The 54,449-nt window shown below is 43.2% G+C and overlaps 1 protein-coding gene across 1 annotated transcript; it reads left to right on the top strand.

The window, feature by feature from the left end:
* Positions 1-1,723: 1,723 nt before the first annotated feature.
* KMT5B (lysine methyltransferase 5B) lies at positions 1,724-54,215 on the top strand. Its single transcript, XM_081100415.1, has 11 exons — positions 1,724-1,991; positions 22,089-22,324; positions 25,390-25,537; positions 30,219-30,287; positions 34,660-34,825; positions 35,200-35,309; positions 36,776-36,942; positions 37,237-37,256; positions 37,337-37,473; positions 42,645-42,841; positions 50,025-54,215. The coding sequence occupies exons 2-11, from the start codon at positions 22,165-22,167 to the stop codon at positions 51,497-51,499; spliced, it is 2,649 nt and encodes an 882-aa protein (XP_080956541.1). The 5' UTR covers positions 1,724-1,991; positions 22,089-22,164; the 3' UTR covers positions 51,500-54,215.
* Positions 54,216-54,449: the final 234 nt, after the last annotated feature.

The following is a 54,449-nucleotide window of genomic DNA, read 5'->3' as shown; positions in this document are numbered from 1 at the left end:
GAGTATTTGGAGCCACGCACTAGGAAAATACTGGAGAGAAAGTTTAGTGATAAATCAGAAGCGAATAAACCCAAAGCCGTGGTGTGCTAGGTGTGTCTGCAGACAGGAAAGTGACAAGGCGGATTCTGATGTCACAGATGGCCCGAGGCTGCGGGGTGAGAGCGGGAGGCCCAGAGCAATGGCCTGGGTCTGCTTTACCTGTGGGCTCAGCCCCCCCCCCCCCCCCCCCCCCCCCCCCCCCCCGCCCCACTCCCCCAAGTCAGCCTCCAGAGCAGAGCAGGGAAACAGGAGGGAGGGTGAGGGCGCAGGGAGGAGCTCTGGTTTTGAAGTTCAAGACCTGCTCCTGCCTCTGCTAGACAGGTACCCTCAGCAACACTGGGCCTCCGCCCGCCTGTGGACAGATACCAGCCCTCGGTGAGGACCACCCTCGGTCCAGGAGGAGGGGGGACGAGGTCAGCCCCTGCGGGTGCTGGTGGGTCCATTCCCACGGCCATCCACCCTCCACTGGCCCGTGCGGTCTACTCTGTGCCAGGCCCCCGGGTGCGGGGCCCACCTGCCCGCCCTGCCCGGCTCCTCTGCAGGAGCTGCGTCGGGTTCCCTCAGTTCAGGCAGATGCCGCCTCTTTCCCCTCCCAGGGCCTTTGCACCAGTTGGTCCCCCATTTCCTATGGGTCCCGTTTTCCCGAAGGTACTCCCACCCCTTTAGGTCTCCGCTTCCCTGGGGACACCCTCCCAGCGTCTGCCGGCCTGTGGCCACCTCCGCTGCTCCCCGAGGTCTGCGGGGTTCGCTCGGGTACCAGCCCAAGCCCTGGCTGGCTGTTGGAGAGCTGGCCTAACCGCTCCGTGCCTCAGTTTCCCTGTGTGTAAACTGGGAACCACCAAGGCCCCAGCTCCTGCGGGTTGCTGTAAGGAATGCATAGCAGGGCTAACGGCTGTGCACGTGCTACTGTCATCATGTATTTTGTGGTCATTGTCATCGGACCGCGGGATCCCCAGGGCAGGGCTCCCCACGATGCCCCCCAGCGCAGCCCCTGGTGCGAAGCCCTGAGCCTCTTCCCAACCTGCCTAGGCACCTAGAGGGGCGCGCGCGGTCGGTGCCGGCACTGCCCAGCTAGGAGGCAGGTGGCAATGCCCCTGCTTCCAGGAAAGCCGGACACACAGTAGGTGCTCCCGACATGGCCGGCTGACACCAGGAAGCCCGTGGCCCGATTCGGGCACGCTCCCTCCCTCCCTCCCACAGGACACGGTGGAATGCTGAGGCTGCCCACACGGACTTCAGGGGTGTATCTGCTTCTAACGACACCCATTTCCACAACAAAGAAGCTCGCCTCCGTGGGGCCACCTCGCCTCGGCGCACCCGGGAGGCGCCGTGGGAGCCGCGGACGAGGAGCCTGCGCCCCGCAGAGAAGCCCCCAGTGTTGGCCCGGGGGCTGTCCCGGTGGGTGAGGCGGCGCAGAGGGTCTGCGGGGGCGGGGGCGCGAGAAAACCACGCAGCGAGGTGGCGCCCAAGGGGCGTGCGGCACCGACGCCTCCAGCCGCGATTTAAAGGGCAGCGAGCGGCGGAGGGATCCCTGCCGGCTGCGCAGCGCGGATCCCTCCGCGCGGGAGGAGTGCGGCGGCCCGGTCCAACAAAATCGCTTTTTGTTCCTCCGCCGCGGGAGAAACCGGCGGGGACTCCTTTCTTCCTCGGGTTTCTCCGCCTCCCCCCGCAGAGTCCCGTAAAAGCAACAGAGGTGACTGGGGCGCGCGAGCCGGCTGGTGTCCTTCCGCCCGGCCGAGGGCACTCCTTTTCGTGTCTTCCCACCGTGCCCGGGCGGCGTCCGGGCGGCTCACCGGGGGCGGCGACGCGACTGCGGCGCGGTCGGCGAGGCTCCGGGGCTATGAGGTGAGGGCGCCCGGGTACAGGAGGTGGCAGCGCGGCGCCAGCCCCTGGGACACGAGCCTCGAAGCTGGCGGCGGCCTCTGGGACCCCGCGGCCGCGTGCGAGGCGAGGTGAGGCCTGCGGCGCGGGGGGCGCGGGGGCGCGGGGGCGCGGCGCGAGGCGCGATGGGGGCGGGGGGCTCGGCCGCGGCTGGGACTCATTTCTCGACAGCGGAGGGAGCGGGCGGTGCTGCGGTCGCGCCGCCATCTTGGATTTTACTCTCCATTTTTCTCTGGAATTATTTTTTGGTGATTAATTTTTGGGGGGGACGGGAAGTGTCGCCGGGCAGCGCGGGCCCCCCCCCCCCAGCGCAGCGGCCTGGCGAGGAGCCTCGACGCGCCCCGAGGAGCGGGCAGCGCCCGGCGGTGAGCGGGGCGGCGGCGCCGGGGCGGGCGGGGGGCGGGCCGCGGGGGCGCCGGGCCGGGCGGGGGCCGGGGCCGCGGGTGGGGCGCGGGGCCTGCAGTGGGCGCCGTCGCCGGAAGGGAGCGGTAGCGGCCGCCGGGCCGCGCGGGGCCGGGCCCGGCCGCACGAGGGGAGCGGCCCCGGCGCTCGCGATTGGGGGACTCTGTTTTCCCTCTGCTCCAATGGGCGGCCGGGAGCCGGCTCGCCCAATCTGCTCCCGCGGCCGCGCTCCACCTCGGGGTGTTTTTTGTTTGGACTCGAGCCTCCCGTCCGCTCTGCGCGCGGGCCGGCCCCCGCCCTCCCCGCCCTCCCCGCCCCTCGGTGACAGCCGAGCGTCCCGGCTCCCGCGCCCCTCGGCCCGGACCCCGTGGCGCTCCGGCCGCTTCCCGCACAGCCGGCCGGCGCCTCGGCCCCGAGAAGACGCGTGGGTCCCCCCGCGTCGTCCTTCCCCGTCGCCGCACGCGCCGTGTCCCGCGCCCCTCCCACCGCGAGGGGGAGGCGTGTGTTCAGGGGGACCGTCCTCCCCACCGGCCGGGACGGCGTGGGAGCGCGCGGGACCCCGAGAACCGCGCTCGCTGCGTCCGGGACCTCGGGCCCCGCTCGAACTTCGCGTCCCCCGAGGGAGCGAACTCGCGGGTGCCGAGGGGGCGACGTGTGTTCTTTGAAGCCTCTTTTTTAGGACTTGCCGAAGGAAACTCACCCCGGGGGTGTGGGGGGTGGATCTAGACCCAGGGCCAGAGGAACGGGCCGGTTGCGATTGCGATTTTCATCGGGACCTTTTCAGGTTTGAACCACGTGGACGTAAAGGGTCGCCACGCGTGGCCTTGTGGCCCTGGAGGCTGCTTGCTGTGTGGGGTCACCCGAGGAAACTTTCCCCTTGGATATTGAGGGCACGCCTGTAACTTGGGGTGATTAGTAGTAAAAGCACAAACATGTTGGAACGGAAGGGCGAAACCCCTGCGCACGGCGCAGTGTCAGAGGGTTACTTGTGTCGAGAGTGGATGCGAGTTTACTTTGTAGCAGTTTGGGGCGTGGCCCTGTCATTGTCGGGGCTCCCCTATCTGTGTTCCGAGATTAAAGTCCACGAATGCTTTTAATCCCAGCGTGTGTGGGAACTCGGGCCCCGTGTTCAGTTTTTGATGTCTAAGCCTCGTACCTTCTGCTCTCCCCTTCCTGAGCGCCAGCCCCATGGGTGTCCGTGCCGGGCGTCTTTCCGGGCGTCTTTCCGGCCGCGTCCGCCCGCAGTCCTGCCCCCCCCCCCCCGCCCCCTCGGTCACAGCGTTGACTGCGGGACAGTCAACCTCCGGGTGAAACCTCCTCCTGCACACACGGTGCAGGGGCTGCTCACTCGGGAGAACGCGCACTTCCTGTGTCCCTGAGCAGCGGTTACATCGTGTTCTGTGCATTATTATATGTTTTACGTTTGGTTTTTTACTTGTTTGGCTTCCTTGTGAGCTTGTTGCTACTTATCTCCATTCAGGGGCAGGGACAGAGAAGGTGCTTATTCAGTAGACACTTGAAAGTGTTAAGTTTGTTAAGCTCCCAAGTTATCAAGTTCAGTAGTTTGTATTTAGTTTTTCAAGGTGTTGTTAAACATTGTTTTAATAGCATCTTCTAATGTTATTAAGACATTGTTGTCATTAGCAGAACAACTTAGAGCGAAATGAATGTTACGGATATTTATTCTTTATGAGGGGAGTAGAGTAGGGCAGTTTTCACCCTTAAACTTGAAGTTGAACTCTGTCATTTGCAGGTGCTCTCTTGCCTGTATGTTCATCTGTCTTCGGGTGCACACTGAATTGCTTATGCTTTGAACTCCGGGTGCTTGAGCCAGACACCAGTGGGCAGTACCGGGGGAGGTGGCTAGGCTGGGAGGGCGTCAGAATCGGCATGTGGAGGAAGTGGTTGCAGGTTGTTCGCACGCCTTTGAGCATAGAATTTTGTGGGTGGGGATGTTGGTTTGTAAATTTCCCCTCGTCGTATCAGTCTGTCATTGAACCTGGTTTTTCTTTACATGAGTATCCTTTTGTTAAAGGGCATGAGTATGTGGCCCAGTTGTGTTATAAAGACACATACTTGTGTGTGTAGCTTCTGAACAGCTCCCTGTCCACAGGAATGCCCTTCCCATGGCTTATGAGAGCAATCCTTTCAGATAAATCACATAGATTCCATTTTTTATACTTCCATTTTACTTTATTTTTTTATTCTTTATTGTTGAAAGTATTACATATGTCCCCCTTTCCCCCCCATTGGCCCCTCCAGCCCACCCTGCCCCCTACCCCAGGCCTTTTACAACCCTATTGTCTGTGTCCATGGGTTATGCATATATGCACACATGCATACAAGGTCTTTGGTTGATTACCTCCCACCCACCCACCCTCCCCCGCCTTCCCTCTGAGATTCCACACTCTTCCCTGCTTCCATACTTCCATTATTTTATATGAACTTCACTTTCCACTCTCCAAAATCCTTCTCCAGGGCAAGAGTTACAGGACTCTGTTAGCCCTAGAACACTCCTAATTTTTGTCTTCTACACAGTATTAAAGACAAGGGCCATGTGTCTGTCCCACTGTGACACACTTGGTTACATAGATAAACTAAATGCAGGGAGAGAGCAGAGAGGGGTAGTTGTATCTCAGATACAGCTCTATGCAATAGAAACAATTTTTAAAGTTTTCAACTTGATTTTTAGTTACTTTTTATTTGGGGGGGCTGGGGGAGAGTTATAAAAAGTTATTTTATTGACTCAGCTTGGTGTAGAAAATAGCTTTAATTGCTATAAAAACCACAAACTTAAATTAGTACAGGTAAAATGTAAAATTATCCAAAGTGCTTTTAAATTATAAGCATTAGGGAGTTCTAAACATTAGAACACAGTGATTTGGGAAGTCATGTTTTTGTTGGCTAGACTGCCAAATTTGAAATTTCAAAACATATACTTTATGTGAGAAGTGCTTAAGTTTGAAATGAGAATTAAACTGTGTAGTTTCAATGGCTGAGTTCCATTGACTCAACTCTGCAAGGAAGGGGATCCCAAAATGAGGGAGTACTGCAGGGTTCTGTCTAAAGGACTTTTTAAAAAATATATATTTTTATTGATTTCAGAGAGGAAGGGAGAGGGATAGAGAGATAGAAACATCAGTGATGAGAGAGAATCATCAATCGGCTGCCTCCTGCACGCCCCCCACTGGGGATCGAGCCTGCAACCCAGGCATGTGCCCTGGCCGGAATCGAACCTGGGACCCTTTAGTCCGCAGGCCTACGCTCTATCCAATGAGCCAAACCGGCTAGGGCTCTAAAGGACTTTTAACAGGGGGGAAGTTAACAGTTTTCTTTAAATTATTTCTACCAATGCTATATCCCCACTCCCAAAAGAAAACCTCTACAAATCTGTTACTTTAGTAATTCCTTTTGTACCCCATAATTGGGTGTTTCTAGAAGTGTTGGCTGAGAGGAGAGATCATGCCTGATCAATATCTAGCCCAGTATTTATTAATGTGATTGGGATTTCTTTTTATTCTAGTTAAATTAAAGAACATTTTTTACCCACAAACATACCTTGTTTTATTCAGTAGACAGGTTCCCAAATTTTAGTCTTGCATATCTTCTTATATATTTACTAGAGGCCCGGTGCATGAAATTCATGCACGGGTAGGGTCCCTGGGCCTGGCAGTTGATCAGGACCAATCAGAGCCTTCCAGCTGCCGGCCTGGGCCTTCCTTCATTTCGTGCCACCCCCTGGTGGTCAGCGCACGTCATAGTGAGTGAGTGAACTCCTAGTCTTCCGGTTGAACTCCCAAGGGGACACTTTGCATATTAGCCTTTTATATACAGAGAGATTTATTTATTTATTATTTTTTAAAAATATATTTTTATTGATTTCAGAGAGGAAGGGAGAGGTAGAGAGAGATAGAAACATCAGTGATGGGAGAGAACCATTGACAGGCTGCCTCCTGCACATCCCACACTGGGAATCGAGCCTGCAACCCAGGCATGTGCTCTGACCAGGAATCGAACCTGGGACCCTTAGTCTACTGGCGGTTGCTCCATCCACTGACCCAAACTGGCTAGGGCTTGCACATCTTATTTTAAATGCATTCCCGGATTTTACTCTTTTAAAGGCATGCTGTAGAGAGAATCCATCTCTACAGGAAAGAATCATCACCTTATTTTTGTAATCCACATTAAGGTCAAATGTTAACTTTTTTTTCCAATCCTCATCCGAGGATATTTTTTCCATTGATTTTCAGAGAGAGTGGAAGGGAGAGAAGGGGGTGGTGAGAGAGAGAGAAACATCATTGTGAGAGAGACACATCAGTGTGTTGCCTCCCCCACGCACCCAACCAGGGCCAGGGGTCAAACCTGCAATCGAAGTACATGCCCTTGACTGGGAATTAAAGCCTGAACCCTTTGTCCACAGGCTGATGTTCTAACCACTGGGGAAAACCAGCCAGGGCTAATGTTAGCTGTTGATCCTGGTACTGCTCAGAGGCAGTAAGTTAGTGTAGGTATATTATCTTCATATAGTTCCTGATGGAACCAGGAATCATTTACATTAACTGTAAAATATCTTCACAAAAGGGAAAATAAGTCACAGGTTTTCATAATTATTGATGCTTTAAATTATGTTTTGCTTCATAATTTTCTTTCATCACGCTAAAGGGTTCCGAGGACCATGGACTAGTTTGATCACTCGCTGTCTCTGGTTCCTGCATCTGCCAGGCAGATTGGGGGCTGGCCAGTGTCTTCTAGGGTTGTATATAATTAGGACTATTACATATACATACTATTCTGGGGCTAGTGGAAGGGCCACTGGAGTAAGTATCAAAACTAGTGTTCCAGCCCAGCTGGCGTGGCTTAGTGGTTGAGGGTTGACCTATGAACCAGGAGGTCACAATTCGATTCCCTATTAGGACATATGCCTAGGTTGGGGACTTGATCCCCAGTGTGGGGCTTGCAGGAGGCAGTCAATCGATGATTCTCTCTCATCATTGATGTTTCTGACTCACTCTCTCCCCCTCTCCCCTCCTCTCTGAAACTAATAAAAATATTATATTTAAAAACAAACTTTTGTTCCAGTTTGCTCTGTTATTATTTATATAAGATCATCGAGAGGGCCAACTTTCTTCATCTGTAAAATAATGACACATTAATCTCTGTTTTATTCAGTAGACAATCCTATATTATAGTGTATATTTTACATTTAATTGCCACCCTATTCTAAGGACTATTTTAATCATATTTTGACTAATCGGTTTATATAGTTCATCTGTATATTCATGTACTAGTCACTTTACTCCTTTAAAAAAATCAAATTGATGATATGGCTTACAGTCAATTGGGTTTTATAATCAAGAGGCTTGGGTATATCACTGGCCCCAAAATTTTGATTCTTAAGGTCTATGTGGCACCTACTTGTCAGTTGCATCTCTGCAAGATGTCTTATTTTCTGCATTATAACAGTACACTAAAGACAAAAGTAAATAGACCTGGGGAAGCATTCCTCAGTGATAAGCCTCTTTATTTCTGACTGAAGCACATGTGGCTCAAATATTGGAGTAAATCCCCAGACTGCAGCTTAAACACTAGAGCTTTAGATCCAGCCTTACCACTTAACTTCCATTTGACTTCAGGAAAGCAACTTTATTTCTGAGCTTTAGCCATCTCATTTGTAGTGATAATAACCCGACTCACCTACATCATAGGGCTGCCAAGCTGGCGAACTCTTGGTCCTGGTGTTCCAGTTGTGCACCTTTATAGAAACACCTGGTCTCTAACACAGGAACAGCAGATCTCTAATAGTACTGGGGTTGCCTCTCAGGTCTTAGGCTAGAGACGCCTTCAGTGAAGGGTCATTCAGCTTCCTGTTCTGTAGACGGGTTTTCCTGAAAGCTGAAGCTCTTGTGCGCCCTCTAGTGTTCCTGGACACAACCAATATTCCAGCACCACGAACAGTGCCCAGTGGCTCCCAGTAGGTAGGTTCCTGATAAATGTTGGATTGAGTGGATTCTAAATCTGCAGGATGATTCATTTTGTCTGATTTGTATAACAAGGTTGAAGTATCTGATAAATTATCCATGAGGCGTATTTTTATTTTCAAGAAAATGTTTATGTGGCACAATGTGGAGGGATATATTTTTTTAGCAAGAAAACCAACCTACTCTTAGGAAGGTGGACCTCCCCGGCTGAGGAATCCAGGGGGGCCTGATTCTTCAGCCAGTGAGCCAGTGGAGTCTTGGGCTAGACAGGCCATATGGAAACCTCCCTCTCCCTTAAAACAGAAACAAAAGCAGACCTCACTCAGGTCCAAGAGGATTTACTAGTAGACAAAGCCAGTGACCTTAGAACAGCCGTGGGCAAACTACGGCCGCGGGCCGGATAATGAATAAAACTAAAAAAAAAAAAAAAAAAGACCGTACCCTTTTATGTAATGATGTTTACTTTGAATTTATATTAGTTCACACAAACACTCCATCCATGCTTTTGTTCCGGCCCTCCGGTCCAGTTTAAGAACCCATTGTGGCCCTCGAGTCAAAAAGTTTGCCCACCTCTGCCTTAGAAACTATGTTCATTGGATATAAATAGGAACCAGGAATGTTTTGACCCCCAAAAGGTGATTGTTTCTGTATCTATGCTTTTGATTTATTTTCTCTGGTCATCCAGTCTATAGTCTGTTCCCACATTATTCTGTCTCTTAGCACCCTATTTGTGTCCTTTATAGCTCTTACCAGAATTTATAGTTTCATGCTTATTAGATTGTTTATCTCTTCCCACATTATTCTCTGAGCTCCGTGAAATCAGGAACCATGTCTGTTTTGTTCTAGGGTCTTATTCAAATGACAGGCAAAATATAGTAAGTACTCACGTAACACCCTTGATAGGTTGTGTGACTTTAAGCAAAATGACATATAATGAAACCTGTTTACCATAGGTTAATTGATATAAACAAGAGTTAAGCTCCTATGGCAGGCATCTCATCAGGGTTACAACAAAATGACATTATTGGAGGACCTGCTCTATGTTTAAAATTTTGAGTCAGGATTGTATTGCTTATATGGTGTCAGGAGTGTATAGTCTCTAAACCCCAGCCTTGGCTTAATTTTTTCTAATTCTCTAAGGCTTGCTCTCATTTGTAAAATGGGCTGATAATAGTAGTATCTTTTATGTTACTGTACAATTTAATTTTTTATTATGTGAATGAATATATTTAATATATTGTATATGTTAAGGGACTGTGACAGGGGTCCTCAAACTTTTTAAACAGGGGGCCAGTTCACTGTCCCTCAGACCGTTGGAGGGCCGGACTATAGTTTAAAAAAAAAAACTATGAAAAAATTCCTATGCACACTGCACATATCTTACTTTAAAGTAAAAAAAAAAAAAAACGGGAACAAATACAATATTTGTATTTGCATGTGGCCCGCGGGCCGTAGTTTGAGGACCCCTGGACTGTGATGTGGGCAAGTGACATACACGTAAAGCTATCAGCACAGACCTTGGATCATAGGGCAATACTGTGAAATAGTACCCAGAAAACCAGTGCTTAAGAGGTATCTCTCAGTTGTGCCCAAGACTGCAAATCATCCCTACGGCCTTCAGGTCTTCACTCACGTCTTGAGCAGATAGTTATTTACATGTGTGGTGGACACTGTGCTGGGCACTGTACAACAAATAACCCTGGACAGTGTAAGTGGGGATGCTGCTTTGCAAGACCCGTCTCTCCAAGATGCCTCTCTCCTCCCCTTTTCACTTTCAGTTAACTGATAAAGCTCAAAAAAAAAAAAAAAAAAAAAAGGAAGTTTGGTTTTATGTATTGGTAGCACATTACGTTGTCAGAAGAAGTGAATTACTTTAGGAAGGTAATTTCTCTCCCTGAGCCTGCTTCTTTTATTCTAAGACTGTTCTGAAATTCTGTGATTCTTTGAATTAAAATAATATTGGAATGCTTGGTAGTCTGTAAAGTCCTTTTTGTTAATGTTACTCTTTCACAGTCCCACTTCTCTCCTGAGTTCTAACATCCTATGCCAGCTTCACCTGGGTAGTGCCCCCTCCTCAAACTTTGCAAATCCAAACTTTCTCATCTTTCCTGCAAACTTTTCCTCTGTGTTGATGGCAACCTTGCAGTCGCCCCAACTAAAACTTTTGCCCCAACTAGAGATTTCTGACTCATGTGGAATTCCTTTCTGTCCCTCACCACCTAAATCTAATTTGTTTCCATATCTAGCCAAGTTTATATTTGAAACACCAGCGCCTTTCTCCCTTCCCACTCACTGCTTCTGTTGCATTTAATTTTCTAACGGGTCTCTCTGTCTCCAGTCACATGCTTTCCCACCAGTGGGGTCCTTTCTAGAGTACAGTTAAGCAAATTCTCTAACCTTTCATCTGTGTAATAACAACAGGTTTACAGGGTGTGAGAATTAACTGATAAAATGAATATAGGAAGTACTAAATGAATAGAGGGGTTATGATTTACTGGTATGTTTTTAAAAATGGAGTTACAGTAAGAAAAAATGTTTTACCAGATACACAACAAGCTAAATTCCACTATAATAAAATCGTTAGTCCCTCTGAACGTTGAGTGTGAGTTGTAGTTTGGTATAATTTTTAATTTCACATTGTTGCCAGCGGTCACATCCCCCTGTTCAGGAGCAGTAGGAAAGCAGAGCTGGTCTCAGCTCTGGAGCATAAAGTCGCACCCCTGGCCCTTGTTTATTCTCCTGAAAACTTGTACTTTTTAATGGATGAGGTGATGTGGTTGGGGGAGGGGGGAGTTTTGGTAGGGTGAGGAGTTAAGGGGAAATTTCTACTTGATTGTTTAAGGTTTTGTTAATAATGGGCCAACATGCCTGGCCCTCTTTGATTCTGTTGTAGTTACTCAAAAAGAGACAGTGGATAACTTTATTTTATTAGCAATTTCTGCTCATTTAATCCTTTTGATAAACCAGGGAGGTAGGCCCCATTTTCATTTTGTTATTAGGCATTAATGAGGTTAAATGACTTGTTCGTGGTCACACTGCTCACACTGAGAGTAACCAGTGGAAGCCAAGGTGGGACCAGGCACTTTGACTCCCCCCAGAGCCATGTCCTGAGCCACTGTGCCCTCTGCACCCTGCAAAGTCCACGTCCTGCTGTCTTGGCTTTTAAGACCCACCCCAAGAATTGTCTTTTGGAAGTTTTTCTCACCTTTGTCTTTGCCCAGTAAGAATTAATTATTCTTTGTTCTACTTGCCTCAGAGCTCCTGAGGAACTGAGGGCTGTACTTGCAGGCTTTTGACATTAGGTGGCATCTGTTTGTAGAAAAGTAAAATGCTGTTTGGGTCTTAGAAAACAGTAACAAAGGAAGCATCCTTTATTTTATTCATAGGCCCTACTAGGTAGGTAGGTGGGTCAGATATGGAGAGATGGGCAAGCAGGTTGTTTTGGAACATTTACATCAGCTAAAACCTTTATTTTAAAAATACTCACTAAGGCGATTTGAGACACAGATTTTTATGTGAAATTCTTTGTTGTGTTATAATCAGACATGAGTAAATAAGGAACTGTGAAGCAATATTTTCTGTAAGGATGCTGTTAGAGAGGTGTTTATTACATGCCCAGCTGTTGTGTTGTAAATGTCTGATTGCTGAGTTACTAGTAGTGTATATTTTGCTGTTTAAAATATTCTTCTGAAGCCCTGGCTGGGTATCTCAGTTGGTTAGAGGGTCATCCAAGGTTTGCCAGTTCAATCCCCAGTCAGGGCACATACAAGAACCAACCAGTCTACTAATATATATATATATATATCCAGCTACTGGAACACCGTAACGACCAGAACGACCACTGCAGCGAGTGAACCTGCCTGACCAGGGGGTGGGGCTGGCCAGCCAACCTCCTGTAGGCCCCCCCCCTCCCCCCCCCCCCCGCTGGCCTTGCCCCTGATGGGCCCTCATCACCCTAATTGGCCCGCAGCTCCTCCCCCTGGCTGCCCCTGCCCCTGATTGCCCCCCCACACACACCAGTCGGGGGCGGGGCGGCCAATTGCCCATGGCCCCTCCCCCCAGCTGGCCAGGGCCCCGATTGGGGTGGGCCAGCCAGCCGGCCGGACCCCACCCATGTACGAATTCGGGCTTCTAGTGAATACATAAGTAAGTGCAACAATGGATAGATGTTTGTTTCTCTCTCTCTCTCTCTCTCTCTCTCTCTCTCTCTCTCTCATCAATTTAAAAAATAAAGTTCTAAATGAAAAATTCTAGTAGTTTTAGTTTTCATTTTTATTGTTAATTTTATGTAAACATAAACATGTTCCATCACAGTATTTCTAAGGAAGGCCTTGGTTAACTGGGCTTAAGCACAGTTCGTGAGTAATTACATGTGGGATTGCGACTTTAGCTTCAAACTCCACTATAGCTCTATCTATAGCTTTGTTTCACACCTCCAGTTGAAGAGGGGAAATGACTTTTTTAAAGTGTATTTAAAACAACTTTTTAAAGGTTTTTAAAATCTTTTTTTCCGTGATACATTGGAATTTTGTGTGTTTTTGAAGTCTGTTAACTGTAAAGCATTTTACTTTGGTTTACTTTTTCGTGGTCTCTGTTAGTTTCCTGTGAGTGCTGTAGCATGATTGCAGACTTGGTGGCTTAAAACAACGAACTGTTCCCTCAGTTCTGGAAGGCAGACATTCATCATCACTTTCACTGGGCCCAAATGAAGGTATGGGCAGGGCTCCCCCCAGAGGCTCTAGGAGAATTTGCTCCTTGCCTCTCCCAGCTTCTGTGACTGTGGCATCCCCTTGCTCGTGGCCACATCACTCTGATCTCTGCCTCTCCTCTTGTGTGTGTGGTGGCATTTAGGGCTCACTCAGATCATCTCTTCCATCTCAAAATCCATAATTTAATTACATTTCTAAAGACCCTTTTTCTTATAAATGAACATTTGCCGGTTTGATATCTTTGGGGATCATTTTCCAGCCTACTGCAGTATTTTTTTAAAAAAATATTTTTATTGATTTCAGAGAGGAATGGAGAGGGAGAGAAAAATAGAAACATCAATGATGAGGGAGAATCATTGATCAGCTGCCTCCTGCACGCCCCCTACTGGGGATTGAGCCCGCAACCCAGGCATGTGCCCTTGAATTGGAAATGAACCTGGGACCCTTCAGTCCGCAGGTCAACACTCTTTCCACTGAGTCAAACCAGCTAGTGCTACTACAATGTTCTTTAGAGCAGTTATTGCATCCAGTTTAGCATAATGAGTGATGCTGTCCTCTAGGCATCCTAAAAGGGTGGTGGGTGAAGCATCATTATGCAGTGGTGGGAAACTGCTCTGAAACAGGCCATCTCTTGCTTGTCCCAATGGGGCTTCACCACCTGAGCTGCCTGTGAAAGCTACTAAATTGGCTAAAGCAAAATCCATATCAGTTTGACTACAACAGCTGGCAAAAGAAGGCAGAAGAGAAACTTTCAATAATAACATGATAAGTATTTTATAGGTACCTATAAAAACCTGTTTTTGCTCTGGAGTTTGGTGCTAGATACCCAATCATCATTGAGTTTGCACGACACCTCCTGTCTTACAGCAACAGCTCTGCTTTAGGTGAAGGCTTAATTGTGAATTCAGAAAAACAGAATTCCCCAAGGTTTCTCTTTCATAGCCCTAGCTGAACTCCAACAAGTCACCTAAATTCTCAAATGACGTTTATTTCTGACCACAATATTTTTAGGAGCAAGTTTTAAGGTTACAGGTGCTATCATGAATTCATTGTAGTTTTCTAATGAATTAGCAACTGAACAATTGCCCTATTTTACTGCACTGTAGTCTTATGAGGGGGTATTGATCACAAATGCTCCTGATAGCTTTGCAGGGCTTCCTATATTGGTACTATCATGTGGGTTATTGCTAGAGGATTCCATGGAACCTTGGATATATATTATTGCAGATGGCCTTGGAGTAACCATTGATAAAGACCATGTGGAATTCTTTGATATGTTGTAGGGTCCTTTTGTAATTTTAGATTTGAGGGAAGGAACTAATAACTACTTGGGCTTATATGTTGGCAGTTAGGTTTGAGACTAAAAGGGGGGTTGTGAATGGACCTATAGTGTGTTGGGCCTGTGCTAGGTTCCAGTGATATGAAAGTATACCTCAGTAGTTTATAGTGCAGTGGGGAAGACAGTGCCATCTAGTAATTGCATAAAGGAGTGAGTACAGTTGTAACAAGCACCATGAAGGAGAAATGTTAAAGCATGTAACAAGGCAGGCGGTGGGCTGGAGGTAGGACTGGTTGTCAGGTTGGCAGTATCCCAAGTATAAAGGCCAGTGCTGGGAAAATGCCTAGCACGCTAAAGCAGCGGTTCTCAACCTGTGGGTCACGACCCCTTTGGCGGTCGAACGACCCTTTCACAGGGGTCGCCTAAGACCATCCTGCATATCAGATATTTACATTACGATTCATAACAGTAGCAACATTACAGTTATGAAGTAGCAACGAAAATAATTTTACGGTTGGGGGTCACCACAACATGAGGAACTGTACTTAAAGGGCCAGAAGGTTGAGAGCCACTGCTCTAGAGGGATGTAAACCAGGCTGTGTCTGGAATATTAGCTGGGCTGGATCTGCAAGATCCTGTAGCCGTGGGCTAGGTAAATTCTGTTAATAATGGTTCTTAACAATTCCAAATACTTTAGTCTTGCTATTGCATGTAATTTTCACAAGGCTCACTTAACTAGTGGGATGTTGTTGGAAATGATACTTGCCAGAGTGGTCTCACTCCTGGTCCAGTGTGGACGCTTTTGTTCTTTTGGTGTGTGTTACTTGTTTTCTCTTTGGATAGTGCTTTCTCTCATTTTTAAAAAACATATTTTTTTATTTCAGAGAGGAAGGGAGAGGGAGAGAGAGATAGAAGCATCAATGATGAGAGAGTCATTAATTGGCTGCCTCCTACACTCCCCACGCTGGGGATCGCGTCCACAACTGGAGCAGGTGCTCTGATGGGGAATTGAACCGTGACCTCCTGGTTCATGGGCTTTTGCTCAACCACTGAGCACCACCGGCTGGGTTATGTTAAAATTCTTGCTAGTTATTCAGAATCAGTGTTTTTATTTTTCTAACAGATTTTTAAAAATCCTGGTTTGTGTTTAGAACATTCATCAAAACTCCTGTCCAAAAGCTTTAAGTAAAAAAGGATTGGAACCACAGTTCTCAAATGAATTGGGCATGAACAGTTAACTCGGAAGTCACTAACCCAGGGGTCCTCAGACTTTTTAAACAGGGGGCCAGTTCACTGCCCCTCAGACCATTAGAGGGCCGGACTATAGTTTAAAAAAAACTATGAACAAATTCCTATGCACGCTGCACATATCTTATTTTGAAGCAAAAAAAAAAACGGGAACAAATACAATATTTGTATTTGCATGTGGCCCGCGGGCCATAGTTTGAGGACCCCTGCACTAAACGTTTCTAACCCTCTGTGTCATAAGGGACAGTAGGAGTGATAACGGTGTTGGAATCTGTTGGCCCATCACTGCTGGGAATAGAGTGGGCACTTCACATGAACCAGACACATTTTTTATGAAACAATTCTGTGCTTTCTTTTGAAACTCTTTCAAGTATCAGTAATTTTCCCCAATTATTCATAAATAGGTTTACTATAAACATTTTGGGGGTGGGTGTGATTTTTAATGTTAATCCATTCCCTCAAAGATATCCATTATGTTGTTGATTTGGGATAGGTGTGATATGGTGTGCACGCGGTTTTTCCTGCAGTGGTATTTATATGATCAGACGTTTTCTCTTTAAATACAACTCTACATAATTCTTTTAACTAGTTTCCTCTTTAAATGCAACTCTCATTTTAGCACTTTTCCAGTATGTTTTGTATTGCCATAGGTAGTCTGCCCTTTTGTTTATGGTTGGTACTAGAATCTGGAGCATGTGCTTCCTTCCCCACATGTTGGTCAGTGAAATTTGTCAGGTGAATCTTCCTTTCCTGTTTGCCGGGGTCCAACCCCAGCGGGTCCAGGGGTCCCCAAAGGTGTGGACGGAGTTGGCGAAGAAGGAGTGACACGGAGACAGCGTTCAGTTGATCAGCAGCCTAGCCAGGATCTCTAGCCAGGATCTCCAGCCAAGTTCTGGTCTGGATCTCCAGAGAGGTTCTGCTCTGGATCTCCAGCCAGGTTCTGTGTCCATGTTGTCTTGCTAGGTTCTCCAGGTTCTCCAGCCAGGTTCAGTCACCAGGTTCTAGTCAGGTTCTCTTGCCAATTTCTGTAGTCAGGTTCAGTCCAGGATCTTTTGCCATGTTCTCTCACTAGGTTCTGTCTCTAGGTTCTGAGGCCAGTTTCTTTCCAGGATCTTTTGCCATGTTCTCTCCAGCGAAGTTCTTCTGTCTCTAGAGAACGTTCTGTGTAGGTTCTGTGCCTAGGTTCTGTCTCCTGAGTTCTGTCTCTTGCTGTCTTGTTGCATCTGTATTTGTACCAGTTGATTCCAATCCTATCAATCTCTATTCCAAAGGTTAGGGCGTTTCTTATCTCCATTCCAGGGAGTAAAGATTATGTAGCTTAAGCATGATTGTTCATAGTTAAAGTGATTAATTACCTGCCTGGCACTTAGTTAGGAGGTTTTATTCCCTCCCTAACTTCAGGGGAAAATCCCTACCTGGGGAAACAACCTTTCTCAGAGACCTTGGTTAAAACACATAGTGCCAAGAAGGTGAGCAAACATATTAAGAACAGTATGCCATATATGCCAGGTCCCTTGAAACAGCAAGCATGGACCGGCTCCCGGCACCTGTTGGCTTAGTGTCAGGTGAACTTCTCATGCCGGGTAGTCACACTGATTTCCGTAAGAGAGCCTGATCCTTCTAGTGAACTCATAAAAGTAGAGGGAGCAAAACTTGCGCTGTACTCTCGGGGATTCCACCCCATTACCAGAGAATTTTTATTATTCCAGTCCAGAGAATTGGCGATGTACTCATCTACATCTATTCGGTTAAAAACGGTTTTGTTTATTGATTTTAAAGTAGGAAAGGGAGAGAGAGAGACAGACACATGGATAGGTTACTTCCTGCACGCCCCCTCCTGGGGATTGAGTCCGCAACCTGGGCCTGTACCCTGACCGTGAACTGAACTAGTGACCTCCTCCTGGTGCTTGGGGCATGCGCAACCAACTGAGCCACACTGGCTGGGCTCAGTGTTTTTTATATAAAAGATCCTTATAAACTCTCTCAGGGCATACTGTTATCAAATTAACCTATCCCTCTCTTCTCCTACCCTCTGAATTTAATTTACATATATCTTTTCTGAATGTGAAATTTCTACTCTTTTTCTCTTATTTGAAAAGATGACACAAGATTTTAGGGCTCTTTTTATTCCTTATTCCTTATTTCCCCTCTGCTATCCAATTCTGTTCCCAAGAGCCTATGTTTTGAGACATGATGTCTATTTTAGAAGTTCTCTGCTATTTCTGAAAGAGGTTCACAGATGGTGAGGAGACCATCCTGTCTGTGAGTTTCAGCCCTCATAAAGGAGGGATTGGCCTTCGGAGCCTGGCGGCCTGTGCCCAGCATGGCTGCTCCCTCCTGAAGTGCTGATCCCTGCTTTGCTCTGGCTTCTCCTCCCTTCTCACTAGTTGCTCCTGCCACTGTCCTGTGCTGCTGCTGTTTTCTCATGTTGATCTTTAAATGCTAGGGTGCCCCCTCAGTCCTTAGGCTTCTTTTATCTAGACCAGCGGTTCTCAACCTGTGGGTCGCCAACCTGTGGGTCGCAACCCCTTTGGGGGTCGAACGACCCTTTCACAGGGGTCGCCTAAGACCATCAGAAACACATATATAATTACATATTGTTTTTGTGATTAATCACTATGCTTTAATTATGTTCAATTTGTAACAATGAAAATACATCCTGCATATCAGATATTTACATTACAATTCATAACAGTAGCAAAATTACAGTTATGAAGTAGCAACGAAAATAATTTTATGGCTGGGGGTCACCACAACATGAGGAACTGTATTAAAGGGTCACAGCATTAGGAAGGTTGAGAACCACTGATCTAGACTTACTTCCCAGATGATTTCATTCCATCCTCTGACTTGAAATAGTATTAGTACTGTACTGACACCATGCCGGGGTCCAACCCCAGCGGGTCCAGGGGTTCCCAAAGGCGTAGACGGAGTCGGCGAAGAAGGAATGACACGGAGACAGTGTTCAGTTGATCAGCAACCTAGCCAAGATCTCCAGCCAGGATCTCCAGCCAAGTTCTGGTCTGGATCTCCAGAGAGGTTCTGCTTAGGATCTCCAGCCAGGTTCTGTGTCCATGTTCTCTTGCTAGGTTCTCCAGGTTCTCCAGCCAGGTTCTGTAGCCAAGTTCCCTCGCTAGGTTCTCCAGCCAGGTTCTGTCCAGGTTCTCAAGCCAGCTTCAGTCACCAGGTTCTAGTCAGGTTCTCTTGCCAATTTCTGTAGTCAGGTTCAGTCCAAGATCTTTTGCCATGTTCTCTCCAGCGAAGTTCTTCTGTCTCTAGGTTCTGTGTAGGTTCTGTCTTCTAAGTTCTGTCTTCTTAGTTCTGAGTCTTGCTGTCTTGTTACATCTGTATTTATACCAGTTGATTCAATCCTATCTATATTACAAAGGTTAGGGCGTTTCTTATCTCCATTCCAGGGAGTAAAGATTATGTAGCTTAAGCATGATTGTTCATAGTTAAAGTGATTAATTACCCGCCTGGCACTTAGTTAAGAGGTTTTATTCCCTCCCTAACTTCAGGGGAAAATCCCTACCTGGGGAAACAACCTTTCTCAGAGACCTTGGTTAAAACACATAGTGCCAAGAAGGTGAGCAAACATACTAAGAACAGTATGCCATATATGCCAGGTCCTTTGAAACAGCAAGGCTGGACCGGCTCCCGGCAGCACCAGGTTTAATTATCCAGCATGCACGCCAGGCCCTGGTGTCCAACTGCCTCTCATCATCTCCACTTGGTCCCTAATGGGTATCTCAGATGTTACCGAAAGCAAACTCCTGCACTCTGACCCCTGCCCAAACCTGATTTCCCTGTCACCTTTGTCACCTTCTTAAATATTAACTCCATTCTTCCACACGGAGGCACATTTGAGTCCTTTTTCTTCCACACAGGCTGTTAGCAAATCGCATCTACCAGCAAGACCTTCAGGAAAGATCCTGAAACTAACCACCTGTCACCACCTCTGCTGCTGCAAGCCACCAGGATCTCTCTCTCTCCCCTCTGCTTTAGTGCAGTAGTCTCTTAACTGGTGTTTTCTCTCTTGCCCCACAAATTATTAATAGCTTCATTAGAACTTCTTTTTTAAAAGCATTCATTGTGAGCTCTCCACATAGCAAGTAGCTAGCAGGGGCCTTTACGACTGTAAGTTGAATCATGTCGCTGCTCTGCTTTGCGCCTCACTGAGAGTCAGTGTCCAAGTCTCAGCAGGATTTGAACCCTTGGCTGCACGAGGTTTCTTCTGGCAGCCTCTCTGACCTTCCTCCTGCCCCTTTCTCTGCCCCGCCACCCTGCTCCGTGCTGGTCCTCAGATGCACTTCCTCAGCTTCATCCATGCCCTTAGCCTCTCACTCTCCCCACTGCTGCCCAGCTGTCCCATCAGGCCCTGCGCCACCCAAAACACTTCCTGCTGCTTAGAAACCGCTTTGTTGTCTCCCAGTACTGGCATTTATTTGTGAATTTGTTATTTCCCGGGGCTTTCTTCTTTAGAATATAAGCACAAATGAGGGCTGAAACCTTGTTTTCTTCTTTGCTGTATCCTCAGTGCCTGGAACAGTGTCTGGAATATCGTAGGTGTCTAGTAATTTTCCTGGCATTTTTATATTTTGAGATCAGAACAAAGATTTGTAGCTTTTAGCCGTTTAAGAAGTGGTCAGTACTCATTTCTGGAAATCTTTTTTTCTGCCAATTTTGGGATAAATTTGAGGTAATTTTAACTTCTAAATATAGTCAGTGGCCAGTTAGCTAGGTACTGTCAACCAAGCCAAAGGCCATGGTGGCCTTTCCATGTGAGCCAGCTGTGTTCTAGGCCAGAGAGACGCACCCTTGCTTATGTTAGGAGGGGGGCCTCCATGTAGCCACGAAGCCTCTAGGTTTTGCTTGCCATCTGATTTCTGCAGCCTGTTTCTCCACAGTCTACCACCATATTGACTGTTAGTTTTTGAAATTCCATCTCCACCTCTGATACGTAAGTGTTCTTTCCTCCCACTGTAATCTTACAGGGAAGAACATGCCAACAAGAACAAATTCCACACTCATGGGGCAGAACAGACGATGACCTGATAATTATTTTTATTGTATATAAAGAGTTTTTATTGTTTATATTCATCTTGAGCTAAAACATTATAAATAGCCCCCAAATTTCTGATAGCTTTACTAGAACTGCTTTCACCAGGTATTCATTAGTCTTTTACCTTAATGATCTGTCGTTTTCTGGACGAGTGAAGAGTATTGGAGTCTCTGCTAGAATATATCCAGACACAAGCACTCTCATACTTGAAGTTATGAATTTGTTCCAGTTTGGATCATTAACCCACATTTGGCTGAAATTATGTATAAGTTAGAGTGGATCTCAGTCTGCGTTCCATGAACTGGGCTGATGTGTGCTACTAGAATGATTTATTGGTGAACTTTTCCTAATTTTGGGGGGCGGGGGGGATTAGGTTGATAGGTACAATTTCCTCCAATTAAATGTTTTATTCCACAATTTTCCTTAAAATGTTGGCATCTGTCCTTTGCCTTAACAACTGATCAATTGAATGGATAAGGAACTTAGAACAGTTTTCACACTGGAGCTTGGATCATAATCACCTGGAGGGCATATTAAAACAAATTGATGGGGCTCATTTCAGGTTTCGGCTTTTTGTCTCTGAGTGGGAATCTGATGGGATGGGACTTACGGATTCTCTGTGGAGAGATGACTTGCTATTTCATCTCTTAATTCTTTCTAGCTCTCGTGGGGTGGTTCAGTTGGTTGGAGTGTCATCCTGTTTATGTTTTGCACTTTCTTATCCTAGAGCCTTTTAGTTTGACTTACACTAAAAGCATATTTCCATAATGAGGTGATGTCATGGACATCCTTTTTCTCATTCCATTACCAACAAACAATCTATTATACCCTCACTTCCAAAGGTCCTTAAAATTACAGGTATCCCTCACTGTCCAAATTATTCAATTCCCAAATTCAGCTAGTTAGCATTCATATAGTGAGAGATACCTCTATATGAGCAAATATAACCTCAAGTTTTTGTTGCCTTTGTAAAGGAACGCTGAGTAAGACATTTTATGATGGGCAATACTTTGATAAAATACCCCTAAATATTTTGAATGTTGATTGTAACGACAAAAAGATGTAACAAAACTGTTGCAGACAAGAGATAATAAATATATCTTTGTAGATTACTCACAGAGTTCATAGAATGTTACCAAAATGTGTGATTTGAGCTGATTATTGACCTATACCTAGATAGCATAATAAAGAGCAAAGATGATTCTTAATGGTAATGGAAGGATAAACATTTATTGAGCACTTGCTATTTACCAGTTGCTATTCAAAGCACAAGCTATGAGCAAGACCCAATAAGTCCTTCCTCAGAGCCTGGGGCCATTGAAGACCTCAGCATGATAGGACCGGCTGGAGCCCAGGTAGTCTAAAGAGTGGAAACATTAATTACTATAGTACTTTTAATACTCTGTATCTTTCTCACGAGTCTGTGTAGCATGGTTTTTATGTATTTACCTCCCCATTTTGTTTTGTTTTTCATATTTTGTTTCTGTTAGGAGAGAACATTGAAATTATTCTCTAAGCTATTTGAAGAGAGTGACTAAATGCACCTGGGTCAGGCTGTCTGTGGGTATGAAGTGGTTGGGAGAATCCAAGAACATGGTGGTGAATGGCAGGAGAAATGGAGGCAAGTTGTCTAATGACCATCAGCAGAATCAATCAAAATTACAGCACACGGGAAAGGACACCGTGAAGGCTGGCAAAAACGCAGTGGAGAGGAGGTCGAGCAGATGTATGTACACACTCAAACTGTCACTCTTTTGATTGTGATATGGGGCAGGAATTCTTTCCAGTTTGTAATGTATTCTGTGCTCTGTTGTTTTCAAAACAATTCTTTATGTTCTCACATAGTTAACAATATAGTATTTTACTCTTTCAAAGTTGTATCAGTTTTTATTCTCATCAAATGTGTACAACTTCAGTTTAATGTTTAATATAATAACTTCAATCATCCTTTTATATCCATGGTTTTAAATTATGTTTTGTAGAATTTATACCTAAATGGCTAATCTGTTCTATAAAAAATACTAAAATACCGCTACTGACCTGAATTTCTTAAAAGTGCAAGCTGTATGTTTTATATTTGATGTAAGTATAAATATGTATGTCTTTGAAAACTTAGCGTAATATGAATAAAGTTAACTCTGATTTGCGTGATAAGTAGAGTTTAGGGCAACTTCACAAATGGTCACCATTTCTTATATTTGTATAGGGTGAACAATCCTTTATCTGGAGCACTATTGATATTAAGTTACTTTTTCACCTCTATACCTCTTGGTAAGAATGGAATGACTTGTTGAGAGTTGTGAGAAATTGTAGAGTTTCATGGTTCTTCTACAAGTAGTAAATCAACCCAGGATAAACATAAACCTAAGTAGACAACTATACAAAGGTTGTCCAAAAGTGTATGACCATGTTAAGGAGCACAACTTTTTCTATTTCTTACTTTTCCTAAGGTTAATTTAGCCTCTGCTAAACAGCCTTAGTTTGTGTTGGACTTTGCCTACTCCCCATAGATTGAATTAGCCTGAGTGTTTCTGTAGTTTCAGTTAGATTGCTCTAGTTCTGATTCATTTCATTTTTTACCTTTTAGGGGTTTATGCTATTCATTGGGCCCAGACTGCCCTTAACCTTTCCATGTCAGACCAGGTCACTGTTTTTGTAATGGATTCTCTTCTGCATGGACACTTCCTTACCCCTTAGCATGTGATGGGAACCTGAAGGGATTGAGAAATATAGTGACTATAGCAGTGGTGTTGGCTCTGCTCAGTAAATTAGGTATCTCTTAAATTTTTTAAAAAATATATTTTTATTGATTTCAGAGAGTAAGGGAGGGAGGGGGGCAGAGAGAGAGAAACATCAATGATGAGAGAGAATCATTGGTCAGCCGCCTCCTGCATGCCCCACATTAGGGATTTAGCCCCCAAAACTTTACGGATTGAATGCATTTCCTATCAAAATCTCAACTGGCTTCTTTGCAGAAATTGACAAGCTGATACTAAAATTCTTATGGAAATTTAAGGGACCCAGAAAAACTAAATCTTAAAAAAAAGTACTCTTAGTCATCAGGAAAATGCAAATTAAAACCATAAGATACAACAACCAGAAAAACTAGAATCAAAAGGATAGATAATAACAAGTGTTGGTGATGATGTGGAGAACTTAGAACCCTCATACAGTACTGTTGGAAATGTAAAATGGTGCATCCACTTTGAAAAACAGTCTGGCAGTTCCTCTAAAGGTTAAACATGGAGTTACCATATGACCTAAGCAATTCCATTCTTAGGGATGTACCTAAGAGAATTGGGATAACATATGTACACACAAAACTTTCATATGATTGTTCATAGAGACATTACTCATAATAACCAAAAGTGGAAACAGCTCAAATGTCCATCAACTAATGAATAAACAAAATGTGCTATATCGATACAGTGGAATATTATTTAGGCATAAAAAGGAATGAAGTACTGATGCATGGTACAACATGGATGAACCTTGAAAACATTGTGCTAATTGAAAAAAGCCAGTCGCAGAGACCACATATTGTATGATTCTAGCTATATGAAATTTTCAAAGTATGCAAATCCATAGAAACAGAAACTAGATTAGTGGTTGATGGGGCTGGGAGGGAGAAGTAGGTAGTAACTGCTAATGGGTATGGGGGTTATTTTGGGGAGTGATGAAATGTTCCAAAATTGATTGTGGTGGTAGTTATACAATTATGTGAATATATTCAAAAATAACTATTAAATTGTACACTTTCAGTAGGTGAATTATATGGTATGTGTATTATAGATCAATAAAGCTGTTACAGAAAATAAAATGATCTGATAGCTTTTCACATACCCACATGCAAATCATATACCTATCCTTTGGCAGGGATTTTCATATAAGTGTTTAATTTTTTTTAAGAGTGGATGAAAAGAAGTTATACCTCTCACTGTGTGTTTCTCTCGTTCTTCCACATCTTAATTTTGAGAGGCTTAACGTCATACAGCTGGTATCTTCACTGACTGCTGATAAGACTATCAATGACGTACTGAAATGAGCACTGATGAAACTGATATATACAAATTTGGCCTTCCTTTCCTCTCTTTAAAGTGTTTTTCTTCTACAATTAAACCCAATGATTTCCATCACATATATATTTCTTTCATCTTCCCTATTTTTCAGTCAACATTTTTTCAGACAGGCTAGTTAGAAATAGGCCTATCATTCTCTCTTTTCTCCTTTCCCCACCTCTACTACCTAGCTTTGTAATCTTAGGCAAGTAAATTGCTTAACCTCTGGGCCTGTTCCCAGACAAGTGGAAATAATAATCACTCATCCACCTAAAGCAGGAAGCTGGAGGTAGCTACACGGGACTCCTTTGGGTACTTAAAATCAAGCTCTCCCCTTCTGGCACTTACTGCAGAGTGTCTTGTGTTCGCTCATCCTGTTTCCTCACCCCAGCCCTGTCTGTAGTGGCCTTTTATGATGCCTCTTGCTGCCTCAGTGAACCTCCACCTTCCCGTTTCTCAGCTCTTCCTTGGAGGGGCAAGGCATCTGAGCCCAAGATGCTCACAGACGCTCTTCTTGGGAAACCTGGTGTTACATGTAATCGAAATACTTTCAATAATTGGGTTTTAGTTTATTGCATTTGCCTTTACGTTTATGCAAATAGTACTCCAATCTCCATTATTAAAATTGATTGAAATAATTTTAGTTCTTGATTACTAGCTTGAATGGGCAAAAGTTTTTAAGGTAGACTTTAGTCATTTTCAATTTGAGTTACTTTTCTTTTTCTTTTTGCAGGTAATGGTAACTCAGGATTCGAAGGACAGAGTCGATATGTACCATCTTCTGGAATGTCCGCCAAGGAACTCTGTGAAAATGATGACCTAGCAACCAGTTTGGTTCTTGATCCCTATTTAGGTTTTCAGACACACAAAATGAATACTAGGTAATTTTAAGTCTTTATCCTGAATGACACAGATGATGTTGAATTTAAGAAAATAGATGGAAAGAAAGAAAATAGATTTTTACTTTCAGTCAAAAATTTAAACGACATTAAAGGGAAGTACTTTGTTACAGAAAGATTTTCTATATGTGATCCATGAAAAGCAACAAAAGCTTCTGAGAATCTTGTCAGTTTTAATTCTGTGTTCTTATTTTATCTCAGGATATTACTAAAATACAAAGCTGGGGGAGCATCTTTATTCTGTTTTAAATGTTGATGCTAATTAGTGAAAAGAAATCTGACAGGCATCCTGTACCTTAAAAATGTATATTTTCCACTAAAAGTAGATTACGGCCTTTTTTTTCTTCATAGTTTTATTACAGACTTTTCTTTTTTTAAATAATTGCCACTGTGTTTGATCTTTGAGATGCACCAAAGCATTCAGCTAAGTAAGATTCAACTTAGTAAGCATGAATATTTTTAAAGACGTGCTTACATTCAGTGTGCAGATAATAGATGTGCAAGTGCTTTATTGAGTATTAAATGTCATCTACATAAAATATTACTGCATCACTCTTGAAATCTGTCATCCTTTAAATTTCTATATTTTACTTATCTTAAATACCTTTTCTCCCACAAAAAGGCTCTTAGATAATTTTGTAATTGACTTCCACCATACACTAAGTCAGAGCCTTAGAAGTTTTCTCTCTCTCTTTAACTTCCATGGCAAAGGGTTTTCAAGTCTAATGGAAAAGTATAGGGATTTAGAATGTAGAGCAAGTTCTGGGCCACCTCTCGCTCTTACCTCAGTCACCCTGTACTGGTGTTCAGTAGCTCCAGTGTCAGTGACCAACCCTGGAAGGACTTGATCACCGGTGGATAGTCATGGATAATTAGCTAGGGGGAAGTAGGAATAGGTGAGTAGAGGTGATTGGAGGAAAATCTGTGTTCATCTTTTTCCCTTTTAACTCTCCCTCGCTAGAATGAAAACAAAATACTGTATGATGCATTTATTAATTACATTCTAAACCCAGAAAGAAGTAATTCTGGTGAAAATGTGCCTTTGGTATTTTCATGTAATTTTCTGTCATCATATATCTTTTTATTTATCTTTTTAAATATATTTTATTGATTTTTTACAGAGAGGAAGGGAGAGGGATAGAGAGTTAGAAACATCATTGAAAGAGAAACATCGATCAGCTGCCTCCTACACACCTCCCACTGGGGATGTGCCCGCAACCAAGGTACATGCCCTTGACAGGAATCGAACCTGGGACCTTTCAGTCCGCAGGCTTACGCATTATCCACTGAGCCAAACCGGTTAGGGCTGTCATCATATATCTTTACTTAGTAAAATGAAGTGAAAAGCTGGGATGGACTTGAGAGGTTCTTTAAATAGTTTTTCTGCCTTCAAAGGGCAAATATTTAAATTTTCTAAATAGGCAGACAGATGGCTGTCCTCTGGAAAGTCAGCAGACTCAAGATGCCATAGTGTCCAAGTAAAATCTAGTTTGCATTATTTTAAGTCCATTTCTCTTTTTTTTCCAGTGAACATAGGAGACCAGCGCCCAGTCTCTAGAGCAGCGGTTCTCAACCTGTGGGTCGCGACCCCTTTGGGGGTCGAACGACCCTTTCACAGGGGTTGCCTAAGACCATCGGAAAACACATATATAATTACATATTGTTCTTGTGATTAATCACTATGCTTTAGTTATGTTCAATTTGTAACAATGAAATTGGGGGGTCACCACAACATGAGGAACTGTATTAAAGGGTCACGGCATTAGGAAGGTTGAGAACCACTGCTCTAGAGCAAGCATGTCACACTCGTGGCCTGCTTGCAGAGGATCCTGATAGTATTTAAGCCACCCTTTAGCCTTTTTTTTTTTTTTTTTTTTTTGAGTTAAGAAATGTGAATCACTGATTCTTGTAACAGTCTAGTACAGTGATGGCGAACCTTTTGAGCTCGGCGTGTCAGCATTTTGAAAAACCCTAACTTAACTCTGGTGCCATGTCACATATAGAAATTTTTTGATATTTGCAACCATAGTATAACAAAGACTTATATTTTTGATATTTATTTTGTTTATTTAAATGCCATTTAACAAAGAAACATCAACCAAAAAAATGAGTTTGTGTGTCACCTCTGACACGCGTGTCATAGGTTCGCCATCATTGGTCTAGTAACATTCAAGATTTTACTGCAAAGGCTCATAATTATGACCTGGAGTCATTAAGAAAGGGATTATCTTCATTAAGCCTTATATACTGAAATATGGAAGCATATAAACCATTTTAGAAAGTGTTCCATCAAAATTATAAAACATTTTTAGTGGCTTAGGAAAAAAAATCTGTGTGTTTAGAATCCCCATGCTTTGACTGTTCCAGAGGGTGAAGGGTTACCTGTTACTGGCTTCTGCTATAGGAAATAACTCCTATCCTATCCTATATAATAAAAGGCTAATATGCAAATTGACTGAACAGCAGAACAACCAGTCGCTATGATGCGCACTGACCACCAGGCAGACCTCAATGCAGGAACTGCCCCTTGGTGGTCAGTGTGCTCCCACAGAGGGAGCACTGCTCAGCCAGAAGCTCTGAGCTGGGCTTATGGCTGGTGAGCACAGCAGGTGGCGGGAGCCTCTCCTACCTCCGTGGCAGCACTAAGGATGTCTGACTGCCAGCTTAGGCCAGCTCCCTAAGCCATCATTCAGACATCCCTCAAGGGCTCCCGGACTGCAAGAGGGCGCAGGCCAGGCTGAGGGACCCTCGCCCCCTGAGTGCATGAATTTCAGGCACTGGGCCTCTAGTTTTCTATAAAATCCTCCTTGGTAATTAGTTTATGAGAGTTACTTGGGGAATCTTGTTAAGATGCAGCTGCTTAACCAATGGACACAGACACTGGGGTGGTGGGGACTTGCCTGGGGTTGGAATGGCTGAGGGGGGGGGGTCAATTGGGGAAAACTTTTAACAATAATAAAAAAAAAGATGCAGCTGCTGACTTAATAGCTGTGGGGTGGGGCCTGAGAGCCTCCATTTCTACTCCTGCAGGAGCAGGTCCTAAAGCACCTGGCCTACTGTGCCTTCTTATGATGTAAGCGGATGAAAAGCTCCTTACCAGTAGTTTTCTAGGACTCACTTAAAAACTGTGTCCTAAAATGTAAAGTTCAAGATTGCCACACAAATCTTAAAACTCAAAACCTTATCCAAGTGTCCCTAAATTTAAAAAGTATCCAGTATGTAAAAATTTTTATGACTAGAAATTGAAGGATCTAAAATAAAAACTGGTTAAACCAAGTTAAACATGCAGAAGAAAACATTTTCAGTTCAACACTTAATTCTTCTCATACAGTTTCTAAAATAGCCATTGATGGTGTAGACAGTCCCACTCTCCCTGGGCAGACCGGGTTGGTTTGGCAGCAGGGGGGACCCTTAGCCCCTGTGCTCAAGCAGTTGATGCAAAGGTACTTTAACAGGAATACACAGAAAATTTATTAATGAAGCTTTAAATCTTGGTGGACTTACTTGAATATGAAACTCTCTGCTCTGGCTCATCTTTTGAGCAAGGATTTACCAGAATGTTGACTCACGTCATGTTCAAAGATATCATTTTATAGAAAATAAGGAAAATCTATAGTGCTTTATTTGAATAAACCATAAATATATTTTAAATTACTAATTTGTGGGCTTTTCTCTCTTTGGGGTTCAAACAAAGTGACTGGAAGAGAGAAGTTTGGAGCTTGGATTTTAATACTCACTGTCTGTTACTTATAAAATGGTCTCTTTGTTTCATGTTTATACATTTGTAATTGATTGTCAGTTTTCATTTCCTCTTTTGTGTTCCTTTTCCTCCTTTCAACTTCTTTCAATGTACTGTGTTCAGAAACAGTAGATGTTTAATGATTTGAAAATTTCCCAAACTATCATGCTTTCATCTTAATATACCCCTTTATTTACTAATAAGCAAGTCAGAGTTACAGCATGAATTCCTAGAAATAGTATAAACAAAATAGTAATTTCAATTTATTGGAAAATATTTAGATTTAGTTGACTTCAATTATGAAAATTAAATTCTTCCTTTTAGCTGGAAAATAGAGCTGTTAGTAATACCTCTGATTTTCAAAAGATCAGAGTGGGGAGTCAGATATAGTAAAGCCGGTACAGATGCTTCCAGTCTGCCTCTTGTGGAGACTGTAGAACCCAGAGATCGGACAGTGTCCTGAGGAGTGGGCGACTTGGAAGTGAGCTGAGCAGGAAATAATGTTATAAAGAAATGCACGAGTCACTTTTTCTTTGGAATTTTTCTGATCCAAACTGCGGTCGGTATAGTCCTTACTCATCCTTCTACTACTGTAATTATCTAATTTTATTTTACTTTATGTATTTGATTATTTATATCCACTGTTGGATATGAATTTATAAATCACGTTAAGTGTCACTTTGAACTTAAGTGCTTGACTAGAAAGCATAAAGAAATTCTTAGATCTTCTAACTCGGTATAATGTAAAACAATGTTCTATGGGAAGAAAGAATTTTAGAATCTGGCTTTTATCATGCTGAGACTGGAATACCAGTGTCTTAAGGATTTTTGCAACAGCTAATATTGTGAATCTGCTTAGAGATTACAAGTACAGGTTGTACAAATAGTTTTTTATTGTTGTTGTTTGTTTTTGCATTTATATAGCGCCTTTCCTTCGAGGAGCTCAAGGCATTTTTCAAAATCTGACAGTTTTCCTCACAACAACCCTGTGAGGTAGGTAGAGTGCATTACAAACAATAATAAGATGCCCGCTCACCTGTCACAGCCTTTATGATGTTCTTTGATGTTAAATAATGGAGGTGTTAGCATAAACATGAGTTTTAGAACATGTTGCAAACCTTTTAAAATAGTTTGGTCTTAGTCATAGTTGTATTTAAAAAAAAATCACTTGTACTCCATAACAGGGTAATTTTAAGAGAAATCTTTCATCAAAAGATCAGGAGTCACTCCCTGGGATTAGCTGAGCACTGAGTGCAAAACTCAGCCAGGTATGTTTCTGGTTGTTATTTATTTTCAGGTGAAGAAGGAACGAAGAGCTGTGGCTCTGGCCTGCCTCCTCCTCCTCGGCACCTGCGCGCTGTCAGTTTGCAGTTAAACTTTCTTCAAAGGGGAAATGTGTTCACACTGTTGCCTCATGGTTTCTTATTTTATATCTTAAATATTTGAGCATTTTCTCTCTTTTCCTCTCTCCTTCCCTTGCGCCCCTTTTTTCTGTCCTCCTCTTCTTCCCCCTCCTCCAGTCAGCTCTTGGTTGTACATGCTGTGGAAGGGACAGTAGTACAGCTAACACAAATCTACAGCCTTCCTTCATTGCCACAGTGCTCTCTTGGGTTTGGATACAGAAAAACCAAATAGCAAGAAAACCTGGGAAGTCAGTCTCTGGAAAGAGTGGGGAACAGGTGTGTGGGAGTGTGAATTCATGTTTTTTTCTGCCCCTTTTATTAATAATGATTGTAAATGACTTTTTTTCTTATAGCAGCCATTCATCAGAGGTGTGGGAAGAGAAAAAGAAATGTTTGGTTTATTTGAAGTAGTAAATTTTGTGTTAGAGAGGGAGGAGGGGCATATTGATTTGGAAATCCAGATACCTGTTTCTCTTGCCTCCCCTGTCACCCCACTTCACCCCCAAATACCAAATTTAAAAGTATATAGTACCTTTCACTGTATTGCTAGAATACCAGCCAGCTCTGTTGCTGTCTGGGCTCTGGGCTGGTGTTCCATGGCAGACACAAGTCAAATCCTATTGTATGTGAAACAACATGAGAGGGCCCTCTGTGTCCACATAAGAGCAGGCTGAGGAAGGCTTCCCTTAATTAGCCCTCATGGGCCTTATTTTCTCCCTTCTGGAATAAGAAGGCTGTTTTAGATAGTCTAAATTTTCTTCTAGCTTTAAGAACCATGGTGTAAGGAGAGCTTTGTGCAATGTGTATGTGAGATTTATAGCGATTGTGATGAAGGAGAGGGCAAAGGGTATCTTTTTACTCAATAATAGAAAATTATTTTAATGTTTTGTAAGGTCTTCATTGCTGATTGCCTGGTCCTAATAGTTGTAACAATCTTAGGCTATTAAGTAATTTTTATTTCTCCAGTATTCGTTATACTGGGATTTGACTTGGAACTGTCAGCCTGGTGATTTTAATGTCTATTTGTAGGATTATTGAAAACAGCTGTCTCTTCCCCTTCCTGTCTGCACCCAGAACCCTTTTCTTCCTTTGCCTCACTATCATTTCACGCCTATGTCAGCCAACTGTGACAGAAAGTTTGATGGTAAATTATATTTTAAGTGAAATGGAGGTTCTTGCTGTTGGCACGTAACAGTTTTGCTTGTGTTTGATTCAGGAAAGCAGAAACAAAAGTCAGCACAGGAAACGTGGAAAGCAGAATATAGCTAGATCAAGAATAGATTATTTTGTGTTGGTTTTAGCATATAAATTGGCATCATGAACAAAAAGTAAACAAAATTATGATAGCTGAAGGGCATTTTTAGGTAGGAAGCTACAGGTTTCAGGAAGTGGAGTGCACTTAGCAAGCCCATAGGAATAGCCAGTGTCCGTTCCAGGGCTGCAACTTACTTTTCTGTTGTGTCCTTAAAGCCTTAGGTGAATTTAGTCCTGACTCTGATTTGCTTGCTAATGTGTTGAGCCATGCAATTATTTTAAGTAGGGTGTCACCACTGGTCAATTCCATGTTGGACATAACCAATATTGCTGGGTTCTTTCTCTGTTATTTGTAGCATTAACGTCATGGATTATACATTGTATTTGCACAGAGTGAAGTACTAGTATTGGCTTTTCTGTTCTCTGCATAAATCATGGGTTATCCATTTCCGGACATTTCATATTTTGTATTGTGTGAAGTGGCATGCCTTAGCTAACAGCTGCTTGGTTACCTTATCTGTCCTTCATGTGCAAACACCCCTAGTGTAGGTTTGCAGCAAGAATGATTTAAGAAACCTGATCTTGACAAAAATCACTTGTGATGTCTACAAGTCATTTAATATTATAACTGGATGGAAGTTTGCAGACTTTCACAATTCTGCAAATCTTTAGATTATTTTTACAATCCTACTTAAACACATTCTAAATTGTTTAAAGGACTTCCACTCATCTATCTGTCAGAGTGGGTATGCTAATAGAATGGGGAAAATAAAATTTGACGTCCATTGCTTTATATGACGTCTCTGGGATATATTTGAACTCTCTCAGATGGTTCTGCTTAGTAGTTGTGAGAGCTTACCGAAGCTAGAGTCTGAAGCTAGTAAGTTCCTGGAGGGGCCAGCATGCATTAATGTATCGGAAGTCCTGTCAGCAGTAGTGTTATGCCTGTTCTCACCTCATGCCTTCTCTCTTCCTGTTCTTTCCTTTACTGTTGTTGCCCAGCTGATTCCCTCAGTCCCTGTGCATCTCTTTGAATGTAGCCTTAAGATGCTCTGCTTAAATTCCCTCCCACTTTGCCTGCCCTCCTTTGATTCCTTCCTGCCTATTCTGGAAAGCTGAATTCACACTCTCCTCATTGCCCATACATATCTTCACTTTAGTTATGATTTCCGTACTTGAAAGTGCTATAGTGTAGTTGTGCCATAGTAACCTGCATTTGCCTATTGCCGCTTTGCTTAACTGTTGATGCGTATGTATGTCCTTTAGTCCTGGATAAATTTTCCATGTAAGAGCAGTGGCCTGTCTGTCACTTCTGTATTTCACCATAACACCTCTGTGTACACAGCACTTAATAAATAAGCCTTGGTGAAATATTGTGGCTTAAAATTTTACTGAAATGTTGTGACTACATTTATGATGGCTCATCTAGAAAGAATCCTGTGTGAGTGCTTCCTTTCCTAGATCTTGTCTCAGTTTTAGCATTTTCAGGTTTATGAGGTGCACAATTTTAATTGTTATAGTTAAGGTGCAGAGTTCAAATGCTTTTACTCCTTGGCCATTAATATTTTTTTTCTTAATGTATTCTATTTGAATAGCAGTCTGAAATTTCTTTTTTTGGTTGGATTTTTTTTTTAATTTTATTTGGGAAAATAAGCCAAATGAAATTGACATGAAAAGACATTTTTAAAACATTTAAATATTGATTTTTAGAGAGAGAGAAAGGGAGAGAGAGAGAGAGAGAGAGAGAAACATTGATGTGAGAAATACCGATCAGTTGCCTCCTGCACACACCCCAATGGTGGGGGGGAGGGTTGAACCCACAACCTGGGCATGTGCCCCAACTGGAATTGAACCAGCAACCTTTCAGAGTACTGAATGACATTCAACCAACAGAGCCACACCTGCCAGGGTGACATTTTAAAATTAAGATCCAAGTACCTTTAATTGTAGTACATGTTTTATTGAGAACACAACTTTAGAATGAGGGACTTATAAACTTATTTTTATTTGGACTATGATTGAATCATGTGCTATTTTATGACTAGAAATGTAATATACTGAAGTCATTACAGCTAATTTTATAATAGAAGCCTTTTGTAATGCTACGCCAACTGTTTTTCCTTACATCACCATACAGCAGTTGTACTTTTGCCCTCTTTTTGCTCTCTGAATGCAGTTGTCAAAGATTAATTGACATGGTGTTGGAACATCAAGGTGTATTTCAGGACTCACTGGGGTACTTGGTTTGGGGTTTTTCTAACTGAACGTAAAAAATGTTTTGTTAGCGGCATGATTTTGTTTGCTTCGTCATTCTTCTGAAGCTCATTGCCTGGCACTCTGCTGGCTTGATTGTGCATGTTTTTAAAAATTGTCATTCTAACCCGCAATTAGATGAGCTCTATTGTAGGCCTTTCATTTTGTACCTCAGCCTGGAATAAGCCTGAGTCAGAGAGCATTAACTCGAGTCATCTGGTCACTTCTCAGTTAATGAGATAACAGTGAAATGACAATATTAAAATGCATTTTGAAGACAGAGAAGTTATGTTTCATGGTAGTTAATATTACTTGAGTAGTAATTATAAAGATTATTGATTGTTCTCTTTTGTTCTGTCTCACAGTTTTTAGGTTACTATCTCTTTCTCAGTATCTCTTAACAGTGGCCCAAGAGTGATGGCAGATAATTAAGTTGTTATTTTGATTTTGTTCAGATTTCGGCCTATTAAAGGAAGGCAAGAAGAGCTGAAGGAAGTAATTGAACGTTTTAAGAAAGATGAGCACTTGGAGAAAGCCTTCAAATGTTTGACTTCAGGCGAATGGGCGCGACACTATTTTCTCAACAAGAACAAAATGCAGGAGAAATTATTCAAGGAACATGTAGGTTTATTAATAAGATGAATACTGTTTATATGTTTGGATAAGAGTAAAGGAAACGAAAGCCTAAATTTTGGTGAAAACTTGTAATCAATTTTTTGTGAAACTATTCATATGAAGATCTAATAACATATAGGATCCTCTTTGACTATCCAAAGAGAAAACTTTGTCATCTAGAAGTGAAATTTGTGGTGAGCTTTTAGAGTAACATGGCCGAGCCATTAGGTACTCAAATATGTGAAATGTTAAAATATCAACAAAGTATTTTAAAAGTGCAACATTTTTATATTGTTAGTGGTTTGCTTTTATAATTCTATGAAAGTCTAGCAGGACAAACAATTTACTATAATGTTAATGTCAAATTTTTTCTTCTTTAGGTGTTCATTTACTTGAGAATGTTTGCAACTGATAGTGGATTTGAAATACTGCCTTGTAATAGATACTCATCAGAACAAAATGGAGCCAAAATAGTTGCAACAAAAGAGTGGTAACTATTGTATTAGTATAAACCCATAAAGTAATTTTATTTAAAGTTCTCTCTGAAATTACTGTTCAAGTGCTAAGGAAGTCATGGAAGGGATGAAACCAGAGCTCACCTAGAGGAGCCAGTGCAGGGCCAGTGCCTTGGCCCAGCAACCAGGGCCTATTGATGGCTCCTTATTCCCATCTTTGTTGTTTAGAATTAGAAGTCTGAATTGACCAGATTCTATGTCTAAGCTGAAGGGTGTTTTGTTCTCTTTTGGTTAAATCTGGGTTCCTTGCTCAGTGATGGGGCTACTGAAAGTTAGGGAGGCCAAGGTTGGACAGACTGGCTTCCGGAGTTGGTCCTTTACTGGCTTAGAAGAAAAGTTGGGTGTGACGCCTTCATGATCCTAGGAAGTTGACAGGTGGAAACTTCTTAGCACATTGCCTGCTTTAAAAATATATATACAGCTGAAAGACAAGTAGTAACATTGAGCTCCATTAGAGCGGTAACAGCCATATGGAAAAGGGAGAGTGTGTTTATATCTTCTTTCCTCTGATGCCTTTCTCCCAAAAGAAACATGTAGTCCCTTTCATATACCACCCTAATATATTTTATAGTAGAAATTTAGGGTCAAGTGCCTGAAATTGGAGGGCAGAGAGCATTACTCTCAGGCTCGATGGGTGTGTGTGTTTGTGCATCTTGTTTATCTTGGGGATGATATGCCTGCTTGCCAGCTCCCGTGGCTACCTGTGGTGTCAGTGGGTGTGGAGGTTTGAGATCTTGGTCCTAGAGCTGTGCTGTCAGTACAGTAGCCACCAACCACATGTGGCTCTTGAGCTCTTGAAATGTGGCAAGTCGGAATTGAGAAGTGCTGTAAATGTGATACACATGCCAGATTTCATATTAAATTAAAATTTTCATTAATATTTCTTAAACTGATGACCTGCTGAAATAGTATTTGGGGTATATTGGATTAAAATACATTGCTAAAAGTAATTTCATAGGTTTCTACTTTCTTAAAGTGGCTGTTAGAAAATTGAAGATTCTGTGCTTGGCTTGCATTGCTGTCTGTGGGATGGCGCTGCTCTAGAGGATAGCATCCCAATTCTGGGTCCTCATAGCTCATTCCCACACTCATCTATGTCTCCTTCATCCAATGTCAGCAAGTTGAATTCCATGCAGCAGGGATTTGAGTCCTTTCTACTTGCAAAGCACTATGCTAGGTGCTGCAGGGTGTTCAGAAACATGGATAGGTACACAGTTCTGTCCTGGAGGACTCTCCAGCCTCTGGTAGGAATAGGGCAGCTGCACAAGTAACCATGGCAAAGGTTCTGGGGCTTCCTGGTGGGGATCCAAGTGAGTCAGCTAAAATATGCAGAGCTGGGTCTTCTCAATACTTGGATATTTATTGGACAGGCTTGTTTTAATAAAAGAAGCCACCTTATTTATAATTACTAGTAATTTTTAACATCACATATTTTAAATAGGAAACGAAATGACAAAATAGAATTACTGGTGGGTTGTATTGCCGAACTTTCAGAAATTGAGGAGAACATGCTACTTAGACACGGAGAGAACGACTTCAGTGTCATGTATTCCACAAGGAAAAACTGTGCTCAGCTCTGGCTCGGCCCTGCCGCATTTATAAACCATGGTAAGCGCAATTTCTCAGGTATCAGCACTAATGTTGGGTGGTACTGCTAAAAATTAGAATGGCATAGCAATCTGAGTAAGACCTTATCTTCCTTTAAAGTAGGGTTAAGAATATGATTTCCCCTTCCCCTCCGCCCCAAGTTATAAAAGTAAATATTCCTGTAGTTTAACTGAAGACATACATTTCTATCAAAGGTTGTAAAATTACATGGAAAGCTTATTTCAGATTTCTGTAATTGTTCGTGTTTCAGATCTTATCAACAGTTAATTGACTTTATTTTTGGACATTTTTCAGATTGCAGACCTAACTGTAAGGTAAGCATAAAAACTTTTTATCTCAAGTATTTAGTTTTTGCTTTAGGTACGAGTTTCTTAATAAGTTCATTTTATTTCAGTTTGTGTCAACTGGTCGAGATACAGCATGTGTGAAGGCTCTGAGAGATATTGAACCTGGAGAAGAAATTTCTTGTTATTATGGAGATGGGTTTTTTGGAGAAAATAATGAGTTCTGCGAGTGTTACACATGTGAAAGGTAAAGTATTAAGTAAGATGTTCAGCTTTTCCATTCTTTTAACCACCTTATGATCATGGGCATGAAATCACATTATCTCCTCATTATTTAAATGCAGGAATAGTCTTTTACATTCTAGAGCATTGCAGCCAGTAGCATGCATAAACAAAATCAAAGTGTCCTTAACTTTCAAGGGCATTGGCATCTGACCCTTAAAAATATTATTACCAGCTATTCTTATGAATGGATCAGAGTTCAAATGTGCTTAAGTAGAGAATGGGAAACACCTTACACACACACACACACACACACAGCCACAGCCACAGCCACAGCCACAGCCAGGGTGGGGGTTGCCCTGAAAATGGCAAGTGAAGTTCAGCCGCTGACAGTCATGTAAAAACCCTGACATAGTTTTGTGTATTATCAAGCTGTGTCCTCTGGATTTTTTTATGCACATACTTTCATAATCCTAAGTTCTGTCACTTTGTGTGGTCCATCAAGGTTTGGGAGTCCTTGTGGATGCCCCAGATCTCCCTTGGCAGCAGTGATGTTCACAACACTCATTGGAGTGGCTTCTGCATGCAGGAGCTCACAGGGGCAGCTCCCCACACTTATCTGGGTGGTGCTGCAGGAAGGCTTCGTTATGTTTGTTGAGCCCATTTTGCGTACCTTGCACTGCCCTGGACACTACTGATCTTGACTCATTCAGTCCTCACAGCCATCCTGTGAGAGAGAAGTAGTAGTGTGGCCCTGTTGCAAATGCAGAACTTAAGTACTGAATCCAGACCAGCCTTGCTTCAGAGCCCTCACAGTTTCCACATCATGTTGTGTTTGCAAATATGAGCAAAGATAATCTGGTGGTGCTACTTCTCCCACTGAGAACACCCAGCCTGCAGCCAGACTAGAGGCCCAATTTTCTTCTTCCTTGGTAGCCAGACATTTCCCCTGTGTTGGGGGTGGGAGTATAAAATGTATCTTTTTCTATATAAAAAAATGGTGTAAGCATTGGTTGAATCTTAGACCAGTCTACAGAAAGACCCTTTAATCCATGAAGTAGTTTAATTATAGTTGAATAATGCTTTAAAATCATTTCATAGAGATGACATAGCATAGCAGTTAAGTAAGTGCCTGAGATCTGTGTCAGACTGCCTGAGTTGGAATCCTGTGACTCTGCAATTCATTAGCTATGATTTCTTGGGCAACTTAGGTGCTCTTGTACCTTAATTACCCATCTGTAAAATGGGAATAATACCAGAAGTTATTTCATAGGGTTGCTGTGAGGATTAAATTAGTTATTTCACATAAAGTATGTAGAACTGTACATAGTTAACACTTAAATATAGGTTATTTTCCCATTAGAAAGATGCTCCAAGAAGGCAGAAGTTTTTACCTTTTTTATTTACTCCTATATTCCCAGCATCCAGAACAGTACCTGGTACATAATAAGTACTTGAAAAATATTTGCTGACTGAATGATCAAATGAAGCAAATGACATGCCAGTAAGGTTTTGGAGGTTGTCCTGAAAATGTAACCACACACTCAGGATTCCAAACCAGCCCTGAAACAGCTCTTTTACTGGTTCAGAACTGCACACATTGTCATGTTCCTCAGGTAGATTAGTTCTCTTTATTGAGCCTCCATTTCTCACTGGTCAGATAGTGGTAATCCCACCCCCTCTCCAGGCTTAGTGTGAACAATAGAAACATGCAAGTCCTTCCGAAGTGGGAAGGCCTAATATACAGAACAGTCGACATGGCTAAATCAGACTCCTTGAGCAGTTTGACTGAAAGGGTGGCTATGAATATTCTTTAAATTCTCAGGAACACCAGTTAGATGAGAGGATGACACTAGTCAGAGGAACTCATTCAATTGTTAACTGACAAGGTACTTTATATTAGGCCTACAAGTGCAAGGTAAACAAGGCTAGCACAGTGCCAGGCTGAGGGTGAGAAGAGGTGGCCCAGTGAAGAGTTGAGAGTGGACAGAATGTTTAACAAGATGGAGGTCACAAGTGGAGTGTCCTGGGTGCATTGGATGCATGTGTCTGGGCTGTAACCATCCTGACACAATAGTGATTGTAGTATGTTTCTAATAAGTACTACAAATTTCACTCTAGAAAATTTGAAGAATAAAATCTAATGAAGAACAAAATTATTATAAAGTTTATATGAAAGTATGTTTGATAGCTAAGAAAAATTTTGTGAAGTATAGTTAGGGGAAATTTATCTTAACAGATATTAAAAGTTACTATGAAATAATTGTGATCAAAACTTGATGGATATTGGCCCAGAAATGGACAAGTAGGTAAGAGGGCAGGAAGAGAGTCCTGAAAGAGAGTGAGTATGATGTTGGTGCAGTATTTCCAATCCGTGATTGGGAATCTGCATATGTGGAGGGCTGAAGGAATTGTATGTGGATTTTCAACTGCAAGATAGGGTGGTGCCCCAATCCCCGCGTTGTTCAAGGGTCAGCTGTAACTCATTGTGTGTCTGGAGGAAAACCAAGCTAAGCTTCATCTCACACTATGTAAAAATCAATTCCAGCTGGATGCTGGGAATATAGGAGTAAATTTAAAAAAAGGTAAATTTTAAAACATAATGCAAAACTATTTTTAAAAATTTAGATTATATGCCTAACCTTGGGGAAGTAAAATTCTTTTGAAAGAAGACAAGAAATGGTGAATACAAAAATTCTTGAATGGCTGAAAGTAAGTCAAAGACAGATAATAAACTGAAGGGGGGGAAAGTACACATATGGCAAATAATATTATAATTACAAAAAGCTCCTGTAAAGTAAGTCACAGACAGATGATAAACTGAAGAGGGGAAAAGTACACATATGGCAAATAATTAATATTGTAATTACAAAAGGCTCCAGTAAAGTAAGCGCGTAAGGAAAAAATAAATTCCACTAGAAAAGAAAGGTAAGAAAGATGCTGCACAGAAAATGATGGCTACAAACAAAGCAATTAAAACAATTAGGTATTCATTTTCACTATCAGGTGGCAAAATTTAAGGAGTGCACTGTATACTGCTGGTGAGGACGTAGAGAAACAGGCAGGTGTTACTAGGGCTGTGAATTGCTGTAATCTTTTGGGAAAGGAATCTGGCAATATGTGTCAAAAAATAAGTGCATCCATTTACCTGGCAGTCAGTCCCATATGGAAGAATTTACCCTATGGAAATATGAGCACCAGTTAGTAAGGATTTGGTGTCAAGAGCAGTATAGCAGCTATATTCATGGTGGCAAACAAAAACAAAATCGCCCATAGGTTTTACTATCACTGATGGGGCGTTATTGAATAAATTATGGGATGTTTATGTAAAAAGTACAACTTTTGTAACATGTGTTCAGTACCAGTGTATTTGTGCATGGTTGTTTAGTGACTGTATGGCATTACCCTGCTGGTTTTGTTTGCCTGGAGGGCTCCCACAGTGATGGAGGTGTGTAGACCGTGGGAAAGGAGTGGAAGCTGGTGTGCCGGCAGGTGGTTAGCACTGGACCTCGGGGCTCTGGGCTCCAGGGGTTAGGAAATACTACCAACTTCTGCTTTATGCATATTTATATCCTAGGATTGTTTGGCTTGTTGCAACAAGCATAAGCATGTATTACTTTGCTAAGTTGAAAAAGGGAGGGTAGTGGAGAAGCAGATGAAGAGTAGAGCTTTCTTTAAATGTGGCCCATCTTTCTAGAAATGAACCAGAAATGTTGCATGTTATGGTAAAAAGGCATGGAATATCTAAAAATAATTTATTACTTTCTTTGTCCATAGGAAATGAAATGGCCTTTGGGATTTATGGATTTACTTTCTGAATATATTTTGGGGTGGGTGGAGTGTAACTGGTTGCCTGCCTCAGTGAGGATTTCTAATGCACCTTTTGAAAAAAAGAATTGAGGCAGTCCCACAATAAGTTTTTTGTTGTTTTTACAAAAACCTTAATAAAAAGAGAATTCCATATCCATTCTGTAAAGATGAAGAAAGCAAAAATACTTACATTACTTAACAAAAATAGAGATTCGGCATTAGGTTTGGGTCTGTGCTCCCTAGCATGAAAAGGTAAGAAGAGGGTGGGGAGAGAAAATAAAACTGTTGTCCTTTAGCAAAAAGTGAAACGCTCTGATTCCTTGGGGGAGGAAACCCTGAAAGATCAGTTCCAGGGGATCTCAGTGGGACCAGGTCGCTTTCAGAGGAGGGCAGTTAGGATTTTGTCACAGGTCAGAAGCTATTGTTATATGGTTTTTCCTTAATAAGCGAAGGCCAGTGAAGGGTCAACCAGTGAAGGCAGTCTAGCCAGAGAGACTTCTCACTTCTTAATTGCAATAGGAGTGCTTTTTAAAAACCTCTTAACATGTAATTTACTTACTCTTTTGAATAGAGCTGAGTAGGAATTTTCCTTTATACGCTGAATAAAGCAAAGCTTTGCAAAACTACATCCTTTAGGAAGTCTAAGAACTCTCTTAGTAAGTATGCTCATTTCAGAAAAATTACGTCAATACAAATAGAGCAGGTTAGAAATTGTTCTTATCCTGGGGGAAAAGCAAGTTTTTAGTGTCTTATTTAGTAACATTTTTATAGCTTAATTGTGGTTATTTATGTTTAATTCACTAACTTTAAAGAGTCATTTAATAGTTTTTATAGTTCAGAAAGTGAGCCTTGCATTAATACAGCCTAGCCTTCTTAGACAGAATTTCAGGTAGAATTTGTATCTAACATTCAGTTCTATCTAAGTAATGCCTCATTTATGGAAATTCTCTGGTTTCGTTTTTTCATTTCTTAATTCTCAATATTCAGTGATGTAGTGTTAAATTGTGCAGAACAAAGCTAGAATATAATTAACAGGTGCGTTATTTAAGCTACAATTTAGACCTAACTATTGTACCAACCAGTTTTGAAATTGAAGAATTAGTTATCTACACATGAAATTCTATAGGGTTCAATGGTTTCTCATGGGCAGTAATTGACAATAATCATAAAAATTTGTCTTGTGATTTTAAGTTTAGAGTTTTTTGTTGATTTTATATACATACTTAATTCCTTTTGAGAGTCCTAGACTTGGTAAATTTCCAGTGATGGTTGAGGCCTCATCAGTTCATCATATCCGTAGATCTGATGCGTCCCAGAGCCCTCGGCAGCCAACCTTATGGTTAGTAAGTACGCTGTTTGTTTGACGTGTGCTGTTTTCTCTTTCAGACGAGGAACTGGTGCTTTTAAATCCAGAGTGGGACTGCCTGCGCCTGCTCCTGTTATCAATAGCAAATATGGACTCAGAGAAACAGATAAACGTTTAAATAGGCTTAAAAAGTTAGGTGACAGCAGCAAAAATTCAGACAGTCAATCTGTCAGCTCTAACACTGATGCAGATACCACTCAGGAAAAACACAATGCAAGTAAGTAAGGGAGATTTGATAAGCATCTTTTCTTAAGTGTTTCCACACAATTTGTTTTCTAAAGTGTGTTTCAGTAGTTTTGATCTTTTAAATATTGAGAGAAACCCTGGGACTCGTGCACTCCAGCAGCATCGCAGGATTCTAGAAATGATTTGCCACGGAAGCAGGCTTGTTGGCCTCCAGACTCAGTGCACTCGTCTAGACTGACCTGTCTGCTTTCCTTGAATACTTGGTAACTGGATATTCTTCAGCCTGTGTTCCAGGGTCATCATATATGTATGAAAGAAACATTTTCCAGGTGTTAGTTTCACCATAATTATATCATTATGTCTTCTGAGAAGACAGGACGGGGTGGAATCTGACAGGCACATACGTGCTTCTGTGCCTAGCCAGCCTGTTAGGGCGGAGGATGGACTGGGGGAGGTGATAGCTTCTGGCTTCAAGGTTTCCACCTTTTTACTACTTCCCCAATTTCCTAAGTTACCAGTTACCGACTCGTAATTGTGATAAAGGAACATTTTAGATGTCACTGTGCTATGACGTGTTAGCCACTAACAGAAGTAGCAAGATGAAAGGAGAAAGAGGCAAGCTTCAAGAGACCAGGTCAGGGAGGGGGCGCAAGACCTAATGGAACTAGGAAAAGAGGGAATGAAGCACAAAGAGAAAAGGAAGAGAAGAAAGCCGGAACGAACAGAAGAAAACACATCATCTTGATGGAGCTTTGAGGTCCTGGGACTATTCTGGTTGCGGCTGCATTTCACCTCGGTGATGCCAGTTTCCTCCGGCTCCACCCAAATAGTAGGCTCCTCCGTCCGACTGATCTGACAGGCATTGAGTTCGCACGTTTTGGCTTGGTGATCCCCTAAGTATGCCAGTTTCGGCACTGAATGTTCATGATGCTTCTAGTGCCTGATGCCCTCTGAGGTCTGGTTATTTCAGGCTCTTTTCCCTGTTGTCACACCCAGCACTGGTGCTCCCCTCCTGTACAGAAAATCCCAAAGAAAAGGGAAGAATCCCACAGTGGCAAAGCTCAATGCCATGAATTCCCAAATCTACCGCTTCTGGGAGTCGGAGGCCACACGTGACCTCTTTAGTGTAAAAGTTATCCTGTGTATCGTCCGGTTTATAAAAATGTCCAACGTAAACAAAAGAGCAGTTAGTCTGTCACTCACTGTGGACTATTGGTTCTAATAATAAATACAGCACAATCACTGTTTGTTTTCTGAGTCTGGTTCCTTGTGAGACGGGAGACTTGTGAGACCTATATGTGGAGACGGCCACCGTGCTGTCCACATTGATTGGCTCTTGACATTTGTGGGGGTGCTTTGTGTTTTTATTCATTAACTGTATTTCTAATGCATAGATTCTGAACTCAGTACAACACTTAGTTTAAAAGATGGAATACAAATATTTTTGGAAGGTTTTGAGTATATGACTAAGTGACCATCAGGGAATATTTATTAATAAACCAAGTACTTACTAAAAGCCTGGTGGTAGTTGAAGAGATACATATATGTGGGAGACTCAGCCCTCGGGGAGCTTATGCCTAGTTCCAGGACAGGACAGGTGCACAAGTAACAACGCAGAGCCACTGTCCTAAGTGTAGAGGCAACAGTAATCCCTCTGAGCTGTAATCTCAGCATTACAGAGCAGGTGCTCACTTCCCGGTGGCTGCGGATGTGGGGGCGCTGACTTCATTCAGCTGCTTTCTGCAGAATGACTGACTGACTGGTACAGAGTGAATGTGCTGAGGGCCGTGTGGTGGGCGTGCTCTGTGCTCTCAAGGAGTTACAGGCTTACTCCAGTCACCTCCTCGGCCAGCATACACTCCGCCGTGTTCACGCAGTATTTTCCCGAACTCTTCCATGCATTCTTTTAGGCTGTGTTTCTTTTGGTTCTCGTGTCTTAAACACAGCCTCCTAGCCGTGTGAGAGGAAGACTTGTTAAGAACACAGCTGGTAGCAAAGCCAGAGTGCCTGAGCTTTCTCCTGAGGGCGGTGGTATCCATTGGGTCAGAGTGCACTCTCTTTGCATAGCTGCCCACTTTGATTCTGCAGCTTGTCTGGGATTTAGTGGCTGATGGAGGAGCTGCTTTCCCTGAGCAGTGTGTATATTCTTCTTAAACATTCTGCCTAGTGGGAAGAAAAATTTTTCTTCCACACAGATCCTTTTTTAAAAAGTTTTTTAATCCTCATCTGAGGATATGTTTAATTTTCATTGACTTTACAGAGAGAGGAAGGGAGGGAGGAGAGAGAAACATTGAGATGAGGGAGAAACATCAATCAGTAGCCTCCCATGCACGCCCTGACATGGGATTGAACCTGAAACCCAGGTATGTGCCCTGATCGGAATCAAACCCACAACCTTTTGGTATGTGGGGTGATGCTCCAACCAAATGAGCCATCTACCAGGGCCAGACCCTTTTTTGAAAGGTGTCTTGGGCCGAAACCGGTTTGGCTCAGTGGATAGAGCGTCGGCCTGCGGACTGAAAGGTCCTAGGTTCGATTCCGGTCAAGGGCATGTACCTGGGTTGCGGGCACATCCCCAGTAGGAGATGTGCAGGAGGCGGCTGATCGATGTTTCTCTCTCATCGATGTTTCTAACTCTCTACCTCTCTCCCTTCCTCTCTGTAAAAAATCAATAAAATATATTAAAAAAATAAAAAAGAAAGAAAAGAAAGGTGTCTTGGGAGCCACAACCTGTTTGCTTTAGCATCTACAGAGCGGAAACAAATGCTTTTTTTTCTAAGTATTTTTTTAAATATGTTTTTAATGATTTCAGAGGGAGATAACTAGAAACATCAATGATGGAAGAGAATCATTGGTCAGTTGCCTCCTGCATGTTCTCTACTGGGGATCGAGCCCACGACCTGGGCATGTGCCCTGACTGAGAATCAAATTGTGACCTCCCGATTCATGGGTCAACACAACCACTGACCCACACCAACCAGGCGAGAAATCCTTTTCACAGATTCAGTTCGCATGCCTGAATTGTGCCACTATTGGAAGATTCTGGTTTTTGTGCCTGAATGGCTGGGCATGCCCCATAATCACTGTGATATGGAATGTGTGTCATTGCAAATGCCTCAGGTCGGTGCAGAACCCAGAAGACTTGGCCAGTGGAGTAAGCTTATCTTAACTAAGGATCGCCTATCCTGGAGGTAGGGGATGTGTCACTGCTTCTCTCTCTCCTGTCACAGACAGCACTCCTTTCTGCCGAGCCCGCAGGTCCGGTCCTGGCAGTCGCTGCCAGTCTGTGTTGGTCATGTAAGATGGAGGATGCTGGCTCCTCAAGTTCTGAAGGTGTCGGCTGTGTGTGGTCCTCGTGTCACCTCGGTTCATGTTGACTGTGCTCCTGGGGTTTCTCCAGCACAGAGCGAGGACGCAGCCCTGGCACTCGGGGAGCTTTGGGGTCCTTGTGCTGCTCTTGTATCTGCCTACGACTCTTGATGCCCAGGCAGGGCTGCCTTATGATTTTGAGGACACCCTGAAATGACTCTGAGGGCTGTGCGTGGCTTCTTTACCCATGAGCTGGGACTGGCTTACCTTAGAGGCGGTGCTGAACCAGTTGGGATCTTAAACCATATTCCTCAGTTCAAATCCCATCCCTGCCACTCAGCAGATGGATGATCTGAGGCACATTAGTCCATGTGAGCTTGGTTTCATGTAGTGTAACAGCTCTTACTCCAAAAAATGCTTATTAGCATTAAGATCATACTAAGGTGGCCATTTGCCCAGCACCTGCTATATAATAATTGTTAAGAATGTGTGTTTTCACCTAAAGTTACTGTTAGGTTATGCATTTGAGGTTTGTCCTAGCCATTAGGGGAGAGTCACGCCTGGCGTGAGTGCTGGTGCCGGGGCCACCACAGGCACACCTTCTCTCCTACGTCAGCATCCTCAGTCTCTGATGGACTTTTATTAGTTTGCCACTGGGGCCACTCTCTTCCTCCCTCACCCTCCTGGTGCTGATGTTCTCACAGCGCCCAAGGATAGCGTGACCCTTTGGCACTTGCTACCCTTCGGTCTTAGCCACTTTGCTCACACTTCTGCCCAGCTTGCTTATGTCCTTTTTGAACTTTGACTTGGTAAGCACACTCTTTAGCTGGACTTTTGATGAGATCATGCCTTTTGAGACAAACTGAGAATACACTATAAATACATAAACATAAGGGAAACAAGTTGTAGCATCAAGTCGTCTATTCTGAGCTGTTGAGAACAAACACCCAAGTGCTTTGTGAGTGGTTCGCTGTGGTCAGCTAACAGTGATTCCATGGGAAGGAGGGGTGAATGAGGAGAGGCACGCTCCAGAATCACCATGAAATGAGATTCATCTAATGGCTTAAAATAAGGTCCAAGTAAGGGAGCTCTGGTGTCACGAGACACGTAGCAAGAGTACCCTGTCCTATGTAGAAAGTCTGGGCAGGCTCCCTGGAAAAGTGTTTCCTACGCTGAACTTGAAAGAGGTTGAAAAGTTGGCCAAGTGAAGCACTTGGGACTTTTATTTTAAAAATATAATAAGGGGATGAGTGTAGGACTTGAAGAAGTGAAGTTTATCATGGGTGGAATTGAAGAAAGGAAGAAAGGATGTGAGCATAACTTAACATTTTAGATTTGGTTCTTAGAGCATTAGGTTATTGAAAGGTTTAAATCCCAGAAGCGACATGGGTACTAGGAAGATCATTTTGTCTACATGATGGCGGATGGGGTATTGGGAAAGCAGTAGGAGAGACAAAAAAAATGGTGGAAGCTGTTGGCACTCATTCAGGCAGGAGGTTGTGGCATTGACAGTGGAGAGAGGTAGACACTCCAGTGACATGGCAGGAGTGGACTCCACAGGACCTGGAGGCCGATTGGGTGAGGCAGTTAGGGAAAGCAAACGTCAGGAATGACCTCCCAGTTTCTGGGGTGATTGGCCAAGAGCACTGCGGCGGAGAAGCAGCCATGAGACTCAAAGGCGAGTTCAGTTTAAGCGTGTTCACCAAGGGGCTCCGAGGCAGCCTCGGGAGATCCGGATGCCAGCGGGTATTTGGTGGTAGGGCCTGTGATTCGGGAGAGAATCAGGTGAGAGAAAGTGGCTCAGGAAGGGTGTGGGTGCTTATCACCAGGAGACTGTTTTTTCAAGGGCCTAGGACAGCGGACGGGAGAGGGTTTTCCAGGAAAAGGGATGGTCAGCAATATCACCTTCTGCAAAGGAAGGTAAGGGCGGAAAGTGCTCACTGGGTTCACGACCTGGAGGTGGTCAGAGATTGGCCAAGGCTCTCATGCGAGGGACAGGCTGGGTCCCGATTTCAGGGGGATCGCTGTGGAGAATGCAGCGTATCCGTGATTCTAGTTACAGCTGATTGCAGGTGCACAATGAGGAAAAGGGAACAATAGGTTGAGGACCACTGAGCTTGGTCATAGGATGGTCCTTGAAGAGTCAAGCTGGGCAGAGGACCACATAGCCAACTCTGAGAAAGCTGAGCACAGAACACTGCTGTTGACTTATATCAGTAAACACATCAAGCCTGGCTGGTGTGGCTCAGTGGTTGAGCATTGACCTATGAACCAGGAGGTCATGGTTTAATTCTCAGTCAGTGCACATGCCTGGTTTGAGGGTTCAATCCCCAGCATGCAGGAAACAGCTGATTGATGATTCTCTCTCATCATTGATATTTTTTCTCTCTCCCTCTGCCTCCCTCTCTGAAATCAATAAAAATACATTTTAAAAAATAAGTAAATAAGTACCTCTACCAGTTCCACCTTAAAGGAAGCCTTGAAAGCAGAAATTCTTTAGCCAAAGAATTCCCCAAATATCCTCATATTTTAAAAATTCTTTCTAGCAAGTTCTGTGTAATTCCAGTTCATATACACATTCTCCAAAATTACTACTGTTCTTCAAGAAATAGTGGGCCCCATTTCTGGGAGTTTTGCTGGTTTGGGTACCTCACTCCATTTAGGAGCCAGGCTTGAGTACAGAGCTCCATTCTTGGTGGTGTGACGCTTGGAATGCTTGTTACTCATTCTTGTTCTCCATAAAAATTAACTAATGGTGACTTACTTGCTCAACCAAGCAGAAGGAACAGCAGTCGCCCTGGCAACCTTCGGGCATGTAGTAAGGGACCATCTTTGTCGGCAGTGTGCTGGGCTTACCCACATTCCTTGTTTTCTATTTCCTTGTTTTCAGATGAGAGATGGTGATTGTTGGGTATTCTCAGCTTCTCTGTGAATAATTTAAAAGGGGCATTTTGATGGGGATGAGGTTTTCAGGTGGGGAGTGTGGGAAGCTGAGAAGTTGACTCATGTGAGACACTGTGTAGGTCCAAAGGTAAACGCAAAGGAAAACAGAGATGGCAGCTGGTCAGTGGCAAGGTCAGAGGTTCTCGGGGCGCAGCTTAAACTTGAGTCACATATAAGCCTTTTGGAAAGCCCTTCAGTTGTCACCTTAGTTCCCAGTAGGATCATCCCAGCCTTTCTGTGTCCTTGTCCAGAGGAAGGAAGTTGGAGCCCCCTTGTCTGAGAGTAATTCTGGCAGCATGCTCCTTCCCTCTCAGTGTGACTGTGGGCAGCGAGCAGGACGGGAGGGACGGCCCCGGTGAGCTCTGCTGATCTCCCCGCGCCTCAGGGAGAGGTTTTGGATAGGCAGTTCTTCGGGGCGGTTGTCGGGGGATACAACGTGGTTCCTCGGATCTCTTGTTGAAACCATTGGAATAGAATTTGTCTCTGAGCCCACTTGCAGTATATTTCCTGAGTTAATGAGTAGTTTGGATTTTAGAAACCTATTTAAAATGATGATTTTAAGAATTTATGAAAGAAAATAAAACTATGATTTTTTTTCTTAGGTCCACTTTAAACCTTTTACTTGGTAAAATACTAAATTAGGAAAAGAAATACTTATTGTGGACCAGTATCATGATAGATTAAGGGCAAGCATAGAGCGAAATCTAGGTACTTGGTAGTAGGAACTCTTCAAACACCCAGTTCCAATGTGAATAGACGCTCCATGAATCAGAGGCTGAAATTAGACAGAGGCTGTGAAGGAAAAGCGCGGGAGCTTATGTGCAGGCAGAAACCTGACTGGTCTGTCTGCCATATGCCTGTGTAAGTGAACGTCGCATGGCCGAGAGTCTGGTTTTGGATACTGTTTTGTGTTATCAAGGCTATTTTTCATTTTTTTTCTTTTCTTTTTTTTAACTTTGCAGCTTCTAGCCGAAAAGCTTCCGTTGGTGTGAAAAAGACCAGCAAGAGCAGAGCGTTAACAAGGCCATCTGTGCCAAGAACTCCCGCTTCTTCCAGTTCTACCTCATCCAAGCTAACTCACATGCATAACTCCAGGGTACCAAAGAAACTGAAACAGCCTGCAAAGCCTTTACTTTCGAAGGTAAAATTAAGAAATCATTGCAAACGGCCGGAGCAGAAGAGTGCTTCACGAAACCTCGAGATGGGAAACTTAGTCCTTAAAGAGCCTAAAGTAGTTCTATATAAAAATTTGCCCATTAAAAAAGATCAGGAGCCAGAGGGACCAATACCAGCCACAGTGGCCAGTGGGTGCTTAACCAGACATGCGGCCAGAGAGCACAAACAGAATTCGGGGCGAGGGGCCCCTTCGCCGGGGGAGGGCACCCCCAGCACCTACACAACCAGGCGATCTGCACGGACGAGAATGATTTTGAAGGAGCCCTCTGACATCAAGCTTGAACCAAATACGTCGGATGACTATGAAAGCAGCCTGCCTGAGCCTTGCCCAGAGAGTGGCGAGCAGCCACCTCCTGCGACGCAGGAAGAACTGGTGCATGACACCGCACACAGCGGGGAGGCGAAGTGTCCTAGGAGTGACAGCAGCATTGCGAAAAAGAAGTCACGGCAAGGGAAACTTGTGAGACAGTTGGCAAAGGCGGGGGAGTCCACTCCGGAGCACAGTCCCCCTGGGAAAGCCGGTGTGGTACCCAGCGTGCTGGGGTCCCTCCCGGATCAGGGTGAGCACAGCGGCTCGGAGGGGCTGCCCGGGAGCTACATGGATTGGGCCCCTTCGCCTGTTGATGGTTCGGTGGTGACATCAGATAGCTTCAAAACAAAAGACGGCTTCAGGACTGCAAAGAGTAAAAAGAAGAGGCGAATCACAAGGTATGACGCACAGTTAATCCTGGAGAATAACTCTGGGATCCCCAAATTGACTCTTCGCAGGCGTCACGATAGCAGCAGCAAGACAAACAATCCAGAGAATGATGGGATGAATTCTTCCAAAATAAGCATCAAGTTAAGTAAAGACCATGAAAATGATAATAATCTCTACGTAGCAAAGCTTAATAACGGATTTAACTCAGGACCGGGCAGCAGTGCCACAAAATTAAAAATCCAGCTCAAACGGGACGAGGAGGGTCGGGGGCCCTGTGTAGAGGGGCGTCACGAGAACGGGGTGTGCTGCGGTGACCCGCTTTCTCTCCTGGAGTCGCAGATGGACGTCGATGACTACAGTCAGTACGAGGAAGACAGTACAGATGACTCCTCCTCCTCTGAGGGGGACGAAGAGGAGGATGATTACGACGATGACTTTGAAGATGACTTTATTCCCCTCCCTCCAGCCAAGCGACTGAGGCTAATAGTTGGGAAAGACTCAATAGATATTGACATTTCTTCCAGGAGAAGAGAAGATCAGTCTTTGAGGCTTAACGCATAAGCTCTGGGTCTCAATTTGACCTGGGATAAACTACTTACAAATAAAAAATTCCAGTGTATTATTCCTCAACTGAAACATTTTAGCGGCAGCACTTCTCTCATTTCTTCACTTATCGGCATAACACGTAGAAAGTGTACAGCGTACTGACTTACCTGAAGTCTGATTTGTGCACATTTTTATTGTACTTTTTGAATAGCCTCCTTACGTGCAATTCCGAGTTAGAGGGAGAGCCCTGTTGTAAAGTAAAGGCTCAGCAAACTACAGTGATAGCAACTTTCCACACGCCGTTGAAAACAATAATGTGGCTACACAATTTTTTTAACTTGTAAGAGCATCAGCTGGCTCTTTAATATGTGACTAAATAATAACTGAAACCAATCCTAGTAGCAGCATATTAAGGTTTTCTAGTCCATGCTAATATCACCAGCAATGATCTTTGGCTTTTTGTTTTATTTGCTAGATGTTCCCCCCTTGGAGTTTGATCAGTTGCACACTGTTTGCTGGCCAGGTGTACTGTGTGTGGCCTTGGTTAAATAGCAGACCATCAGTTGGGAGTCAAATTGGTTTATTTTTTTTTTTTTTTAAAGTACAATCCCATGCGTGACAGCCAACTTTTCAGTACATTATATGTACGAGGGTAGCAGTGTGCAGGATGAGTTTCGATACAGCGTATTTATTGCTTGTCATGTAAATTAAAGACCTTGTATTTAACACTTTTCAATACTTTTAGATAAAATTGTTCTTTGCAAGAATGATTGGTGCTTATTTTTTCAAAAATTTGCTGTGAACAATGTGATGACAACAAGCAACATTTAATGAACTACAGCTATCTTAATTTGGGTCTTCAAGTTTTCTGTTGCACTTGTAAAATGCTACAAGGAATATTAAAAAACTCTATTCACTTTAACTTATAATAGTTTATGAAATAAAAACATGAGTCACAGCTTTTGTTCTGTGGTAACCTATAAAAATGTTTTGTCTTTGAAATTCAATGTAAAGAACTGAAAACAATGTATATGTTGTAAATATTTGTGTGTTGTGAGAAATTTTTGTCATAAGAAATTAAAAGAACTTACCAGGAAGGTTTTTAAGTTTAGAAATATCCATGCCAATAAAATAGGAAATTATAAATACATAGTTTTAAGCACTGCATCAGTGGGAGTTCTTGACTTATGTTAGTTTATGTATGAAAATGTCAAAGAGTTTTTGACTATATTATCAGTTAGACAAAAAGAAGAGTCAGATTTAATTTGTTTTTGAAGCACTTTGAAAAGATAAATTAATATTAAGTAAGTTAATGAACGAAATTTTACTACTTTATGTTCAGTACCCATCTTTGCTTTTTCTGGATTGTTTTACAAATCATTGGACAGAGAATTGGGGAATGTGAATCTGCAGCAGGCGCTGAGCCAGCGGGCCTCTGTTCCCGGGAAGCGTGTGCGTGTACTCTCGACACACAGTGCTCCTATGTACCAAGTCCAGGGATCCATAGTGTCTGGAAAGGGAGCCCCAGTTTTAAATGTTGAAGGAATCTGCAGGTAATGGGATCCCTTGGAGAAAAAAACCTCTGTGCTCACTGTCATTCCTAATTGATTCCCCCAGTTCCCAGATTCTGGGAAATTCAGTTCCTTAACACTATTGCCAGTAGGATCCAAGTAGAAATTAATAATATCCATAAAAGTTTTTTAAATGTAGCGGTGTTTTTTCCTTACTTCCTTCCCCAGGCATTACTTCTGTAGTCTCGTGTCGCCCCCTGTGTGTGACGGTGCAGTTCAGCCCCCAGGTAGCGATGTGGCGCATGTGGCACACACTCGGCCGCTTCGCTCAGCCAGCGTGCCTCCTGTGCCAGCAGGGCGGCCCCTGGGGCCTGTCCCAAGGCCCTCAGAGCACTTGACAGACCAGTCCGACCCTCACGGTGTCCCTGTGTAGACGCGGGACTCGCGCCACAAGGGTAGGTCCGGCCCAGACCCCGTGTGCAAAGCCCAGCAGACAGAAGGTCGCCTCATCCCCACCTCCGATTGGCGTGTTTTGTAGACAGTCATAGGACACATCTTGAACTGTTTCTTGGAATACCAACAATAGCCATTACAGGAATGTCAGCCGTAAGGGGAAAGTAATAAAATGTCATATTGCCCACTTTTCTCCGTTTTTAAGCTTCTTTTTGGTAACTTATTTATGATGTTAGTTTTAACTGTATGGCAGCCTGGTCCTTTGAGGCTGGCCTTCCCAGGGTCTGAGCAGTGACACCTGGTAGCCGTCACTGTCTCAGGAGTCTGTGCGCCCCAGCCTGGCCGTCACCTCTGACGCTTTCCAAGGAGCTGATTTTCCGTTGTTATGTTGTCCTGGCTCTGCTGTGTGGGATGGTGAAACCCACACTCTGGTGACCACTTGGAAGAGGTCAATAAAACTTTCATTCAGTAAAACTCTTAGCTTGAGCTTACGCAATGACTGGTAAAGACTTTTGCATTGTAAGAATTAGGAAATGATCATAGAAATATATGTATTCAATTTTCAATCATTTTTCAAACTACTGTTTTAAATTGTTTTGCTGAGTTGTAATACTTTTGAGATACAATGTATTCCTTGTACTGAAAGAATGAAAAAAGGACTTTTTCAGCATTTGAGGTAAGTTCTTTAACGTTTCATTAAAAACATTTTTTACAAATATTTTGTACATGCACTTGCAGTATTGAGGTTAATCATTTTAATAAATTCGGAAATTAAAACAATTTGGCCGGTGTTCGCTGCATCCGAGAAGGGAAGATCCAGGTGCTTTTCTCCCACGAGGATTTCATCTCAAATAGAAGTTGTTAATTCAGCGTTCCTAAAGCCTTTTCAGTCTCCGAGTGTTGAGTTCTCAGAGCCCTGATCTCCTTTGCTTCTGGTGAAGAAGAGCTTTTGGCCACTCAATTTAAAAGAAAAGCAGGGGCCAGGCTGGCTCAGTGTTGGA

The sequence above is a fragment of the Myotis nattereri genome, assembly GCF_964212035.1.
Source record: "Myotis nattereri genome assembly, chromosome: 9".
Lineage (NCBI taxonomy): Eukaryota > Metazoa > Chordata > Mammalia > Chiroptera > Vespertilionidae > Myotis > Myotis nattereri.
Note: the sequence above shows the minus strand (reverse complement) of the source record. Positions and strands in the feature narration are given on the sequence as shown.

Excerpts from the sequence above, each read along its gene's own strand:
- KMT5B (XM_081100415.1), top strand. The coding sequence starts at position 22,165 with ATGAAGTGGTTGGGAGAATCCAAGAACATGGTGGTGAATGGCAGGAGA. Across the intron at positions 22,325-25,389 it reads GGAGAGGAGGTCGAGCAGAT|GTAATGGTAACTCAGGATTC; the intron begins GTATGTACACAC and ends TTCTTTTTGCAG. Across the intron at positions 34,826-35,199 it reads AGAAATTATTCAAGGAACAT|GTGTTCATTTACTTGAGAAT; the intron begins GTAGGTTTATTA and ends TTTCTTCTTTAG.